The following is a 72089-nucleotide window of genomic DNA, read 5'->3' on the forward strand; positions in this document are numbered from 1 at the left end:
CACAATTACCCTACAAGATATCCAAATAATATGGACACTCCCAATAGACGGCGAGCCAGCGACTGGAATTGATCTCGACCGCACAACACAGTAATATATTGCTTTACTTACTTAAGCTTTAGCCCGGATGCAAGTGCGTTGAAGGGCTCAAGACTACAGACATCCGCACTTACATCTCACTTGGCGGCGGTCGAGATCACTTATAACACTCCCCACGACCTCGTCGTCCAGTACGCCCGTGCTGTTGCATTACTTCTATTGGGGAGATTGATGTGCTCAGATTCCTAAAGTAACTTACTATATCTCTCAAAATTAGAAGATATAGAAACAATAAGGAACTATAGTTGGGGGAGTGTTGTGCTGGCATTTTTATATCGCGAATTATGCAATGCCAGCACAAAAGGCAAAGCGGCAATTGGTGGCACGCTGCAAGTGCTACAGGTAAATATTCATTAATAAAACATATTTGTATTGTTCGTGCAGATTTGGGTATGGTCATGGATTACACCACTTTGTTCTGGATTTGGTGCCCAAAGACTATTTATGGGCCAAGTTAAAATGGACAACAATCGATGGCTCCCAGCAGCACCATATGATGCTACTTGGAATTGGCAGCACACTTTCACCAGCACAATATGGAGAACTGCCCGAGTCATACGAGAAATATTGGATGAGATGCAGGCGGATCAGGTAACTTATTTTTAATATTATATGTATATTTATACCGTGAATTAAATGCGTATTAATTTACATCTTTGTATTTATTACAGTTCATATGGCAGTAGTATGACATGGACTCGGATGTCATTATGGCTTAAGTCGATGAATTGAACCCCCAGTTATGGAGGTCATCATGTCTATTGATATTCTACGCCATAGTTGAAATGCATCGTCCCGAACGGGTTGTTCGCCAATTCAAAATGAGGCAAAATGTACCAGAATCGATGGGTACCCGGGATGTGAGCCTCCATCAGATTTCTCATAAAAAATCACACGGGCGCAGATTGGTACCTGCAAGACATACAATATATCACTAGATGGCAAAAATAATATGATACGGTTGTACATAGGCCACTCATTTCCAATAGAAGGGAAACAAAACGAGGTTATTGGGAATGGTACTACAACATAACAAGAAATTTCGTGTCGCCATCTACTGATAGACGTGTGGAAAGTGGGTACCAACCTGAAGAAGCACCTATGTTGCAAGTTGTGGTACGTTGTTACATAATATTACATATTTTCTTTTAGTTTTTTTCTTTAACAACAGAAGGCTCATTATTTTTCTACACTTTTCAGGCAAATGAGGTGAATGCCCTTGAAATTTTATGTCGATCTAGACCACCAAATATTGAAAGATATAGTCAATTGGTGGATAGATTTGAACATAGATTACATAATATCAAAAAACCTATAAGCCAACAGCCACAACAAATTGCTTCTCCATCCGATGATGCTCCCACAACATCCCACAGGCAAAGAAGTTCTAGTCGAATGTCATCAGTTGAACATCATGATATTGGGGTGGATATAGTTGGTCCTTCTATAGTATATTCACCTCAAGATTATTACGTGCCTCAACCGCCTCAAGATTATTACATGCCTCAACCGTCTCAAGGTGATTGGTTTCAATCGACTCCATATATGCCAAACCAAACACAAGATTATTCTCTTGACCTTGATCTTGGTATTAATCAACCATATGCACAAGTATATAATATTTCACCAATTCCATTTCCATCGTTTGGTGCATATCGTGACAATGTGGAGTCAAGTTCCGCAACAACATCAAGTCGGTTCGGTGGTGATGAAAATGAGGCGCAAAATGAGCCAGTGCAAAATGCGGGCGAGAAAATAAGAAGACCTCGACGTCAATGCCACAGACGGAATTGTGGAACGGGTGGACATTTTTGACATTTGTAATTGTATAGTTCATTGTAATCTTTTACAATTGTATAAAATAAATACACTATTACATTTGTACTCTTAATTATAATTTTTTAAATTAATGCAATGTTAATTTTATAATTTTTTGGATTTTAATATGTTGTTAAAAATTAATTATATATAATTAAATTATACAAATTTATTTAAACGAAAAAAAGGAAAAATGCCAAGTCAAGATCCAGAATCACGACTTGGCCATTTTTTAATTTTTTTGGATTAATTTATTGAGGAGTCGTGATTTGTCATGTTTTTATTAATATATTAAATATAATTATAATAATATAATTTTTTTTAATAATAAAAAATTAAATAACTCCAGACATATTTATATGTATATATTATACATTTATATATATATATATTGATGGCCAACGATGGCGGAGGACGGTGAAAGACTGAGCTCAAGTGGGGCGAGGTTGTAGGCCGCAATGGGGAGGTGGAAAGGAGGGCACATGTAGGAGTTGAGGGTGGGCTTGATGATAGGATTGGGCATGATGATAGGGTGGGCATGGATGCTGCTGCGTCGCCAGTCCGTACGTTGTCAATGACAGAAACTATTTCTGCTGCACCACTGGTGATGTCTGTTGCTGCCATTGCCCCGCAGCAACCTCTTACGCATCAGTGGTGGATTTGCCTCCTGTGACGGCCGTTGTACATGTGCCGCTCTTGACGCAGATGGAACTTTTTGTCGGTAACATTCCCCTGCATTCTTGCTTGAATATTCCTAATGGTAGTGACAAAATTGCAGATGCATTCCATAATTCGACCCGTAAAACTTTGGAATATACTCCCCCATCGAAGCAAAATGGGGAGATTGTTATTCGTCCTATGTTGGAAACTATTCGAAATGGGTCACGTCGTTGGAATTCCACGGCGGTTGGATATTTCCTGGGTAAACGTCCTTATTTCCATCACCTTAAAGACTACGTTAAATCTATATAGCCATTGTTGATTGATGTTACAACAACTTCAAATGGGTTTTTCTTCTTCTGATTGAAGACGAGTGTGGCAATGGAGGAGATCATGAGGGGTCCCATGGTTGTTCCAAGGGCAACCCATAGTCATGCAGAAGTGGGAGTCGGGCATGGTGATGCGAAAGTTGAAACACACACAAGTCCTGGTGTGGGTTAGAATTCGACACCTGCCGATGGAATTGTGGACTAATGAGGGATTGAGTATGGTGGCAAGTGGAATAGGATGGCCGCTCTATCAGGATGCGATCACTAGAGCATACACGAGACTGGATTTCGCTCGTGTGTGTGTGTTATGCTTGATGTTACTATGAAATTGCGAAAGCATCTTGTTGTCATGTCTCCGACTGAGGGGGAAAATCGCATGTAAAGTTGATGTAAAATATGAGTGGCTCCCTCCAAAATGAACCACTTGTATAAGCCTGGGACATGCAAAGAAGGATTGTGCGACAAATAAAGTTCCGAAGCCCCCGGTTTCGGTGTATGTTCAACGTGCTCGGCCTCAGACAACTGTGGCAGCCTCGGTTGCACCTCTACCGTCTTTGCTTGCTCCGGAGGTTGAGGTGGCTATAGATGATAGCATGAGGGCCCCTAACACGGGAAATAGATGTGATAAAGGTAAGAAAATTGCGATGCATAATACTTTTGATGCGCTAACCTTCCTTGATATTGATACAGATGAAGTCACTCGGGGTCCTAATAGATGCAGCCCCTCATCTAGTAACCCATGTTGAATTTAGCTATTTGGAATGTACGGGGACTCAACAGGTGAGACCACCAACTTGCAGTCTCCACCCTAGTTCAGGATTATCACGTACACTTTATCGGCCTATTGGAAACACAAGTCCAAGCGACTAATGCGGTACGTATCCAACTTGCTACCCTTTCTTGTTGGAAGTGCTTTACTGATTATGTGAGTTTTGGAAATCGAATATGGCTTGCATGGGACAATGATTTACTTGATGTCACTATTATGGATATTAGTGCCCAATATATCCACTGTCGCGTCCGTATGAGGAATGTGCATAATGTCTATACAATTACGATTTTCTATGGAATGAACGATATTAGTGCCCGTCGAGAGCTTTGTAGGAACTTATTACGCTTGCAGGGCAGTGTTCTGAGGAGATGTGGCTGGTAGGAGCTGATTTTAATGTGGTGCGCGATTCTAGCGAAGTATGTGGCCAAGCGGGTGACAACCGACTAACTAGTGATGAATTTAATGATTATATAGTACATACTGGCTTGCTCTCTTTGCCTATGCAAGGGGAATGGTTTACGTGGCACAACTGTAGTACTGATTCCATAGTTTATGGAAGCGATTGGATCGAATGCTAGTGAATGACATGTGGGTGATGAGATGGCCGAGGGCTTCCTACATAAGCCTCACACCACGTACTTCCGATCATTCCCCCCTTGTTCTCAGAGGGGACGCCGAACAACAGTTGGGAGGTATGTTTTATTTTGATAATTATCTTGCTTTATCCTTCCAATTTATTCCTAGTGTGCAGAATATTTGGCGGCACCATATTATGGGACTTCCAATGTACTCGGTTATGCATAAACTCAAAGTATTAAAGCCCGTGTTTCGACAGCAGTGAAGAAATAAGGGGAATTTGTCACGCAATGTACAGCTGGCCAAGGACTTTCTTGATACGGCTCAGCGGTTACTCAGCATGGATCGACATAATTCTCTACTCTTGTCGCTTGAGCATTGTTGCAGATTGATATATGCACGAGTGGTGCAGCTTGAGCACGTTATACTTCAGCAGCGTGCCAAGATGCAATGGATGAAAGGAGAAGATCAATGCTCGTGAGTATTTTTCCTTAAAATTGTGCAGCGCCATACAAAACGCCGAATTTTCCAAATTGGTAATGGGCTTGGCCATACTTGTACGGATTACCAGGAGGTGATCCAGGAGTTTATTGGGTTCTATGGCAACTTGTTGGGAGGCGAGCGGAGTAGCAGGTTTCTAGACCTTCGGTACCTATGTTCGTGGGTACGCTACATTGTGATCAATGAAGAGGCTCGGGTCATGATGCGCCCAGTGTTAGATAATGAGGTTAAATTGACTATATTTGATATTGCAGCTGATAAAGCCCCTAGGCCAGATGGGTATACCTCTGGATTTTATTAAGCCGCATGGCCTATTGTGGGTGCTGAAGTGACGCAGGCTGTTCGGGATTTCTTCACCAGTGCACGACTCTTGAGACAGGTGAATACTACGGTTCTAGCACTCATCCCCAAGGTACACAATCCTACACGTGTATCTGACTTTAGACTGATTGCTTATTGTAATGTTTTGTATAAAGTCATTACTAATAAAATCATTGTGCAAAGAATGAGTTCGGTGATAGATAAACTTATTAGTCCAGCGTAGACAGCCTTTGTTCTGGGTTGCTCTATTAGCGATAATATACTACTGGCGCAGGAGCTTTTTACAGGGTATAATCAACAGGGTTTGCCACATACGTAAGGCATATGATACAGTTGAATAGGATTTCCTCATTGCTACCTTGCAGCTCTTTGGATTTCCTGACAAGCTTATTCATTGGGTGGAATAATATATTACTACTACCTCGTTCTCTGTTGGGATTAATGGGAAACCACATGATTTCTTTGATAGTGCTCGGGGTCTTCATCAAGGAGACCCCATATCCCCATATCTATTTGTCTTGATTATGGAGGTTTTGAATCTTATTTTACAGCAACTAATTGATCAAGACAGGAGGTTTGTTTTTCACTGGAGATGCGAGCCGCTGAGATTGGTTTAGCTTAGATTTGCTGATGACCTTATTGTTATTCTATCGGGCTGAGCCAGAGTCCGTACCAGTGCTCAAGTAGGGTACTTGATTTACTTGGGAATTTGTCCGGCCTTCGGGTCAGCGACCAAAAGAGTAACATTATTATCTCATGGTCAGCTATGGGGATCCGGGGCTGATTGACCAACTCCACTTCCAAGAGGGACTTTTGTCAATGAAGTATTTGGGACTTCCTTTTATCTCATCACGGCTCACTATTTTGAATTGCCGATCCTTATTGTTAAAACTGGATCAGCGCATCGGATGGGAGGGCACGACTTTATCTTATGCAGGACGAGTACAGATTATTAAATCTGTTCTTACTGCCCTTATTATCTATTGGGTATCCGCTTTTATTCTACCCAAAGGCATTATTCGAGAGATAGAAAAATGGTTGAGGACCTTTTTATAGAAGGGATCATCTGCTCGAGATTATGTAAAGGTGGTATGGGATTGTGTATGTCGTCCTATTGATGAAGGTGGTCAAGGGATTCAAGATATTGCTACTCTTAATTGCGCACTTATGGAACTCAAATTGTGGTAGATTATTCACGCAATCGAGCTTCTATTTGGGTTGGTTGGATCTATCATGCACGCCTGAGAAAGGTTACTATCTGGATGGCCCCTGAGCGAGGGGGTTCTTGGGGTTGGAGGAAACTCCTTCGCTTACAACCACTTCTCCGGCCTTTTGTTCATTATTTCATAGGGTATAGAACTACTTTTTGCTATGGCACGATCCTTGGCATGATCTTGATACACTCATCCAATAGTTCCCATAGGGCCCTCGACTTACAAACACTAGGGAGACAGACAAGGTTGCGGTTTTCCTTCTAGATGGGCAATGATGTTGACCCTCTATCACTGACAGTCACACCCTACAGCTCTTGCATTCCCTTCCACTCATCCATGGAGGGGCTGATCGTATCCTTTGGCGGTCAAAAGATACACAACTAATGGTTGCTATGATGATTCGTTCACTACGGGGTGAAGGGCCCAAGGTAGGTTGGTCTTCAGTATTGTTGGGTCACTTCAAAACCCCTAGACATACTTTTGTGTCATGGCTGGTGATCCTTGATAGACTCTCTACTATGGATAACCCTTGGTTGGCTCATCTTAATAGTTCCTGCGTACTTTGTTCTGATGATGCTGATGAGACCCATAATCATCTTTTTTTTCGCTGCACTTATTTGCGTGGCTGCTTGAGGGTGATTCGACGCACATTTCAGTTCGATTGGTCAAACGGAGCTTAGGCTACTGACGTCTTATGGGCTGCTCGCAGATGGAGAGGCAAACACTATGTTTCTACGGCATTCCGCGCTCTTTTGGCCTTGTGTGTGTACCACATCTGGCGTGAGCGCAACATTAGGTGATTTGATGGAATACATAGAGATACACGCGCTATGAGTATGCTGATGGCTCGAGATGTGTAGCAGAGGATTCTTAGTGTAGAATTACCTACTGCTATTAGCACTTGTGCGCTTTACTGCTTATGACGATTCCTTGGCTTGTCGAGAAAACCGCTTAGATTAATCAAGTTGTATTGTACTATTGTACTTTATTTACTTAATGAAAATTACCTTTACTGAAAAAAGAAGAAGGAATAATTTTTTAAAAGAAATAATTTAATAATTGAAAATATTTTTTTGATAAATAAATTATTTATTTCACTAATTTTAATATAATTTACATAAATTATTTTGAATTAGAATTATTAATTTTAATAAAATTTAATTATAAATAAAAATAGAGGATAAATAATTTTTTAATTTTAATAATTTGTATAAGTGTGATAATTTTTAATTTAAACTTATAATCTAGTTGGTGGAGGTTATTGGAATAAGATATCCTTACTCTCAATTCCCTGGCAATTGTTGGTTGGAAACAGTCAATGCCTCTACAAAATATTATTAAAATTAGAGTAAATTAATTAAACATTTCCTCACTTTTGATTCAATTATAAAAACACTCATTATTTATACTATTTATAAAAGAGAAGCTTGAATTGTATTTAAAATGGCAGTTTTTTTAATGCATTTTTACCAATTTGCCCTTTTTTTTAATCAGTCATTTGCTTATTTCTTTACTCTAGCAAATGAAATTAATTGTTTGTGGAGGACAACAATGATAATTTACCATCTTATTGATAGTTCTCGTACCAATTTTACAAATTACAAACTACCAAATATGTCCTCTTGCCCTATCATCCACATTCTCACCACCAGTTTTTTTTTTTTTCCTTTTCTTAGCAAACTTCCAACAAGTAAAAGTGATGATCTATTATTAATTAAAATAAATTAATTACAATTATTCCAAAAAATCGTTTGTGTTCTTCATCTTCGCCCGATACTGGGATGGTTTTGCTAGGCCGACTCCTAATTTTTGGATGCAAATTTTTTATTCTTTTCATTTATTTTTGGTTTATTTTCTCTTTGAAATTTCATACTTGAATAACAAATTTCTTGGGCTATGCATTGTTGCGAGGAATGAAGAACGAGGGCGGACGATTGCTAACTGCCAAAGTCGTCCAATAAGGCCTAGTTCAATTGGCAAAATAGAAGCCTCATGATTTTAGAGATTATGGGTTTGAACCCCATCTCATGCATGGGATGTGTTGTGTCTACTGAATAATAGGTGTGGTGTTTCCACTGAATAGTAGGTGTGATGTTTCCACTGAATAGTAAGTATTGTTTTTACTATAATAGTAGGTCTTGACTTATTTGATATTATCGATCAGAGTATAATAGTTGTAACGGTCTTTGTTAGATATTGATATATCCAATATGAATAATTATAATTAATTTATTTTAATTAATAATAATTCATCGCCTTATTTCAAAAAGATCATATCCGATGGTATAAATCAAATTTAAAATCATATTGTTCTTTTAGAATTATATTTATATTTACTTAATACTTCTTTTTCTATAAAATTGCAGTATTCTAAACAACTTCACTGGAAGTCGTGTGCAAAAATTCATGACATATTAAGAATTCCTCTTTCAATGTAGACAGAAGAAAAAGTCGTGGAAATTTTCTTTTATAATACATAGTATTTATAAAAAAAATTCGATAATAGTTAATTTCATTAAGTAAAGAAAAAGTACAAAATGTACAAATCAAATGGCAATTCAGGTAGGCCATGGTATCCACCATACTCTGTACAAGGAGATATTACTAATGCTATTAGGTAGTTCAGCACTAAGTATACGGAGTCTAAGCTCATCAAGAATTGAGCAAGGGACACTGCAGCACGAACCAGCTGTTGGAAAAATATTTGGTTTCAAGTAATCGAAACGACGTTTTGAAATAGTACAATCGGATTTAGAAATCAAAAGCAATAAAGCCACGTTGGAACAAGTAATATAAAACAATTAGAAACGCTATTTATGACAAGAAATTTAAATTGAAAACTTACAACGAGAATTTTATCGTAACAATTCTCAGTCCAATTTGAAGTCGTTAATTTAACCGAATCACAGAATTACTGCTTGCCTTGAAGAAAATATACGCCCCGTATCAGCAGTGCGCCAGGTTCAACGTAATTTCTCCCAGGATAATACGGTTACAGTTCTTTCGATTTTAGCACTATACCGAAGAACACCTCGATCAAACACTCAAAAACTTATCAAAACAAGAGATTCAAATACCAAAATTTGAAAGAAATTTAGATGCCAAGTGAAATAGGGCAACCGAGAGAGTGATTAGGGAGAATGTGAAGTGTTGTTTGTGGTGTGTTGCAAATGGTGAAGAGACAAGCCTATATATAGGCTTCCAAAATCCAGCGATTAAACATAGCAATGAAGACAAATTTGATGGCCATGAATTCCCATCCAAAAAACTGAAAGCTAATTTTGAACAAAAATTGTTGTTTCATCTCATTCAATAGCAATTAGAGGCTGATTTTGAAAAACTGCTGCATACATTCAATATTGAATTGAATGCTTTTCAAGGCAAATGAAATGGATGTTGGCAATGAGATAATGGCCATGATGAGGAGAAATAACAAGGACATTCACTACCTCTTCAATTCTGTGAGTTTCTGCATTTGAAAAAATCAAATTCAACAATCCCCCACAAACTCATAGATTTGAACTCAAGTTTCCATGACTTGTTTTCAACAATGGTACCTTCCGGTTTGAAGCACTGTCTAAGTTATCTGACGTCAGTTATCACCAGGTCAAATGGAACTAAGCCTTGAATTTAAGCCTGTGAGTGTCCCAACGTCTGTCAGTAACAACAAGCCACTACTTTGTGTTGATCTTTAGGGTTGAAACTTAGGCCATGTGTCCTGATCCTGTTCATGAATGCTTTCAGGAATAACCCAATTCCTTAGTTGCGGCCAAACAACGACATTCACTTAGTTGGGCGTCACCAGGGATGCACTGCTAGCATCTCGTCTTATAAAACTTGACCCCATTCAGAGATAAACTCTTACTATACTTGCAGTAGCAGCACCTTTCAGAATTTCAGGGGACAGACTCCAGATACAAAGTATCAGTCTATTTGGTGCTCTGACATACCCTTACGACTTGTTGATACCACATTGAACCTTCTTTGTGGGATCTCCACTCAAAGGTTGGGTTGCCGTCGTAGATATATCACTCATGGGTTTTCAGTCCTATCCCCAATCTGGAGTTATGAACCTGTGATAGATTCAATCCTTTCGTCAAATGATCAGCCACATTGTCCTTTGTTCCCACAAAGTCAATGCCTATTACTCTGTTTGATACTAATGTCCTTATAGACTTCAGTCTAACTTGGATGTGTCGTTTGGCCTTTTGATTGTATTTACGAATCTTTACCTTTGCTATTCTGGTTTGGCTATCACAATGTACAACAATCGGTAGAAGAGGCTAACTTACAATGGGAAGTTGTGATAACAACCCAAATAGCCATTCTGCCTCGGTAACAATCATATCTAACGCACATAACTCGGCTTCAAACGTAAACCGGGTTATCAAAGTCTGTTTTGTAGGCTTCCAGGAGATTGCGCCCCCACCTAAGGTAAAAATATATCCTGAACACCCATTACTTCCGGAGTTTTTGGCTATCCAGCTAGCATTACTATATCCCTCGAGAACAGCAAGGAATCTGCCATAATGTATGGCTAGTGACACCGTGCCCTTTAAGTACCTTAATACTCTATTCAAAGCACCCCAATGAATTTTGTTAGGACAACTAGTGTATCTAGCCAGCTTAGAGACAGAAAAGAAGATATCTGGTCTCCTGCCATTTGCCAGATACTATAAGCTCCCAATAATTTGGGAATACCTTAGCTGTGCAACCGAAACACCACTTTCATTTTTAAATAAAGCTACAGAAGGATCATATGGTGTTTTAGCAATTCTACTATTTTGATGACCAAATTTCTCAATTATCTTCTCAACATAATGAGATTGAGAAATGGCTATTCCATCAGTTGACCGAGTCAACTTGATGCCAAGAATCACATTAGCCTCACCCATATCATTCATTTCAAACTTGTTTTTCAAAAATGACTTGGTTTCGATAATAATATCTAGACGTGATCCTATTAACAGAATATCATCCACATACAGGCATAGAATTATCATTTTATCTCATTTAACCTTGCAGTATATACATTTATCATTCTCATTTATAGTGAAGCCGAACGCAAGAATAGTTTTATCAAACTTTTCATGCCACTGTTTGGGTGCTTGTTTAAGTCCATCTAGAGACTTAACAAGTTTACAAACTTTATGCTCGTTACCATGAGCTACAAATCCCTCAGGCTGATCCATGTAAATTTCTTCCTCGAGCTCACTATACAAGAAGGTTGTTTTCACATCCATCTGATGAATCGGGAGATTATACACAGAAGCAAGTGCTATGAGCACCCGGATTGTAGTCAATCGAGCTACCGGAGAATAGGTATCGAAATAATCTATTCCCTCCTTTTGTTTAAACCCTTTAGCTACCAATCTGGCTTTAAACTTATCTATGGTATCAGGTTTAAGTTTCCTTTTAAAGATCTACTTACATCCAATAGTAGTACATCCCGAAGGGAGATCGACTAGCACCCATGTTCCATTGGAAACAATGGAGACCATCTCACTTTTGACAGCTTCTTTCCACTGCTTGGCTTCTGAAGAAGCCATAGCATCTTTGAAAGTGATCAGATCATCCTCGATGTTGTAAGTGACAAAGTCACTTTCAAAATCCTTGACAATCCGAGCTCTCTTACTCCGTCTAGGTTCATCTGACTCCTCATGAGTCTGATTACATTTGACATCTTTTCCACATGTTCAGGAATAGATATGGAGGCAAGTGAATCATCAAGCGAAACATTTGAAGGTATTCCTATTTTTAAAGGAAATACATCTTCTAGAAACACAGTATCACGAAATTCGACTATTGTGTTGACCTCAATGCCTAGAATTTCTGATTTGATAACCAGAAATCTTAAGGCATAACTTGTCTCCACATAGCCCAAGAACACAGCATTAACAGTCTTAGGACCCAATTTCTTTCGTTTGTGTTTTGGGATCAGCACTTTTGCTAGGCACCCCCACACTCGAAAGTATTTGAGGCTTGGTTTCCTACCTTTCCACAACTCGGAAGGAGTACTTGTATTGTGTTTCAGAGGGACTCTATTTAGAATATGGCATGCCGTATTCAAAGCCTCTCCCCACAAATACTTTGGTAACCCAGAGGTTAATAGGAGACTGTTAATCATGTCTTTTAATATTCTACTCTTTGGTTCAGCCATTCCATTAGACGAAGGGGAATATGGAGGAGTCTCTTCATGAACAATGCCAAAAGTTTGACAATATTCATTGAACTTACTCGACTCATACTCACCTCCTCTATCGGATCTTGGTCTTTTAAGTTTCTTACCAGTTTGGGTTTCTGTTATATTTTTAAACAAAATAAATTTGTCTAAGGCTTCATCCTTATTTTTCATGAGAAATACATAACAATATCTACTGCAATCATCTACAAAGGTGATAAAGTATCGTTTATGGTCCCTGGTCAAAACTCCATTGAACTCACAAATATCAGTGTAAACTAAATCAAGTATCTCCGAATCCCTTTCAATTGACTGATAGGGCTTCCTAACTTGTTTAGCTTCTATACAAATTTGGCATTTGTGATTTCGTTCAATATTTTGACTAGGAATTAAATTTAAATTTATCATTTGTTTGATCGAATTGAAATTTAAATAACTTAACCTACTATGCCACAGAGACAAGCCTATATATAGACTTCCAAAATCCAGCAATTAAACACAGCAATGAAGACAAATTTGATGGCCATGAATTCCCATCCAAAAAACTGAAAGCTGCTTTGAACAAAAATTGTTGTTTCATCTCATTCAATAGCAATTAGAGGCTGATTTTGAAAAACTGCTGCATTACATTCCATATTGAATTGAATGCTTTTCAAGGCAAATGAAAATGAATGTTGGCAATGAGATAATGGCCATGATGAGGAGAAATAACAAGGCCATTCACTACCTCTTCAATTCTGTGAGTTTCTGCATTTGAAAAAATCAAATTCAACACCAGTTGTTGATACCTTCATCGGTTTTGTTCTTACCAAATGTGATACACAAAGTATGTCAAAAGATTACGATAGGCAGCATTAATAACATGTTTTTCCCTCCATCTTCGTGCAGCAATCAATACATCAATGGTCCATCCTCTAGTGGTCCAAGAGAAGCAGACCTCAAGTCGCAACAGTTGAAGACACTGTCTAGCATAAGAGCAACAAAAGAACAGGTGCTGGTGAATCTCAATAATGCCACTGAAACATAATACACACTCACCATGCGAGTATTTATAAATTTTATATTTGAATGTCATGTGATATTTTTATATCCTAATTTATAATTTGAGATATTTCTTTGATATCAAGTTATGATATATACATTAGTTGCAATAAATAATATTTAAGTTGAAACCACTACTCAAATATTTAGAAATACAACTTCATTTGATTTAGAATTAAAATAATTTTTTTATTTGTCTTGATTTATAGTTAAAAAATTCATACGAGCGGGAAACGCGTGCTACAGCGGCTAGTCTTTTATAAAATTATTAGTTTACCCCTTAAGATTGTAATTTAAATGCAACTACACCCATTCTAATCGACCAAAATTTTACACAAATATTCATTAATGGGTGTATCTATAATTTTATCAAGGACAATAAATGCTTGTGCCGTTAGATTTAATCTTAAAAGATGTTAATGTAATTTACTTAAAAAAAATTAATATTTGTGTCCTTGGAGTAATGACTCCGGATTTGTTTTTCTTAAATAAAAAAGAAAAATATGTATTATCCCAAGTAATGATTTGCAGTAAATTTGCAAAGTTGTTTGTACAGCGGTATTTTTATAATTTTCTTATAAATTGAAGGGTAAATTATAATGACCACCCCAAAGGGTCGTCATAATTATAAATATTTTCTTCTTCTCTTGAAAAATTATAAATACCCCTGATGATTAATGAAATTATGAAATCTTTGAATGAAGGTATGAAATTATCAAGTCTTTACTGTATTTTTAAAAAAAAAATAAAAATTTGTAAGAAAATCGGACGGAGTGGATGAAAAATTATAAAAACAAATTATCCACTTAGTCAATAAAAAAATCAGAAAATTTAATAAAATAAATAAAATTATAATTCTTAATCCATAAGGGTATTTTGGTCAGTTCAACACAAAAAATGAACGAAACCTAGCGTAGACTAACGAAATGGGATAATTGTTAGACAATTTTAAAATTAACGGGTATTAATAATTTTTCAAATAATGAGAGAGTATTCATAATTATACTAAATCTTAAGGAAGACAATTTTAGTTTACCCTAAATGTAAACAAATAAGCCCCTTGTTACATTAATTAGGGGTGTTCCTTCGAAAATCAATCAAATCGAATTTTTGCTTTGTATTGAATATCGAATCAAAAATTTAATTTGGTATTCGATTATTTTTTAAGAAAAATTGGTAAATTCGATCGGTTTAGGTTTTGTGATTAGGTACACCAAACCAACTGAATTATTAAATTTTATAAATATATATTTTATATTATAATTTTAATAACATATCAATTATATTATAAATATATTATATTGTAAGTAATATATACACGTAGAATATCTGTGGTTTGAGAAAATTACATTTAGCACTCCTGAAATTTACTTCTATCTAAAAAATAAGTTATCAATTAATCAAAATTCATCGAATATGCTGATATTAACAAAAAGAAATCGAATAGAAATTTATATTTACCCCTAATTGACTTATTATTGATATATTACATGTTAAATAAATATTTTTATTCCAGATCAAAGTAATTCTATTTGCCAGATGAAAACAAACCTCAGGGGTACTCGATGTAATTTTTCAAATTATAAAAAATTTATGTATAAATACATCAAATCTCAGGAAATGGGAATATAATTATCTTTTTTTTTTTTTTTGAACTTTTTAGAAATTATTTAGACGTATTATGCTTCATAAATCTACAATTTTCTACATCCTACCCAAAGAAAAAAAATATATTTATATGAATTATTGCGGTGACGGATTGATAAAAAGTATAATTAAATGTAAAATTAATTATACTTAGTTCTTTTTAAAATGTGAAATTATATTTACACTTCCTCTTAAAATTTACTATTTATATCTAATTTTATTTTATTAGAATTTGAATGAAAAATATTGACGTATTGCATAAATAGTTTTAGTATGTTTCAAATATGTGTGGGCCCTACTGAAATCGTAGGGATGATGATGAGCTAGAGAGTGGTAACTCATCTTGAGGAAAAAAGAAATAAAAAACACAATATATTGTTGAGAGTGGGATTTGAACCCACGCCCTTTCGGACCAGAACCTTAATCTGGCGCCTTAGACCAACTCGGCCATCTCAACTCTGTCAACGTTTTTCAAATATTATTAATAAGTAAATATTCCATACACATACACTTCAACAAGTCACAGTATATCTGAGATTTCATTACCCAAAAATAAAACAAAAAATATTACAATTAATTTCTCCTCGACCTCTCAAGTCGCTCCGAGAGAATTCTCACTCCCATGTACCTGTAACACATCAACACCCAAAAAAGAAATCTTAGAAATTGATTTCACAAATTATTAAATTACAAATTCATCCCTAATATTTGAATAATTACACTAACACCCAACTTTTTTTATCACATTAAAGATTGGATTTTTGTTCTAAATTCTGTTGTATATGCTATATATACACAATACGTGCATTAAGATTAAGACATTTATTTTATTAAGAGAAGATTTTATGCACGGAGTTTGTATATATAATATGGAATAGGAAATGCAATAGAAGTTCGATGTGATCAAAGACTGAATTGATGTAATTATTCACACAACATAGTTGATTCCTTCACAAATATATACATATCATTTAGAAAAAATTGCGTTTTTAGTTCCATATATTGGGGTCTTTTTTCATTTAGTCATATTTATTACGATTTTTTATTACTTCCCATAAATTTGAACTTTTTTTTAGTTCTCGCGTGACTTTTCCGTCCAATAATTAACAGAGAAGTCACAAGCCTTTAGTTTAAACACGTGCTAGACTATCGACCCCATGGCTTTTTCGTTACGGAAAAGTCATATGAGAATTGAAAATTAAAAAAAAAAAAATATGAGATATAATGTGAGAAAATAATAATAAATTATACTGAAATTGATGATGAACCTAATTTTATAGGGACTGAAAATGCGAATTTTCATAGAATTTACCTTCCGAGCATCATGACGGTGGCCTGAGGATTGGTTCCGGGCGAGTAATGAAACGTGGAGCCATCGACCACCCTGAGTGCATCGACGCCACGAACTCTGTACTCAGCATCCACCACTCTCCCCATCCGGCAACCCCCGTGGTAGTGCCAGATGGTCATCACAGTGTCCCGGCAGAACTGCTCCAACGACGTCGAGACGTTGGCGTGGCGGGGCAGGAGGTTCACGGGCGCCGCGGCGGTCATGTTGAGGAGAGCCGGGAGCGAGAGGTAGTCGTATCTGAAGGGCGAAAATGCCCGTGATTCAACCACATTTTCAATGAGCTGGAGGCCTCGCACGCACCTGCGCAGGTCCTGAGGGTGGGTGAAGTAGTTGAAGGTGACGGAGGGGTTGTCGTTGGGGTTCTTGTTCCTGAGCACTAAGTGGCCGGTGGAGATTGGGCCTGTTATCTTCTCCAGGATGAATCCGCCACGGAAGACTGCCGGCTCCAGGGATTCCATGGATTTGATGGCTTGGGCTAGAGCTTCCTCCGTTCTTTGCTTTGGTGGAACTGTTGAGAGCTGCCCTATCTGCATCCTCATGGTGTTTTCAAGAAATTAAAGGGCTGTTTGGAATAATTTCTGGTTTTGTAACCATAAAAATTTTAACTTAAATTGGAATTTGTCGAACCTAAATTAATTATACGGTAAGCGTAATATACTTGCAGTGTGTAATTGTCTTCAATTAATAAAAAGTAAACACTCACATTATAATAGTATCACACTTATCCGTGATTGATCTGTTTCGGTCAAACTTAATTTGAATAAAAAAAGAAAATCTGGGAATAAGTTGTAAAAAAAGTGATAAGTTGAACAATAGTAAAATGAGAGCTTTTGAAAATAAAAATTAAAAGTAAAAAAAAAAAGAGTCGAAAGTGGATCATATAAAAAAAACAATTTACTAGTTACCATTTTATTTACAAACTGCAAAAGTTGGTAGCTAGGGAACTAACTACTTATAGTTTTTAAGTTAAATCAACTTAATTTAAACAATTCAAATTCAGAAAGTATAAGACCAACAAAATCTGTTCAGCGCAATAAGCTGATACGTGTTTGAAATAAGTGTTTGCGAACCACCCCTTAAAACTTTTGGGTGAGCCTACACACTTTTTAAAACATCTTATAAGATGTTGAAAAATGCTTTACAAAGTTTCTGAAAGAGATTATTATAGAATCAAAACACAACAGGAGTTTATCAGTTTTTTAAAATAAAAAAAAAAGAGTTTTTAATTTATTATTAAAATTTTAACAATCTTCTTAAGTTTTAATCATATTAATTATAAAATTATCATTACTAATATCTTTTAAATTTTGTATATATTTTTTTAGCCAAACACTTTAAAATTTTATTTATCAAATAAAATTCAACATTTTATATACTTCAAAAAATATTTTATAAGCTGTATGAACTTATAAGATATTATAGATAAATTTAACTAAACCCCATCTTATTTTGGTAAATAATCATAGATACTGTCCAAGAGAATTTAATATGATTGTAAGAGATGTAAATTTGCTAAGGTTAAAATTATGTAACAAATTATCAATTGCCCCCCAAAAAATAATAAAAAAAAGAAAAACAAAGAGAAAAAGTTAATAATAAATAAAAGCCCATGGGTCTATCTTGGCCCAATAAGCCCACAATTCCAAGAATCGGGCCGTATCGACAAGAATATCGTAAAACAAATTCTAAAAAAAATTAACCAAACATACCTTAGGTGAGAACATCCCAAAATCTCTTTGAGTGGTACCGCCGGCGAAGTTCTCGCCGCTAGCAGCTTCGATATAGCTTCCGAAGGTGGTGATGCCGACGACCTGAATCAACGAAACCTCCACAGGGCTTGGGGACGGTACGAATATGGCATTCATCGGGTTGTCGGACATGCCTTGGCCCACTAAAGGCTGGTCCAAGACTATTGATATGTTATGGGCCTTGAGGTGATCTGCTGGGCCCAGCCCACTCAGCATCAGCAGTTGTGGGCTTCCCAACGCCCCAGCTGATAATATGATCTCATTCTTGGGCCCACGATTTAAGTAGGCTTTGTGTTTGTGTCCTAAAGAGTCTCTGAACACCACCCCATGTGCAATTGCCCTCTTTCTCCCTATTTATTTAATAATTAGAAAAATGCAATTTTAATATTAGGTTTTCTTGATCATGTAATTGAATAATAAGTCAAAATTAAATAATTTCACGTTACCTAAATAGAATTGACATAAATAGTTCAAAATTATGGTAATATCAGATGCAGCGTATTGGAATATTATCAGGCGATATGTAAATATATGCATTATAAAATGCTTAATAATTATGAGAATATAGGAAATTTTGAAAATAAATATGTAAATAATATAAAAGCTTATTACAATGAATATTACTAAAATTTGGTATGATTACAAATACTCTATCGATCTTTAAATAAGTATCAATACTTTGGTAATTAATGAAATTATGTAATCATTTGATGGAGGTTTTAAATTATCAACTTTAGCCCTTTGCTTATCTTTTTATTTTTTTTTAAAAAATAAAAAATCGAACCATGTGGATGAAATTTTTCAAAAAATTATAAAAATAAAATTTTCACTTAATCCATTAAAATTTTATGCAAATTTTAGAAATAATTAGATTATAATTCATAGTTCACAATGGCAATTTGATCAATTTATAAAAAAAAAATGGATGAAAACCTAAAGAAAACTAACGGATTGGAGTATTGATAATTTTTAAAGCAATGAGTGGATATTTATAATTATGTCGAATCTCAAGAGAGCTGATGGTAGTTTGTCCTAATATAAATGAATGCTTATCAATATATTTGAGGAGCTTCAGATAAAACTAAATAAAATGTTATAATATTATTACAATTAATTAAAATTCATGTATTTATATAAGATCTTATATGGTCGATATAATATAATATTATTAAATATGATCAACAGAATATATATGCTCGGAAAATAATAAATAATTAAAAAAAATATTTTCAAATTTAGATAGTGCTTGAAATATGATTTAAATTTGAATAAAATTATTATTTTTGGTAATTATTGTGAATAACATGAGAATGTTCAAAGACAAACCTTTAGTTCTGAACAAGATTTTATGAACGGAAGCGTGCAACATCACAGTAAGCCTCTTGGGATTCGCGTACTTCAAGAGATCCGCCGCCGTGTGCCGCCGCCCCTCGCCGTCGAAGATGGTTCCACCAACCTTAGTCCCGACCAAATGCTCGTACGTAAAACCATTGTTAGGTTCCACACCGGCCTCCAGCAACCCATCCCTCACCGCCGACTGCCACTGCTGCATCGGTGGCTGAAACGCCACCACTTTCTCCACCCACCTGTACGACTCGTTCACCAGCCTAGCGTCCCACCCGGCGGCTCTCACGTAATCGGCAGAAGCGCGTGAGTAGAAACCGGCGTTGATGCAGCTGCCTCCGCCCAGCACGCGGGCGCGCGCGTTGATGACGCCGTCTTCTGATATGAAGCGTTGTGAGGGGGAGGAGTGGGAGAGGTCGGAGAGAGCTCTCCCGAAGGCGGAGAGATGGGTGATGTTGGGGTTGCCGTAGGGTGAGCCGCCGCGCTCGAGGAGGAGGACGGTAGCATTCTGGGAGAGTGTGGCGGCGAGTGGGCAGCCGGCGGTGCCGCCTCCGATTACGATGTAGTCGTAGTACGAGATTCGTGGAGCTGAGGTTGCTTGGTGCATGAAACTGTAGTTTGGTCCTAAATTTTGAACACCACAATTAGAAAACACCTATTTTAATAATTAATTACTGTAAATTAAAAAATATATATATATATATATATAATCTATACTAATATAAAGAAAGCTCCTCCATTCTCACAAATAGCAGTTAATGATAGCTGCCGCACTAATCTTTTATAAAATGAAAAATGCCCTTCAACTGATAAATTAGTTTTTGTTTTCTCTTTTTTTATTTATTAAAATAATATATTTGATTCATAAATTTTATTTATATTCAAAGAATAAAAAATTATTATTATATGCACGCATGAACACCATACCACAACTGCTAATGAATACAAAAAAAAGGGGTGAAAACTCATTTGTGCCACACCCACGCGTATATTATATGCAGTCCCACTTTAAAATTATAGTTAAATTTAATTATATTTTTAATTTTTTTTAAAAAAATCACATGTCAATCATATATATAATACTTATATGTGAAACCAAAATACGGTAGAAGTTCTCAATCAAGGGGAAAAATATTTTGTACACATGCATCCAACGTGACGCACTGAGAGCTGTAGTATAGGGAAAGTAGAAGTAGTTGGATGTTAATTCTGATCCAGCTGGGAATAGTAAATATATGGGACCTTATTTTATCAAGAATTTGTTGCCCAAAATGAAGTACTCTTAATTTGTAGGCCTAATGTGATACTAACAATACACACACACACACATGTGCTACATTAAGAGGAGGTGTAGGAGTGTAGGTCAATAATCTGTGAAATAGTCAAATTTGCGGATTGAATTTTTTATTTCAAAATTACTGTCCGTTTAGTTCGTGTAATTAGATATAATGATATTATATATTATATATAGTTATATATCTGATTCACAGTATTAGAATCGGTACTAATATCGGTCCGATTTTAGCAATTCTTATCTCACTGAAGAAATGGAATATGTACACCATTCCTCGGATAGTCTAAGATAGGGTTAAAAATTTATTCCTTATATGTCCGTTCACTGTTTGCTTACTTGTGAATACATGCATACTTAAAAAAATGTACTTCGAGTTATAATAATTTAATAAAAATAATATTATTTTATTTCTTTGTTGGGACTTTCAAATATATTTCAAATTTTGATTAGTTGTTAAATTATCAAAAGTAGAATTTTTGTTGCACTTTTTTGGAAAATAAACCTTCATTTTTTTTAATTGAATGTCTATTTTGAACTTCTGCTTCATATAATAAAAAAATAAAAATATTTTACAAGATTATTATTTTAAAAATTCGGATTGAGCAGGAGTTGTAAAATAAAATTATTATTCCTAAATCCATTTTATTAGTTAAAAATTCATTGAGTCAAAATTAATTTAGACCCAAATTTTGCCCTGCCTAAGCAAAAAATGACCAAGAAATTAACAGCCATGCACAATGGACTTGTTTTAACACCTTAATTTCACTGCACTAAAATTTAATCTTGTTTGAGATTTTACTGTTTTGTTCTTCTCTTCAAAATCATGAAAATCCCAAATATTTTTAAATGAATAAAATAATTAAAATAATTATTTCAATTATGTAAAATAGTTAACATAATGGGATTGATTAATATAGTAAAAGTTTACAAAGGTAAATTACGTCGACAACCCTCGAAGTTCAATTCAAATGCACAGATATCCTCTACCTTTTGCAAAATTATAACCTACATTCGTTGAAGTTGTAGTTGTAATTACAAGTATATATATGTTCTATTTAGTGGCAAAAAATTACATAAATACCACTTAAGGTACACTGTACTGACATCCCTTAAAGGGGTGTATCTGTAATTTTACATAAAGCGGGAGGTGTTTATGTATCTAAAGTTGACGTAAAGAGTGTCAGTATAATTTTTACAAAATTTAAGATGCAGAGAAGTGAATATTTCTGATACCTTCTTCCGACCAACAGAAGCCATGAAACAGCAGAATAATTACTGGAAACCGCAGCAGTATGCTCAACATATCTCTTCAAATTACAACCTTAACTCGAAACACGCCTTTCTCTTTTTCCCTTTCCAAAGCCGTGAATTGGAGAGTAATGTAAGGTGTTGACTGCAGAGAAAAATCAAACCCACTTGGATCTCTTTTTATATATGAATGAATAGTTGAAGAAGAGAGGGCATTACGTGCGAGTGGGGCGGCTAAGTAATTTGAGAGCAGAAAGATGGCTTGTTGGGGTTTGAAGGCGATGGAGAAGGGAGAGCTGGAAAGTAGAGCAACTCAAGAAATATGTACAACTTTTGTGAAGAGTGTGTCACTCACATGAAATCAACTAATCCACCTCTATTTAAGGATGAGAGTAGTCCCGACCCGATTCGGCCAAACTCAAAGTCGAAATATCGTCACAAAATGATCGATCACGTGTCGTTTGCAAATAAGTAGATATATTTGCCGTGTGATTAGTGAGTCTAATACGGAAAGTAGCAGTACAGTTTAATGGTGGGAAATAAAATTTTGTTCGATTCTGTATTTGAAAAAAGTAAAAAAATTATAATTTTCGTTCTGTAATTATAAGTTCAGTCCTATAATTTACACCACCTTAGACATCTGGGGCCCACTGTTTCAAAATCCAGCCCAAGCTGGTTGAATCATTACTCAATTCATAAAATAGTTTGATTCTGTATTTGAAAAAAATAAAAAAATTATAATTTTAGTTCTGTAATTATAAGTTCAGTCCTATAATTTACACCACCTTAGACATCTGGGCCCACTGTTTCAAAATCCAGCGCAGGCCGGTTGAATCACTACTCAATTCATAAAATAGTTCGGTTCGACCCAGAAAATCATAATAGCCTCGAAATCGTTTTATTTTTTTGACATCAGATCCGATTCAACCCAAAAAATCATAACAACTTCAAATCATTTTATTTTTCGACATCCGATCCGGTTCAACCCAGAAAACTATACTAGCCTTAAAATCTTATTATTTTTTTGACATCAACTCAGATAGTCGGTTGAACCAGTGACCCAATCCGAAATTAAGTGAACCGACCGGCTTATTAAATTTTCTAAAATTTTCAAAATTGATACAACTTAAAATCAAACCCATGACATTTCATATATGAAAATTAAGAGATCTACCAACAAACCAACACTCAAGTCACATTAATTATTGGAATTATATATTGATAAAGGAACAAAGTCAGTGATTTGAACTTAAACAATCTCAAATTTCCATTCATTTGGATTAAAATGATAATATCTCTATTAACCTTAGGATAATATTTAAACAAATCTTGGATTATTTTGAGAACAATGAATAAATAAATCTTTATTCAACTTTTTCAACAAAAAGAATACAGTTAATAAACGAAAATGTGGGAATCATCTCTATACAAATGATAATCTAAGATTTATATTAGATTAAATAGTTAATAATTTAATTTTAAATTCAAATATAAAAGTAACTTTTTATGTTAGGGTTTTTTTTTTAATGTATTTATTATACCAATATAATATATATTTAGGTTCAACATTTTGAATAATTAATTAATTAATTATTAACTCTTTTTGTTACAGTTAAAAAATATTTTTCAACTCAAGAAAGGGTTTAAAGTTAAAGTTTCAATGGGGCAAAACATTGAATCTAACACTTTTTGCATTAAATATATAAATATACATATATTTAATAACATATAAGGAAAAATTTGTTCAAAAAATTAGTTTGAAAAAGTAAATATGATCTTTTGTTATAATTAATAATTATAACTAAAAAATAATTATGATAAATATTAATTATCCACATGTATGAAAGTAAGGGTTGGGGATGTGGTAGAGATTACTTTTCATAGAAGAACTTGCGGCAAAGACATTTGAGGGTCTTAGAGGAGTCATAAGTCGACCTGGTGCTATGCAAGTTACTAAAGTTGAGTATTTAACATCAGATATAACTTTGTGGATCGTTGTTGAGGATGCACACAGATCGAGAGGGGGAGCCAACCATTGGTTGTATCTTCGCCAATGTAGTAGAAGTGCAGTACTTTCAAAGTATTGTAAGCGTAATTCCTGATTATGGATAATCGGTTCGAGTTAAGATTTCTTATGGTACAGAATTCTTAAGCCACACAAAGGTTCAAGCGACACATGATATGGAGGCCGGACCATAGAGATGCGAAAAAAGATGCACTCCTTGATCAATTCAATAACTATTGCCGGAGTAAAATATAATTTTGTTGAATTTATTATAAAGGGCCATGCATGGTGAGTATAGCTAGTCATCCTCGTACAATAAAACACTAAGCAAGCAAATTTCTGGGTAGATTGGAGGCCTCCAACGGCCGACTTTAGACATCCAAAAGGACTATTTAACGGTTCCTAATCGAGACGGAAACCTAATGGTCTATGTTGGCCACAAGAGCCCAGGTGGGCCCACATGTGTGCCAACATGCTTTACTTTGACGCAACGGCATCCCGTTGATCGCGGGAATTATGGGACAACATCGATAATTATGATGTAAATACACATAATTCATTCACTAAAAAATTAGAGTTGAGAAACACAACCTTTTTCTTTCGTTCGATAATTATTATCGAACGCCTCTCATATCAATCGTATCATACGCTGTATTATTATTAGTGGCACATTTATGGAACATTTAATTTGTGCGGTTGCGGGCGACGCCGAGGCACAAACGTGTACCCATTTGAGCTGCAAAATTTTGAGTTCCAATTTTAATATTTTTTATAGTTCTTATTTTGGAAAGAAAAATCTCTTCCTTTCCACACCAATCACTGATTTATGTGGTGAGAAAATCTGTGATCAACAGAAGAACAATCAACAACGAAAGGGACACCACTACTTCTCATTCACCTCTGTCAAAACTTTCTTGTAATAAATTCATTAGAAAAGAGTATCGTAATTTCATAATAAGGTAAATTATAATTTTTCCAAGGTCGTCAAATCATGATTTAGGAAATCCCACATCGTTATACAGATGAAGTGGTGGCCTGATGATATAGCCTGAGTCTGTAAATTTATTATTTCGTTGTCATTTGTAGTTAATTTGAATATTATAGAGGAATCTATTAAAGTATATAAGTATACATGTTTGCATATTATAATGTAATTATCACTTTTATTAAGAAAAAAACAAAGTGGTTCAGATCATTATCATAATTAATTTGGTGTGTATATATTAAATATCAAATATTTCTAGATGAAAACGGGTCTCCTTCACATCCTTTTCTTTTTCAGAATTTTTGTTAATGCTTCGATCAGTTGGTTTTGGAGTTATATATATATATATATATATATATAAAATAAAAACACTTTTAATTTAAAATAAAAAATTCAATCCAAATCAAGACATATATATACACATCATTCGTATATAATCTTTTTTTTAATAAAATAAAATAATGTAATTTTTGTGCCCACGCTTTATATGTATTACATAAAATAGAAAATGCATGATTTTGAATAGAAAATCCAACTTGATCCTATCGTGTTGGCCCCCTTGAGATCATATAATTGCACGAACCCCTTGTAGTTTTAGAAATTACATTTTTGACTTTTGTTTTATCTAATACATAAATTCCTCCATTAGTCAAATTTTATCGAATTTGCTAATATGAACACCAAATTGAATAAAAATTCATATTTATTCCCAATTGAGTTATTGTTGATTTATTAAAGGTCAAACAAGTCTTTCTGACCATAAAAGTGGAGATAAACCTCGTCACATGCATTCGCATATGAAGATATATAAGGGTAACTTTATCTAAAAAATATTTATTTGACCTGTAATAAATCAATGATGAGTAAATACAGAACCCATTCATTCTTTTTACTAATATTAGCAAATTCAGTGAATTTTTACTAACGAATAAGTCAATTTATCGGGCAAAAACTTACAAAAAATTTACTTATAATTACACCAAATTTTTTAGAGCAATATAATTATCCCTCATACTAACTTTGTTCAACTCTTTAGCTAGAGAGCTCTAGTTAAGGTTTCTAATAATTGAAAATTGAAGTATAATAAGAACATGGGGGAATTAGGTGAATTCAACTACCAGAGTTAATTCGTTCATACTATATAGTCTTGATTTGTGGTGACACTTAATCAGGCCGTGATGATTGATCTTGTGGGCCTTGCTAATCAATGAATGATCAGCTGCATGTTAGGTGACATTCAATGCAAATGGTTTATTTCTTCACCTCTCACTAACAAATACAATACTATTTTCTCGAAAATTCTAACTCAAATCTAATAATTTAAATAAATTATACGATACATACAATATATTTATTATATAATTAGTATACAATTTAAAAAAAATAACGTATCACGTAACAAAGTGCATCACAGTTAGGACATGACTGATTGATTTACTTGGAATGTGGTAACACCAATGCATTGACCACAAACCATTCTCAAATTCCTTAGTGCATCCAACCAGCATTGTAATAAAGCCATAACAACTCCCACCCAACAACAAACAATGAGAAAAACAAATGTTTGTGTAAGGAAAGTGATTTGGGGAAAAGGTATGTACAGTCATGACCACTAATAGGAGACTCACTATACATAAATTCAAGCATACAGAGTTGTGAGAATTTCAACAAGCATATGTTTCATGGCATATTGGTGTGGACCATTCTCCATCTTCATTACTGACTGAACTGCTAACTACATTACCTTTCACTCAAACATCACTTGTAGCGTGTAGATAGTAATGACATGCACAGCTCTAACTATCTACTACTAATACCTCAAATTTCCAACGATCTCAGCGGCCATTCAAACTGTACTTACGCTGTCCAAGATCCGACGGTGATGTTGGTTTGGAAATAAGCAATGCACCGTGCGTTTTTTGATGGGACTAATTTGTAATACCGTACGAATTATATCGTACGACATGAGTAGAGTCGTACAGAGTCGACATTTAAACCATTTAATTATAACTCAGATGCAAAGGTATGTAGATGCATATACGTGACTTGGGACACCACAAGGATGAATATTATAAAGATAAAATGGTGAGACTATTGTTGCTTGAAATTTACAACATTCTGATGCAATAGTCAAACAAAAGAAAAACCAGAATTTCAGACTGACTAAGACATTCATTCGAGGAGAAATAATAAAGAATGAATGGAAATGGACGATGCTTTTTGACGACCTCACTACATGGTCTAAACACAACCAGGTCTTAGTACAGGGAGTTGTATGTACAGCAGGTAGCAATAATCGAGGCGATGCAAATCACTAGGGAAGGGAGAAGGGTGATGTTTAAGAGCATACTCTGGCCTAACAACCCTGCAACAGTGATTGTGCCATCTGCAACTACTCGTGCAAGTGTCCCAGCTTCTGTGGACAAAAGGCCACCATTGTAGGTTCCACGGGAAAGTCTGGATGACATTACTCTGGAGAGGAGTGACAAATTGACCCCTGTAAAAGTAACAACGACGGCTCATTGTTAAAGTGATCAACTATTGAGTATCCGGGATCCACCCCCTATCAAATCCCTACACTAACCCGTCCCACAACCCAAAACATGAATTGAAAATGATTGACAGTGCTGATACCAATTTCCTTTTTACTAAATATACATATCAACTCCAGCACTAAGAGCAGTTGTTTGCTATTGAGGATGAAGCACATTTTCTTATGAATATGTTGAGGGCCATAGTCATGCATGGTTACATCAACTTACCTAGATTGGTACTAAAAGATAGCATTTAATATAACACTAAAGGATGAACGTAAAAAAAAAAAAAAAAAAAACAGAAAAATGGTTGCTGGTTCCATAATCATGCTTCTAATGCAAAACACCAAAAATAGTAATGAAAAGAAATTTGCATAACTTGGCACAAACTGAGTGAAAAAGTTTCAGATTACTGGATTCGTAAAACTTCAGGATTAGACTCTCTCGAATGTGTTTCTTATGGTGCCATTCCAACAGCGTAAACATGCTTTGACAGCTAAAGTCATAGTCGACAATTGAAAACATAGACATTATTACCTTCCAATACTTCAGCAGATACAAACATTATGAGGCCTGAGCAGACATATTGTGGCACAGAATATGGGATTATGAAGTTGAAGCTGAAAATTATACCCAGCAAGACCATAATTTCAGATGCCAGTAATATTTGCCTGCAAACAGATCAATTACATAAGTCGATCAGTAACTTCAGATGACAATGGCTTAAAAGCACGACGTGTGAAGTTGGTTTCTTTAGCACATATCGTGCTTGACATAGAGATGTTTCTAAGGATAAAATGCTTAAGCACTACATATCTAAAGAAACTAATCATGTGAAACAATCTTTACAAACAAAATTGGTAAGCCGTAAGCACCACTAACTGAAACATAGTTCGTGCCTATAAGTAAAACACAAATCACGAGCAAGATAGTTTGCAAGTTATTTTTTATCATTTGCGAAACAACCAGTTACGGTGAAGATAGTCACCACCTGACAGGCACCACAATGGAGTTCAGCAGAATTCCAACTGGCAGGCAAACAACGGCACATACATGATTCAAGTTGTGTCTTATAAAGTGAGGCCTACGTGTTAAACTGGATGAAATGGCTGACCCCTACTCACAAGCCAAACATAAAATTGTAATGTAATTTGCACATCAAGTCCCCGTAATTGGTTTGGCAATAGATTTTTTTGCGATACCAGGTTATGCATAATTCTCTGTGATTCGAGTTAGAAAGAGAATGACGTCGATCCTTGTGGCTTAAGGAAACGAAGCGGACACCAAATTTTTACTATCAGCTACTCACCCAATCAAGACTGCCATGAGATGACACTGAAAGGACATCCTGAGGGGATAATATGCACCAAATATTGTTTCACTAATTGCACTACCATGCACATACTTTTCTAGAAGTGTTCTCTAACTGCTTGGACATAGAATTACATTCAGAGAAAATCAGGGGAGATCAATCAAGAATCAGTTAAGAGACATTAAGACATGTTTGACATATTATGGATCTGAGCACTGGCTCTGTAGAAAAGTAATTACCTGTCCTCATACATATTACTTATGTAGCTTCCAACAACAATGTTTACTGGAAGCACTGTCAAGCCTAGGCAGGCAAGAAAAATCGACACGGTGCCTGTGGTCCAACCAAAATAGTATGTTGTAACAACACTTGATTCTGAAAGTAGGATCTCCATAGCATATTTAAGCATAAAGTAGATCAGCAACTGAACCTGCAAAATAGCATATAAACATTTATGAGAGTACAAAAAGAGGTGACTTGTGTCAGCAGCTATAAGAAATGATTGAGACAGAAAAATATAGCACAAAATAGTTGCTAAGTTTGAATTTTACTTGAAACCCTTTCAGCTATGATTAGTCTGAAATCAATTAAATTAGTAGGTTTTGTTATCGATCAATTGCCAAATGGAGTTCGTTGCTTACAGTGTCAAAGATACCCTACATCACGGATCCAGTAGCAAAACCAACTGCTGTGACATCACATATCGGTTTTAACATTCCAATTACATTCAATAACAGGTGAAGATAGGCAAGCCACTTTCGGAGAGGAGCATAAATCTCGAGCTCCTATGTGCATTACCTTTACGGAAGGTGTAAGTAACCTATAGGCGGATCCTAGTGAGTTGGCTGGTCGACGAGAGTCCTCTGGAGCCTCTTCACTCTCTTCACATTCTTCATTCCCCTCACCATTTTCTTCATTTTGTGTTGATGGTAGTAATGGTTGTGCAAGACCCTTCTCAAGCTTATCATGTTCTGCAGTTAAAACAAATAAGATGTCAGGTTTCCAAGTGTCTTTTCTAAATTCTGTGGCCGGTACCAGCTTGTGGGCACAGTTGTCACCAAAATTAAGACATAAACAAGCCATATAATTCTTTTTCTTTTCTAATTTTCTTATAACATTATTTTACTGATACAAGAACTTATCAATATAAATGCAGTTCTCTAGAACAACTGCACTTCCAAAAAAAAGCACTCGTAAGGGATGCCTCTAAAACTTGTCCTTTTAGCTATCATCATGAACAATCACGTAAAGTTTTTTCTTTTTTTTTTTCCCGTGGGAGAGGAAGTGGAGAAGTTTATTATAGAAAAGAGTTTGCTGCCCTTTGGAACACCATTTACCCAGTGATCATGTATACCATTATTTTCATCCAAAGAAAAATGAAGACAGAAAACAAGCAATGAGCAGGAGGTGATTTTAAGCAGACCAGCATTAGATTTTTGTGGCACGTGGTTGACCTCAGTCTCATGAGCTGGTTCTCTGAAGGAGATCCACAACCATATAAGATAGATTAACCACGCGATAGCCATTACCCATCCAGGCAAAGTGACTTGATTAAATGTGATATTGTAGATCTTGAATTTGGTTTGAAGTAACCCAGCTACTGCAGGACCACATGCCATTCCTAGAGCACTAGCACTAACAAAACCTGCGGATGCTTGCATGCGGATTTTAAGAGGCACGCAGTCACTAATATAACGACGGTTTACCGCTCTGGCAGAACCGAACCTGCAAGTTCATGAAAAGGAGGATAAAATTTCAGATTCTCAAAGTTTCATACATCTCCCATAATTGAATCTCATAAAATATTATTATCTGTGGATTAGGAGACTATGGTTAATATGTTATTTAGGAAAACTTCAACTGAAAGCAATAAAGAAGATAGATCAAAGTAGCACAACAAACAAATATGACAACCTGTAAACATGACCTAGCAGAACTATAACAGTAGTCAACACCAAAAAGCAGCCGTGAAATATAAATGTCAAGTACTGCTGCAAAGTTAATAAATAAATGAACAAGAAAGTAAAACACATGCAAATACACAGCACTCCAAATCCCCAGATAGCTAGACAGCAAAAGGAGGACCTGGAGAGAGGGTGCGAGAGAGAGTGAGTTACCTACCCACAAAGTAGTCTACCAAGCAGCAGTACTGATAGTGATTTGAGATCATAAGCCATTGCATACATAGCATTTCCGACACAGAGTACTATGCTGCTAAATACCAGAGGTCGGAAGTATGACTTATTAGACCAAGCACTGAAATAGACAGAAGAAAATACTTGTGCGACTGCCATTGCTCCAATCACGACACCGCAGACTGTTGCTGCTGCTCCAAGGCTCATAGAGTAGTCATCTGCTGTTGGAACAATAATGTATGTATTAACCATGTACAGAAATGTGTTTGCCAAGTTGAGAAGAAGTGACATGAAATGGTATCGCTGATCATCAACATGTTCCTCAGCAGGAGAAGGCAACTCTTCATGCATGATAAGTGCATGTTGTCCCAGAAAGTTAAGGAAATTTGTCGAGTGAGTTAATCTATCAACAGCTGATTTTATTGACTCAACAACAGGATCCTGCAGATCAATTCTTCAAGGTATAAAGAGCGGAGTACTTACAAGATTTACAAGCTAGTTGCAGCATATTACAAGATGCAAAAAAATGATGGAAGCTAACTGAAGGGTGAACACGTTAAACCTGGAAGGGAAGGGTAGGCTGGTCATATATAGATAAGTAGCTTCCCTGGCGATCCTGCAGATACGCAAGGTTTCGAGATATAGCTCCAACAACAGCTCCCAACCCCTGCAATTACTAGTCAATTTAGCAATGAACTGTGTCATTTTCCTTTTGAATAATTATAAATATAACTTCTAAGCCCCATCGATGATGAAGTAGTAAGTCTGATAATGCTGAGACAAATTCATTATTATCATCCATGTTGTCTGAACAGGTGATGAGGCAAGGAAAAGAAGATAGGGAGCCAAGGGATGCATCTCTGATTAGTATATTACCACATGCTTGAAAACTTGCTGAAGTTGGGAATAAGGATGATTAGCACGAGTTTTCACATAGTAATCTGTGAACCTGTACCCAAATCTCTTATCAAACTTCTTAAGGATCTTCCGCAGACCAATGGCATTCATTTCAACGAAAAAGAGAAGCTTTAAGAGATCTTGTCCAACTGCTCTATAAGCCTCACGTAGCTCACATATCTTGGATATGTCAGGCTGTTCCTGGAGAGCATCTTGTTGCTCATTAAGCTTGGCAATCCTGCTTGCCAGAAGACCTTGTTGTTCCAATATAAATAAAACAATTTTTTCAATCTGGCACGACAACCAAGAACATATAATAAGCTTCAGCACTAAAAATGAGCACAGGCTAAAACTTATTATAACTCACCATAATAAGCGTGAATATTTTCTTAAGTACACTACAAACACAAATGTAATGTTAGATTTCCTTTCTTATTGGAAACTCAGTTAACAAAATCTTAACTTGACATATCTGGAGGCAAAACTTACTTTAGAGATTCAGAAGACACAATATGATAAATTTCATTGAAAATTGGAAGAGGGAAAGAGAGACTACATGTTTCATTTGCTCTGAAACAATTGAAAATCTGTAACAAAGCAGCCCGCATGAAAACAAACTATACATCTTTTTCCTATCTGTTCAAGACCCTATAATTTCAAGGTTAACAGAAAACTTTATCAACTGATCTTCAGCATTATCGAAATTTCACATTGATACAGCCCCTACATCCAAAAATATCAAAATGGTAGAAGAACAGAATACAACCACACATGAAAAGAATAAGGGTTAGTGAATAAGTAACACATCCAAGAGAAACGATTGGAATCTTAAGTTCTATGAACATCTTTGGCAACTCAAAGTGTTCTAGCACAATAAAAGAGATTGCAGTTTCTACATATCACACCTTTTGGAACTACGTTTATAAATTTTTCAGGCAATTCTATTTACCTGATTATCTAGCATTCTTGAGAAATCCTTGAGAACATGTCGGCGATCCAGGGCTCCAGTTTCAATTTGATTAGCATACTGCTTCACTTTTTTCTTCATTAATTTGTAGTTGATGTAGTATCTGAAAAATATTTCAAATTATGAAATGCAGTAGGACTCTATGACACAAGCAGTGTGATTGTGACTATAAAATGCTGTTTCATCATGATCCTATCTTACTTATATATGATTCCAAATTGCTCAGATTTTTCATTTTAGCATTATTTTGTCTAAGACAACATTTCATTCATCTACTGAGTAATCATCCATAAGCACTGAAAAGACATGGTAGTACAATTCCTCTTCCTATATCAGGCCTTCAATTTTGACGTCCAATAAGTGATTGTTATAACAAGGAATGGACTCAAAAAGAGTCCACGGTGAAGCCGATCACGAACCTCAAAAGAGTTACGCAGCAAGGGCGAAAAGAAATGCATAGCAAGCTTGCCCCTTGGGACCAAGCTTGTGGGTGTTGGAGGCTATACTTCCTTGCCTGCCCCTTGGGACCAGGCAAGAAAACGTACTTTTCCGGTAGTTGGAATCTCTACCGGACCAAGGGGAAGGGTGAGTCTATCAGACGAGTTTGAAAGGAGTTCACTTTAGTGAACGAAGTGGGACAGCTTGAACAAGTATGACTCAGGCATTCATATTTGGAACAATTGTCACTTAACCTACAATACTAATAGACATAAAATCACATCACTAAAAAAATGAACCTGAATTTATCTAAACCAAACTTATTATGCATACCCCTGCCATTCTTGAATTTGTCTTTCCTTCAACCTTTTCCCAAAGGCAACCATCTCTGCCTGCAATAAAATAAGACAAGTTCAGATAAGAGTTCAATGCAATAAAAAATTTGCAGGTTTATCAGGTTTTAGACAAAAGAAAAATAAAGGAAAGTAACAGTTCACACAATCTTCAACTACTAACCAAGCATCTCTCTCTCTAGTTGATATCCTTTCATAGGAAGTTCGAACCCAGAAAAAGGTGTTGAGAGTATTTACGCCCCCCTCTACTATACATTCATGACAAGTATGTATATGCTCATCATGCAAGACTGAAACTGATAGTTACAGAGTATTTAGTATTTATTGAGTTCAACAAGCCATGCCACCATTACCCATATAATAGTCAATTTTATGACCCAAAGCTAATGTTCCCAACGCATTACATGAATAATCAGCAAACGACGGAATTACTCTCTCTACCTCAAACAAAACGACATCAGTTAGCCAACTTCCTTAACAAAGTTAAAATGATCACTCCACAAATATAAGTGAACAGATGCTGACTGGATCTACCCATTTATAGGAAAAAGGCAACAGATACTTGACATCAGCAATGCGGTGTTGCCCTTTCATTTTGAGCAATAGCTAAACGGAAAAGAACTTAGTATGAATAAACTATTTTCTGGTCACCAAATCTAGAAAAAGCCTGCTTAGGATCTAATAATCGGAAATATTAAGACAACTATTTCAAATGAATTGCTAAACGTTTCAGGCCCCCCATATTAAAACTCACAATTAGCCTATACCAGAGCAAACAAAAAACATAATAAATGAAGTCAACATGATCAAGCCAATTTAATAATGATTTATCCTCCAAGCCAATCAATTTCAAAAGCTATGCACTACAGTTCCGTTGAACAAAATATTGTTAGGACATCAACCACTATTCTTTTCGGTTTTTTCCTTGGTCACAATGAGAAAAGCCAACTCTTTTTTCGCCATGAACAACACCAACTCAAAAGCTCTATCTATCATCACCTACACCGTCAATTTCCTTGTCCCACATAAACGAAACCAAGACCAAATAAATAATCAAAGCAAAACACATCAAACTGGTGTTTCGCACTGAAATTTGATACACACGTACATATACGAATAAGCACACACAAAAAAAACCGAACGCGGATAAACAGAAATCATTACCGGAGGATTCTGACGACACCGCCCAACTCAAAGCAGCTTCAATTAGATGAGCATCAACAAACGATTACTCCGGAAGAATCCGCCAGCTCCGGGTCTCGGTCCAGTGAGTGCGCAGATAAATCCAAAATTCGGATCTTTGATAAACCACACAATAGTCGGCGCAAATATCCAAATTTATCAGCCACACACTAAACAAAAAGCTAAAAGAAAACCAACAAACCACCCTATATCATTCCACAACCCACAACCTCCAACCTATACGCTCAAATCTTTGTAAAAACATCCACGCAGAGCCAGTGTTTGTGCATACAACAAAGCTCTAGCAGAAAGGTATATATATACACAAACAAAACATGTATTCGTCTGTATGTACGTATCTTTATTTTATGCGATTGTAGAGAGAGAAGATACGAGAAGAGAAGAGAAGCTCGAGATTCAAGAACGTGTTCTTTCTTGTACGTGTGGAGAGAGAACTCTTTGATGTTTTTCTTGGTAATAGATAATCCTATGATTAGTTGATAACTCTCAGGATTCATTTTTGCAAAATCGACTCTCATTTCTTTATTGTTTGCATGTAATAAATAATTTTTTTATATTTTAATTCTATAATTAGTTTCCAACTCTCAGGATTGGTAATTGCAAAATCAACTCCCATTTTTCCTTTATTCCCCTTTTCATCACCATACATATAATAAATAATATTTTTATATTTTAAAATATATTAAATAAAAATAAATTAATAAAAATCAACTTAAGAATATTATAATAAAAAAATTGAGAATTGCGATAAAACTATATATATTAATTAGCATTTGTAGTACATAATTTTTGCGTGCATATAATAAATAATATTTTATATTTTAAAAGATAATATAAATAAGAGTAAAATATATAATTAATACATTATATTAAAAAAAAGAACTAATTTATCAAGTAACGTTAAATTCAAAAAATTAATTTAAATAATATTTTTTACTTCACAAAAATTAGTACAATAGTGTCATTAATTGCCGTTTATGAATGTGGAGAGTATTTTCCTTTTATATTAGTATAAATTGTATAGATGAAGGACTAATTACCAAACCAGGAAAATAGAAAAAGAGCAAATACTTTTCGGTTGGCCAAGTGTTTGGACCTCTAGTTACGTGTTCGACATGGGACAGTTTGTAATAATCTTCACCTTTGCTGCCCAAATAAGTTGTACAAAAAGTAACAGTGATTAATGATGATTTAATTTAGTGATTAAGATTAAAATTAAAATTATATGAATAATATGAAATTATAGATTTGAGTCTGATGCAGGTCGCATAATTTGGATCGGATCGCTGAACTTGGTATCCTGAGATCAGGTCGTGAACCCATTGAGCTTCCTATTTGTGGATCATGAGAACAGAACACACGTTAGGCTTGTTAGGCTAAGGCCATTCGATTCTTAAGTTAAAAAAGTGGGGTTGAAAGCGATCAACGGAGAGCTAGTGAGATCAGAAAATATATTAAACGCACTTGCAGTAAATATTCATAAATGCAGGTATTTATAGCGTACAGTACCACATGGCATCATCTGGGCGTCCTGTTATCAGGTGATCCAACGGCTGTCAAAACGGATGGGTCCATAGGTCTGGATCGGGCGACCCGACCCGCGCCTCCATGCGCGAATCTTATACTTTACTGTAATTTCCTTTAAAAAACAAGGGCAATTTGGTTTTTTGGAAATTACCCTCATCAGAGTCCTATCGAACGTGTGGATATTTATTACACTCCATGTGAATATTTATCTAACTTTATCACTATACTATAATCATATTAAAGTAGAGCTCAATATATCGAGATAAGTTATTTAACTTATTTACAGTTATTAGTTAAAAAGAAAAATAAGCAATAGTGGATGTTTGGAATATTTGAAAACAGAAGCGGGAAAAGATGTCATAATTGGAGTGTTTGGAAAATAATTTAATATTTATAGTTTTATTAATAAATTAAAAAAAATTGGTCGGGACTGCGTTGCTTATATTTTAAATAAGTTTAATTTAATCAATCTAAAAATAAAAATTATAAATTAGAAACGTTCTCTTTAATTTATTTTCAATAATTTCATAAGTACTTATACTAAGCAGTTGCAGACGCTCAGTACGACAGATGTATATATCGCTTTATAATCACTTAAATGCAATAATCAGTTTTTGAGTAGAGTTATGGTACCGTGTGAAATTATATTTATTTAGGAGATTTTAATTGGTCAAAAATTAAAATTAAATTTTAATTTTTGAAAGTTGTGATAAGTAAATAGGGTGTGTATATAATATACATTGAAAAGTATTAAAATTAAATGAAGATGAGTCCAACATAATTTTTCAAAAATATTATAAATATTAAATTAATTTCAATAGTTGGTAATTATAATTTTATATACGTATAAAACAGGGGTAATAATATTAATTAATTTTACACATTCCAATTTATCTTTGTCTGTCTCTCTCTATCTCTACAAAATAAAATAAATATAAACTACAACGAGCTGTTCAGGGATTTGACATAATTATAAATATTTATATGTTATTTGAGAAATTAGGAATATTTTTTTATATTTGATGAAATTATATAATTTTTAGACGAAAACTTGAAAATGTCCATTCTGACTTCGTTGTATATTTTTTAATAAAAAAATGAAGAGTTATTAGATAAAAATCATGAAGTAAAAAATAGATAAAAACCTAATAGATTAACAACTTTGGTCAGTTATTAGATGACTGTTAAAATTTAAAAAATATTATTAATTTTTCAAATAACGAGAAAGTATTTATAAAGAGAGTTGGCCGAATTTACCCAACCATTAAATTTTGGCCTATAGATGTCTTGAGGTTGGTAAATAAATGATCATTTGTTAGTGCTTTTTTAGAGTCATGTGAGGTAAAAATTAGTTGCTGATCAAATATTCGAATTATGGATTGGATTATGTGTTAAAAAACAAAAAGGCTTTGTTTGATTTTGTGTTTTCGCATTTCCCAACAAGATAAAACACACTTCATGTTTGTTTTTGTGTTTTTACATCTTATCTGTGTGTTTTTCTGTTTTTCAACTTTCTATATATAATATATATATATATATTTATATATATATAATATAAAACAGACATGATTTGACAATAAACAGTATTTTTTGTCTCCCAAAAGTACAATATTAAACGTAAAATATTTATATATATACATATTTATATATATAAAAATATATGATTTGACAATGAACTGTAATTTTTGTCTCCCAAATCCCAACATCAAACCTACACCACTTATTTTAAAATATTTTAAATTTTTCCAAAACACAAATCCAAACATATCATCTATTTTCAACACACACTCACTTATTTTTATTTTGCTCTCTCTATTTCCAAAATACAAAATAAAACAACTAAAACACAAATTCAAACATAATGAAAATGTTCATATTCAGTGAGCAAGCTACTTCAGACGATTAAATATGGTAAAAGAATATATTTATTATTTAAAGATTATTTATTTATTAAAAAATAATTGAATTGTAGGATCCAACATGGACCATCAAAAAGGTCGTGAAAATTCAATATATCATCGAATCGAATTCGGGCTGCATCAATTCCAGAAAAAAGTACACAAACTCTTGAAGCGTTTGGATATTTTAGTGGCACGTGAGGGTGTTTTAGTTCAATTTACGCTATCTAAGTATAGTTCTATATTAGCTAATGAGGCCTAGTTCAATTAGCGAAATTGAAATCCCATGATTTTAAGGTTATTGGTTTACAGCACACCAGTGTGTGAAGATATTGTTCTATTGTAATCATCGTAGGTGTATTATACTTTAATAGTATTTGATGATAAGATATAGTCATTTGATATTAATGATTATTGTATGATTATTGTAGCTGCCGGTTGTTGTTAAATATAAATATTTGATATTAACGATTTTCATCGATTTATTTAATAAATAATAGTTCATTGCGTTCACTTAAATATAATAATAATATATAGAGAGAGTGTTTGCAAAAACTTCTGCTTTTAAAAAAGTTATTTTTGTAAAAAAAGTGGGTAGTGTTTGTAAAAAAAAGTGAAAAGCAGATAAAAGTTAAATTGAATAGTGTTGGGAAAAAAATCACTTCTGAAATAAATTTAATTAATGAAAGACTCTTTTGTCCCTTTAAAAAGATACTAGCATTTTTGCTTATTATTTCACTAGTTGTTTGTCATTAATAGTTATTTTTCCACAAAAAATCATAAATTTTATTTCGATTAGTATTTCATATTTATATTTTTAAAAATATTTAAAGAATGTATTTAATTTAATGATGCTCTCACAAGGTAATATACTTATTGATTTATACACACTAATCAACTTGCATGATTCCAAAAACTATTTTTTTTTTAATATATCAAATAATAATATGTGAACAAAATAATATAATTAGATGATATAGAACATAAAATATAAAAAGCGTAAAATATTAAATTGTGAAAGTATAAATTTAATTATTATTAAAATTTAAATTATTTAAAAATTCCGATGTCAACTTTAAATATACAATTTTAAAAATAAAGTAAAAAGAATAAATTAGGGTAAAATACACTTTCCTCCCTGAACTATTTTTGATGTAAAATTTACCTCCTTAAACTAACGAATATAAAACTCACCCCTTAAAATTAAGTTTTTGGACAGTATTGCCGTTATATTATATATAATGAATGAGTACAAAAACTACAAAAAGAAAATTCATGAAAGTTTTTATTAATTTGGTTATTGAATTAAGTTATTAACTTTTATTCTTTTAGATAAAAATAAGTAATCATGTATCTATTTTTTTTAATATACTTTCTGTAAAAATTATGATAAAATATATTAAATTTATTTTTTTTAGAAAAATATTAAAGTTGTGATTAAGTGTATATATTTGTCAATTTCTTTTAAAAAGCATATATGAGTTGTTGGTTATATTATATTTGTTGAGTATCTACTACATAGATTAATTACTAATTTATTTTGGGTCAAATAATTTTTTTTTAACCTGCAATAAATCAATAATAAGTCAATCGTGGGTAAATATTTTCATTCAATTTTTTTTTGTTAATATCAGCAAATTCAATGAATTTTGACTAAAAGAGGGACTTTTTTGTTGGGCAGAAGCAAACTTTAAGAGTGTTAAATGCAATCTCTCAAAACCACAGAGGATTTAAATGTAATTACATCAAATTTTAGGAGAGCAGAGTGTAATTATCTTTATAATTAATCATAAATGTGCATATTTAAATTTTTAAATGTACAACAATCCAAGTGGGGGAAAAAGAACACGACTATATACATCTAATGACTTCACGTGAGAGACTTAAAAGCTCTTTTGTCATAAAGTAAGAAATATTCAAGAAAGTCGTGTTTTTAGCTTCTTTTACTAACTAATTTCAAAAACCAAGCTTGCATACTTTTATAAAAAAAAAATAAGATCTTGTCAAGAATTTATCCAAAATTTCATTTTTTTACAAAATTATACAATTACTTTTATTTTTTACAAAATTGTAGTATAACCCCTATGGGGTGCTATATATATATGTAACATAGCTCAACGGGTGTTTGTGTAAATTTTTCTTTTTGAGAGGGTGTCGATGTAAATCAATTATAATATAAATGATAGGGGTGTTAATGTAATTTATCTAATAACTCATATGGGGTTGATTGCAGTAGGATCGTAAACGTGGGCAAAAGAGTATGAAAATAAAATAATTACAAATGTGATTAGAAGAAGTCTCTTACTTCAAGGCTGCTCAAGACCAATTTCTATCGGAATAATTCTGTATGGATTACAATGAAAGACCGTCCGTCAACTATTTATACTAGAGCATTTGAAAACTATTGTAAAATTACAATTTTACCCCTTACAAATATTCAAGATACTAGCTAGGATGTTTGTATAGTAACCAAAAGTACAATTTTATCCCTAAGAAAAATATTTGGAGCTCAACGTAATATTAAATATATCACGTTTGTTGTGTAATTCATTGGACGGAGGAGCCCAAGAATAGATTACTAGTATTAATTTATATTGGCTTTGCTCTTATTATTTAATAAGTTGGACTTATTAATTAATAAAGGCTTATTGGGCTCATATATTTAATTGGACTAAATATATGATGAACTTAATTAGATGGACTTTAATTAAATTAGATTTAATTACAATTATTTGGCCTTGCATTTTATTTTTAAATAAAATCGGCCAAACCCTAATTAAGTTTTTGGAAATTCTAGGAAAAGAAAATTATTGACTAACAATTTCAATTTTGAAAAGTGTCATGTTAGTCATCCTTTATTTGGAATAAAGGATTTATTACATTATGGATTGTAGAATGAACCTAGACACATTCTAATACATCAATAAAAGATATATATATATATATATATATGTATATTAGTTATTTGGAGTGACTAATGAATACGTAACAAACAACACAAAATAATTTCCTCTCCCTAGCACCCCAATTCGGCCGCCCCCTCTCCAACACACACTTGGTGTGTTCTTTCTCCCTAATTTTCTTCTAACAAAGAGGATTGAGGGATCCCAAATTTCGGTGTGATGTGGACGCAACTTTAGAGGACTTCTACGTTGAAGTCTTGCGTGAATGAATCAAATGAAGTAGGTTCGAAGTAAATAAAAGAAAGTGGTATTTTTTATTTACGGTTAATGTACCTCTAATTTTTTAATTCAACCATTAGCCCGATTTATTTTTATTGTTATTATGATTAACTACATCAAATGCCCGAGAACTCCAAGGGTACGCCCCTTGAAATTATAGTTTTATTATGTTTTTTTTTAATTTATGTATTTCATATTACCGCTTCCACTTGCACATTCTCGGGCAGATCCACTCGCATTTTGCGATGCCTTCAATTTAAAGAGAGCTCAATATAATTTATTATTTTTTATAATATCTTTTAAACTTTTTAATCTTAGCAGCCAATAAACAAAAACACACTCATAAATTTATTACTATTTCATTATCACCTTTTATATAAGTATCTATTTTTAGGGTTTAGATTCTAATAGTTTGATGGATTTTTTTTTTTCTCGCCATCATTACAATACAAAGAACGTATTCTGCGAAACATCTTAAAATTTTATAAGTTCTCACATCTTACTTATCTAAATAGTTTAAATATTTATATTTAAAATGAGATTTAATATTTTTAAACTCTTAAAACATCTTATAAGAGCGAATGAGGCATTACTCGACTGGCAAGGTTGTGGGTTCTAGTCCACGAGTGTAGGTATATGTTTACTTCTATAGTAGTTTTTTTATTTTTTTTGTCTCGATTGAACGAATCCATTAATTTGAATTCTCTATATTGAATCAATTTTTGATTTTTGAAAATATTGAATAATGTCAAGAATCAAATACTGTTAATATATATAAGGATAATTACACTCTCATTCCCTGAGGTTTAGTGTAATTACATATAGATCCCCTGTAGTTTGAAAAATTACATTTAGTGCCCTTAAGGTTTGCTTCCATCTAACAAATAGGTCCACCCGTTATCAATATTTACTGAATTTATTGATATTTACAAAAAAATTGAATGAAAGTTGATATTTACCCTTGAGTGACTTATTATTGATTTATTTGGGTTCAACTAATTTTTTTCCGATTAAACTACCTGTGTAACGGTGGAAATACATCTCATCATATTCATTAACGTCTGAAAATCTATACAGATAATTTGATCATAAAAAGATTTATTTGACCGGTAATAAATTAAATTAAATATAGATTTTTATCACCTCTTTTTTTTATTAAAATTAGCAAATTCGATGAACTTTGACCAATAGATTAACGTACTTGTTAGACAAAAGCAAATCTAAAAAATATTAGATATAATTTTTCAAATCACATGAAATCTGCATGTAATTAATTATTTCAAATTTTAGGGAGTGAAAGTGTAATTATCCCATATATATATATATACATATATATATCGTATAAAATATTTCAAATAATTTTAGTCGAAACACCCTCTAAATCGAATTATAAAATGAATAAGCACATGTCATATATTGAAATGATACTTCAGGACTTCATCCCAAGTCGCGGGATCAGAATTGATTAAATAATTGTTCTATATTGTGTATAATAATATTCAAGGAAAACGCACGCACGACTTCAATTATTTCTTTTAAAACGTCAATGCTAATTAATTAATACAAATGTAAAGATATAGATGCTCTAAGATATCCTTGAAGACCCGACCCGGATAAAATAATAGCCTTGAAGACCCGGACAATTGCAGCCGTCCGATCAAGACGCGGGCCAGCAGGATGAGGCCACGTGACCCAGTCAACAGTATCCAGTTGTGCTCTATAAATAGACCCAAACACCGTAATTAGAAGTAACTGTTCCACGTTCTTTGAGATCGAACCTTGTGATCGCATACTTTTCTCTCGATCAACCTAACTTGAGTGTTGGAGGGTAATTATCGGGGACGTGCCCGACGAGCTCATTGTTCTTGTCTTATTCTCAGGAACCCAAAATCTGCTATTGAAGGAGTTAGCTATCTTTGACGAGATCGCGCGTTGAGTGAGCTGAATTGGAGCAGGATCACATAATGTCAAACCTATTCATTTAATATTAACTTTAACCACTCCACCAATTCATATTATCAATGGTATAATTATAATGTTTTGCATTTATCAATCGGTCAAGTTGTCATTAGCGAAAGCAACAGTGAGATGCAATCATGTTGGCAACATTAAATTCTTTTATGTCATCATTGTGATATAATTTCAAAAATAGTGAAACAATATTAATATCCAAATAATATATATATATATATATAGAAAAACATCCAAGCAATTCCTTTGTGATATCGCAAATGAGTAAATTAGTCTTTTATGAAAAAATAAATAGCGATCTATCTCCCTGTATTTTTTAAAATACAACAATTTATCTCCCTATGTTTTTAAGAAGGTAAATTATTTCATTTTAAAAAGTATAGGAGAGTAAATTGTTGTATTTTTTTCATAAGGAAATAATGTGCTCATTTTCAATATCAGAGGGGGATAAATTACTATTCATCCTATATATATATGTCAATACACTTAAAGAAAGTATTATGTTATTAAATATGTCGATGGAAATATTACGATTGGGACCAAATTGGTACAAAATTGATAAATTCAGGGGAAAAAAAATGTAACTTGTGAACAAGGAAGACCAAAATAATTTCAACGATATTATTAAAGGATCAAAAGTGTAATTTTCACGATTAATTATGACAATACCGTGATTTGATTAAAAATATATAATTTTTTATTTTATTTTTTGGTATTGAAATTACGTTAGGTAGAATATCATCATACTATAAATGAGAGATTTTTTTATTCGTATCATGTTTTTTCTTTGTGTGAATTACGTACACCGATGCTCTCAAATACTAGGTTTAATTATGTAAATATTTTTTATTATTTATAAAATTATATATACATTTCATCGATGTAATTTAACTCATGACGTGTTTGTATATAGTTTTGTCTTTAAACGAGTGTTGATTTCAATTTCAATTATAATTCTAAAAAATTACTATAAATTCTCAAAAAACATAAAGTACTTGTATAATAAAACTTAATTTCGAGGGGTGTCGGGTATAATTTTTTATTTATTTATTTTTTTCTTTCGACCCACTCGAGCAATGACTTAAATATTATGAGGAGGAAACGAATCAATTTTTATAAGGTCACCACATAAGCATGTCGATACCCCCCCCCCCCCAATAAATTTCTCACATGGTGTGCATACACAACGCACATATACATCAATTAGACCTAATTTAATTGACAACGCTCAAAGCCTTATGGATATAAGACTATGGGTTCAAATTCTCCCATCGATCGTTGTTTTATTTCAACGACAATTATTTATTTATTTTAATAGTAATTTTTGTATAAAGTTTAATATAATTTGTCTCTCTGTGATATTGAAAATGAACAAATTATCATTCTAGTAACAGAGAAATAGCAATTTACCTATCTGTCTTTTTTAAAACAGAGCAATTTACCTATATATATAAGATGGAACAATGTTTTATTTTAAAAAAATACAGGAATGAATTTTGCTGCTTTATGTTCTTATCTTTTTCATTGGGGGTTGTGCACATACTCCATATCATTGCTTGCATTTTTTCCTTTTTCTGTACAGTAATAGCTATTTGATACTGATGATGGTTATTAAAATTATTCATAATTGTAATTATGATGTAATTTTAATTAATTTAGTTATAAATAAGACAAAGACAGAAAGGATAGATTATAGATGCGGTAAATTATATTTTGCTTTTTGAACTATATATATAATTTTTTTATATTTTGTCATCTAAATATTTTTTTGTGCCAAAAATTAAAATTTTGAAACTTATAAGTTATCATATATGACCGCTTTTTGGTTGAATTTTATGCTTTAAAACATCACATGCAATGTATATAAGCATTTGGTGGAGAAAATTTGTTCTTAAATATTACATGTGAACTAAATAAGATATTTTTTTTGCAGAAAAATCGATCATATGTGGTAACGTACAATTTTGCAGAATTTAGATAATAAATTAACATTAAAAAATATAAGTAACAAAATAATTATAATTCGAATGATAAAATGTAATTGATCTGTACAGACATAATTAAGAGTTTCGTGGACAATGTTTTGAACATGTGGGGTTTAGTACTTTTGGAAGTCAACTTTAGTTGAGTAATTTTCTTATTGTTTTTTCTTGAGGAATCATTGTCTCATTTATCCCACGTCGTGTTTAGTTGCCATCATTGAATTTGGAGCCCATCACTTAAAAGGGACGTTCACGTTTCTTTGCTAATTAGGTTTTGGCCTAATAAATAAAAAGTTGTAAGGTGGAATTTTATAAATGTGAGTATATAATTTATTTTTTAAAAATAGTAATATATTATATGATTATTTACTTTGAATATATTCCTTAATTTAAAAATATATAAATTAATATTTGAGTTCGAATATATTAAATGATGTAGTAATGAATCGAATCTTATTGATAAAAAATGGACGTTTCTTTCTCTATCTTTGATTTGTTGTGAAGGAGAATACTCAGATGAATGCTCCATAATTATTCATACTTTTACCAGGCTCGATCCGGATTAAAATTTTACGTTAAATAAAAATAATAAATAAAAAGTTGTGAATAACCAAGATTAGTTAAATGCTCTAAGATTAATGAATAATTATCAGAAAAAGAAATAAAATGAATGCGTTTGCCGGGAGTCGAACCCGGGTCTATTGCTTGGAAGGCAATTATCCTAACCGTTGGACTACAAACGCTAACTGTGCGATGTGTATTAGAAAACCATCTAAATATAATATTTCGTCCTATAGCATAGAGTTGTTGCATTTGACTTTATTTTTTTTTATTTATCTTTTTAATAAATATATTTATTTCTGTAAGTTTGTTACTTTTAATATATTTAGTCATATAACTATTAATTGAACATATTTAGTCATTAATATTTAACAAGTATAACACATTTAGTCATTTTCTTAAAAAAAAAAGACGATGGTCAGCAAAAAGTTTAGTAAAATGCACACGGAGCTTGTTGGGTTTTTGGGAATATTGACGTTATTTCTCACAAGAAAATGCACACATCCTCGACATCCAAATCTTTATTTTCTCCCAAAATTTCTAATTTCCACTCATAAACCCTAAATTTTCTCCCAAATCTCTTCCTGAAATCCTCTCCAATTATGTGTTCCAAAACACACAATTTATGCAAGGATTTTTGGAATAACATAATTCTTTTTGAGGTTTTTGTTTGATAATCGGCAAGTTTTTAAAAATATTTGAGAGTTATTACCGTATTCAGGTCTGGGACATGTGTTTCTCCTGTACTCTGCAATATTTCGTCAATATCAAGCTTTCTTTTTCTTGGTATCATACTCTCCAAATTGCAAAAAGATCAGTTTCCCTATGTTCTTTTCACAACACTTGCCCACATTTTAACAGATTGTGAAAATTTTTGTGTTTTTATCAGTAATCGTTTGGGGAATTTGGGAATCAGGGCTAGGTTTGGGGAGACTAGGGGAGAAATTAGGGCAGGTTTCTGATTCTAATTGTGGGTTTGAAGAAATAAAATTGACTGATTTTAGTAAGTATCGCGTGAAAACACACGACTTCCCTCTGGTAACACATCTCACTCGCTGACATAAAAGGACTAAAAGTGTCACACTTATCAAATATAAAGGACTAAATCCATTTTATTAAAATATATACCGGACTAATTAAATCTATTTAGTCAATAGTTATAGGACTAAATATGTCAAAAGTATCAAACTTACAGGACTAAATGGCTTTATTAAAAAGATAAAGGACGACAAGAGCAACAACCCTACAGTGACAAGACAAAAAGTGAAATTTTTTTCTTTTATATATTTTTAAAATGAATCGATTAAAATTACATAATAAATTTTAATATTCACCAATTACTAATATCAAGTATTTATAATTGACTAATTTATAATAACTCCAATGTTTCACTAAGATTTTTTCAATTTAAATCTTAAACAGTGGAATTTTCATTTAGCATAATTTTTTATAAACTATAATTAATTAAAATTGTACTTATTTTGTGTAAAATGATAATAATTCTTATTCGGTTTCATAGTTTTAATTGTACTGCCATTATTTGTAATAGCTATATTTGTGGTTTCGTTATAAATGTGTCTATAACGATAACGTTATAGTTTATACATTTTTATGGGAAAAACTATTATTTTAGTCCGCTAAGTATGCCTAATTTTAAATTTAGTCCGATAACTATGTCCATTTTTGTTTAGATCTAGTAACTTACGACACTGCTTACTTTTAGTCCTCTGCCAAATTTTCGGACAATTTTACCCCTATGCAACATTTGAAAGGCAGTTTTAGTACATATACACTCATAGGGGTAAAATTGTCCGAAAATCTGACAGAGGACTAAAAGTAAGCAATTTCGTAAGTTACTGGATCTATACAAAAATGAACATAGTTATCGGACTAAAATTAAAATTAGGCATATTTAGTAGACTAAAATAATACTTTTCCCCATTTTCATTAATACTTATATTGTAATAACATCAAAACTATTATTATTTAATATATACAATACTGTAATTTTAAAATTATACATTTTGTCATTAATAATTATATTATAATAACATCAAAAGTATTATTACTTAATGTGTACGATAGTGTAATTTTAAAACTCTCACCTAATATTTTGTTAATATTTTTTTGTTTTTTTCTTTTTTTTGGGGGGGGGGGGGGAACTCACATGCATATATCATCCCAAATAATTCAATAATTTTTAATGTTTAAAACAATAATCAAAGTGAAATATATTAATATTTATATTTTTAATAGTGATAATTGTTTTGTAAAATTATTTTAGTATAAAAAATATTATATATAAAGTTGTCACTAAAAAAAATAATTCGTGATATTTACGTAAAGACATTAGTAACTACAAATAATTATTGACAATGAATTACGGTTGCCATAGATGGGTACGTCACTAATTATTTATAGTGACAACTCAATACACAATTTTTGTCATTATAAAGTAATATACGGCCTTGTTTACTTGTTGGGATTGAGCTGAATATCTCATGATATCAATGCAACTTCTGGTTAATTTACTTGCATTGAGGCTGACCAGACTGATATCATTGGGCCCGTAATAAATCATGATAAAGAGATAATTTAAATTCCACCGGGCCCACCTCAAAGGTATTGTACGTGATTTTCCACGTGTTCCTAAAATGTAAAAATATTTGGTCCAAAATAGCTATGGTCTTTCTCTAAAATATTACATGGTATCTTTCTCTCACTTGTTTTCCAAATTTAATTTTATTCCAAATTTTATTAATACAAATAAATAAAATATACAGTGCGATAATTTAATATCATCCCATATTTTATCCATTATTAATTTATGCTAAAATACAATTTTATTCCTAATAAAACAATTTTGCTATGGTTCCCAATCTTTGGAGCAAACATCGATTTCTGTGTCTGCAATTCATTTTGAACAGGGATATGAATGGGTAGGATGATTTATAAACTAATTTAAGGACCTACATCTAGACCCAAATCCAATTAAAAAATATAGATTAGGTTTGGGTTAGGTTCTACCCATTAATATCTATGGGTATATATATCCAATTTGAATCTAAAACATATATCGTTCGTTTTTTTTTTATTTTTTTTCAATTCAATTGGATTATTATTAATCGATCATTTTAATAAGGGTGTGCAATTTTTAGTTAATCAAATGAAAATCAACTAAATCAAAAATTCAATTTTTACCAAATACCAAACCAAAATTTCAATTCGATTTTGGTTTATTTTTTTATATTTTGATTATTCGATTTGATTTTGATTTTTTATGCTGGTATCAAACCAAATACTGAATTTTAAAAAATATATTCATATAAATATATTATATTATGAATACATAAATATAATAAAAAATAATATATAAATATTAATATTTAATATAAGTGTATATAATAAAAATAATGGTTAAATACATTTTACACCCCTAAAGTATGTTATCCTCAATAATCATCCCTTTAAATTAAAAAAATTGACAAAAATACCCTTGACTATTAATAATATGACATATTCACATTTATACTCTCTGTTATTAAATATATTAATCAATTTGAAAAATTTGTTCAACTATAATGTTTATAAATTAATGCTAAATTTGTATAAATTAATTAAGTATAAAATTATTTTAAATTTGAGTATATAAATAGTCGTATTGATAATTAGCAAAAGTTTATAAATCCACTAATTTTAAAATTAACGAATAAGATGCATTTTTGCATATTAAAATTTTACCGACAAGTATTTTAGGGTATAGGCTCTACCCAAATTAAAAAATATTATCATAATAGATACGTGTTCAAGTTTGGATCTAATATAAAATATTAAACATGGATATGGGTCATAACTATCAAAATGGATTTGAGTCTGAGTCTAGGTATTGGATACTAATTAACAGGCCTAACGTGTTCGACCTAAGTTAGGTTAAGGGTGAAATAGAATTACTACATGAAAAAAAAAAAAAAAAAAAGTACCTCATTAACTCCCAAATTATCTCACTTGACATTTGGGTGCCAAAATAATAGGCTCGATGACCACTTGTAATATTTTTGTTATTAAAATTATATCTCATGTAATGCACAAACACAAGCTTATAAATTTATTTTAATTTAAAAAGTACTAACATTGATCTTATCGATATGTGACTAGTCCAATATTAATTTATTAACATAAAAATGAATAAAAATTGAAGTCAAATTGATTTATATATTTAACTGTAGAGGACATTAAGGTAAATATATCATATTATGAATAGTTAAGGGTATTTTTGTCTATTTTTATTTAATTTAAAGGATTATCACATCATAGGGGGTAATTGAAGGTTTGTTTAGTTTAGAGGGGTAATTGATGAGGGTCGTAACCTTCAAATGTATTTAACCCTAAAAATGATAATATTATAGTTAATTACCACAACTATTAATAATTTATAACAAAATAAATTAACATAAGATTTTATTTTATAATTTTTGGTTAATTTAGTACAAAACTAGAACCAATTTGAAATAAGTTCGATTTTTATCGAACCAAATCAAATATTTTAGTTCGGTATTGATTATGCTATTTTAGTGTAGCGAAATTTCAGTTTACCGAACTTTTGGTTCAGTTCTATTAACCGAATTGAACGCCCCTACGATTTATACTCAAATGAATAAATCTAAAAAACTTAAGACACATAACATTATTTATCCTCTAATTCTTTAACCATGTATATTTTTCAAATAATAAATAATTAAATAATTAGTTATATAAACATATTATCATACTGGGTATATTTTTCAATATCATAATATGCAATATTGTTTGAAGACTTGAAATAATAAAATTGAATTTTATAATTTTATAATATTAAATTCCACTCGAGGACACCCAACTTCTCCTCAAACCAGTTACGGCCGATGAAGTCAAGCAGGCCGTTTTTTACATCACAGACGACAAGGCATCGGGACCTGACGGATATTCTTCCGGGTTTTACAAAGCATCCTGGCCGATTGTGGGAACAGAAGTCATATCAGCTGTTCTGGACTTCTTTACATCAAGTAGGATGCTAAAGCAAATCAACACCACGCTTCTAGCATTAATCCCTAAGGCATACTCCCCTATGATGGTCACAGATTTTCGCCCTATTTTTTGCTGTAATGTCCTCAGATCATTGCAAAAATTCTTGTTCAAAGATTAAGTTTGACTTTGGATAAATTGATAAGCCCCTGTTAGGCGGCTTTTGTTCCTGATCGCAGTATAGGCAACAATATTATGTTAGCACAGAAACTCTTTACAGGATACAATCATGCACGGCTTCCCCCCGACGTGCGCTTAAACTGGACATTCGGAAAGCCTATTGACACGGTAGAATGGGATTTCCTCCTAGCAGTTCTACACCTATTTGGGTTCCCTGCACAGTTCATTCGATGGGTGGAGGAGTGTATCACATCACCCTCGTTCTCGGTTGGTCTTAACGGGAAACCATACGGTTTCTTCGCAGGGTCACGAGGGTTACGACAGGGAGATCCGTTGTCATTGTACCTATTTGTCTTAGTGATGGAGGTACTTCATTTACTCTTACTTCAATTGATTGATCAGGACATGTTATTCTCCTTTCATTGGAAATGTGGACCATCTAAATTATTTCAACTTGAATTTGCTGATGATTTACTACTTTTCTGTAAAGCTGATATGGGCTCCATTGGGGTGTTTAAACGGGGTTTGCATTGATTTGCTGAGTTATATGGACTTCGGCTTAATGCGCAAAAGTGCCATCTCATTTTATCACGAGCGGCACACGGGATGAGAGACCAGTTATTAGCAGCGCTCGGGTTTCAGGAGGGGCATTTACCGATGCCTGGGGCTTCCTCTAATCTCTTCCAGACTATCAATAGCGGATTGCCAACCTCTATTGGCAAAAATTTATAGTCGCATCCATGGTTGGGAGGGTACGACATTATCATTTGCGGGACGGATTCAGATTATTAAATCCGTTCTCATGGCTTTGAGTATCTATTGGGCTTCTGCGTGCATTCTACCTAAAGGTATTATAAAGGAGCTCGAGAAGAGATTGCGCTCCTTCTTATGGAAAGGTGCTACTAGTGGGGGCTATGCAAAGATAGCATGGAGGGATTGCATGTAAGCCAGCTGCAGAGGGAGGACAGGACTTGCGAGACATCGCTATTCTTAACCGTGCCTTAATGAGTAAGAAATTATGCGATGTGATTCATTGTAATAGAACATCCATATGGGTAAAGTGGTTGTACCATGGACGCTTGCATGAAAGGTCCATTTGAACAATTCCCGTGCACGTATAAAATCTTGCATTTATCAGTCGGTCAAATTCTCATTAACTAATACAATAGTAACATCCAATCCTATCGGTCAAGTTCTCCTTAAGCCAAAATGCATTTGACCCCTTATAGTTTATTGAAAAAGTTAAAAATCTTTTTATGTTTTAGAAATTGCTAAAACCTCCCTATATTTTAATAAATTCAGCAAAAAAAACCCCTCATTAGAAACTAATGGAAGGTGGAGTGCACGCGCCTAAAATGTGATTCAACTTCATTTTTTTTTCGTATTTTGATCTTTTTTAACTTTAAGTAACTAAAATGCCCCTATATTATATCCAAAATAACTATGGCCAAATTGACTTTTTTAAAAATTTCTTTTTGCATTTTTATCTCTTCTGTAAATACAAATTCTTTTATTCTTAGACATAATTATATTAAATATTAAAAAAAATTATATTTAAATATCTAATAATTAAGTTAATTAAAAATAAAACTAATTATAATTAATAATTAAGTTAATTAAATTAAAACTAAACTGCATTTTTCGCCCCCTTTTTCGCTGGAAACTTCTCTATAAATTTCCAACACCATCCCGATGAGTTTTCAACCCACCAATGGTATCATTCGAATCCTCTCTTCAAGAGGAATATTGTCATACCTTCAATTTGAGTTTTCATCAACCGGAGAGACTGGGCTTAAACCACGACCGCCGAACCTGTTTGCCGTCGATTCATGCCCGTCCAGATGAATCCCATCGCAGACTCCCACCATCCGACTCATCTCTTCAAGACGATTCTAGCGAAAGCGGCCTCACTTATTTTAATAAAGTATTTGCGGAGATTCGACGGTTTGAAGAATATATAAGCAATACAAGAAATATAATATTTAACCATGGCTAATTATCATGGTCAATAAAGAATAGCTGTAGCAAATAGTCATTGGCAACGGCTATGCAACGATTGTCAGTTGTAGTTTTTACAAGGGTAGCTAAAATATTTCTCATAGCTAAACGCCATGGCAAAAAATTTTCATGATGGAAAAGCTAGTTTTTGTACATCGATTTTATTTAACCGTGATTAATAATAGTTATTTACCATGTTTTTTAGCCATGGCTCTTAATATTAAGCCGATAGTAATTTTTTTTTCTAGTACAAAAAAATATTTGTATTTTTTTAAACAATTAAAGGTCTTTATAATTATGATAAATTCTCGGAGATCTCATTGTAATTTTACCCTAAATTCCTTTATGCTAACATTATGATGATATGTAAAAAATAGTGAAACAATATTATCCAAAGAATATATATGTTAAAACAATCAAAGAAACTATTGTTATGATCAATTTTATTTTTTTAATAATCATTCAATTTATATTTTAATTTTATTGAAAGCAATCTTATATTTAGCAATGTGGGTTGGGCAGATTTTATTAACCCAAAAAGGAAAGTTTTTAGTCTTTAATTATATATAAGAATACTGCTATAAATTATATTATGATTTGATCAAATTTTACTTTCATATTTCATAGTTATATAATATGTTTAATTAAATTTTCTAGTAAATAGTTTAATATGGTAAAACAGATTAATTTATAATATATGTTTAATGAAAAAATTAACTACTAAAATGAGATTAATATATATGAATAATAAAAAGCTGTTTACTACATGATCAATAATATAGTACTTTGCATCTAATCAAAGTATTATTACATATATGCCTAGTTTTAGGACATTGAACAAAAAATATTTTTAAGTAAAAATTAAAATTATTAATGATCAAAATTTTCAAAGTTTAGTAATAATAACTTAAAGGGTGAATTACAATGGGCTTCTATGAGATTTGTCATAATTACAACTATCATTTCATTGTTTGAAAAATTATAAATACCCCATGAGATTAACAGTCATATGATAAATATCCCATACAATAGACTGTTACAATGGGTATTTGTTAGACAACTGTTACTTTTAGGGAATATTTATAATTTTCAAACCATGAGAAATAATTAGATTGCCAGATGAAATATTACTTTTAGTTATTTTGCTAAATGAAATATTACTTATAAAGTAAATCAAAAAAAATATTTAAAAAATCTCAAAACCATACTGAAAAATCTCAAAATCAACCAAAATCAATCATTCTAATAACCATATCAAATTCCGAAAAATTCCTATATACCTAACCAATCAAAATAACACAAAAAATACCAAATAATTTCATAAATTTATAATATATAAAAATACATAAAAAGGTATAAAATTCATAAATAAATACATAAAATCATGTCATCAAATACATAAAAACAACCTCGAAAATATTCTAAACATCAATTAAAATATAATTCAAAAATCGGGTCGATCACAACAATAATATTTATTACTTATTTTTTTCTTCTCTTTATTTCCTCGCCCACTTAGTTCTCAGTTTGCGTGGCTGCTAGAGTTCATGAAAAAGAACTAATTCCTTTGCATTATTTCCGGAGATTTGGGACTAATTCTTCCTTTATCACTATTAGAAAACAGGGTATCAGAGACCAAAATTTAGAGATGAAATTAAATCTGTCTTTATCAAAGACGGATTTAGAGAGAGAACTCTTTTTTATTATAAATTATTAATATTTTTTATTTTAGAGATGGATTTATAATTTCGATGAAATATATTATATTCCGTCTCTATTTCCGTCTCTGATATTGTTAAATGATTGCTTAAAAATCGAGATGGCTGAGACTTGGTTATTTCCATCTGTATTTCTATATATGGGAGAAATTTATCATTATAAGTAATTTATAGGTTACTAAAAAGCCAAGAAAGAGATTTGGTGGAGCGGCGAAGCCTCTCATATGTTAAATGGAAGGTGTGGGTTTGACTTTTTGGTACCCCATTTATGTTTGTTTTTCTTTTTTTTTAAAAAAAATAATTTCGTTAAAATCAATGAATTTTTAACGGAAGGACCAAAGTTGATGAAATATTTAAAACTTGAAGGACTAAGTTTGATGAAAAGAAAACATGAAGGACCAAATATAAGTGGCATATCTGGAGGACCAAAAGTGAAATTTACCCAAATCAACAACATTATTAGTTGAATGTATTAAGGTTTTGCTCCAGTAATAAAATTGAGGCTTCGTAATTAAATAATTATGATTTTGAGTCCCACATCGTATATAAATATTATATATAATTTATTTTTAATAATAGTATGTTATGTTGTTATTTCCTTTAAATATATTCGTTGATTAGAAATATTAGTGTGTTGAATTAATATATTCGTTTTAATGTACTAAATAATGTAGTGATGCATTGAATCTTATCCACCAAAATTGGACGTTTCTTCGCTACCTTTGGTATGTTGTCAAGGAGAATACTCAAACGACGCTCTATGTGTATTCACGTTTTTCGGTTATGGAAATCTTTTATTTGAATCAGATCTGATCGAATCGTCAATTAATTCTCTTGTTATGCGATAGTTCACTCTCCTAAAATCGTATCCTATCACATGCTGTATAATTGGTTTAGATTTGACCAGGCTCGATCCGGATTAAAATTTTCTATGAAATAAAAATAATAAATGAAGAAGTTAAATGACTTTTAGGTTTATGATTAACCAAGATTAGTTAAATGCTCTAAGATTAATGAATAATTATCAGAAAAAGAAATAAAATGAATGCGTTTGCCGGGAGTCGAACCCGGGTCTATTGCTTGGAAGGCAATTATCCTAACCGTTGGACTACAAACGCTGATTGTGCAATCAGAATATCTATTATGTTTATTTTCGAGGTTAATCCATTACAATTATATCATAAATTTCAATTATCAATAATTAATATTTATAAATTATTAATATCAAATATTTATAATTAATCAATAATTACTATGAACATTGACCAATACTATTAATGTGGGTGTTATCGATCAATTAGCTAAGACTTTTTTAATTTAAATCTTAAATTATGGAATTTTCATTTACGATTCTTATTACTTTCATAGTCTTAATAGTGTCAATATTTGTAATAGAAGTTATCATTAAAAATAATTAGTCGCAAAAATGAGATATAAAATTGTCACTATTAATAATTAACAGCACATATATAGTGACAATGCCGTAGCAACAAATATAATTGCCGTTCTATTTGTATGTTAATATAAATATATAACTATTATCTATAACGATAATTTAAAAACAATATTTTTGGTTAATAATTACATTGTGATAAGCTGTAAAAAAATAATTATACTATGATAAAATTAAAATTATTTATTATTTACTATCTATATTATTATAATTTTAAATTTTTATTTAATATTTTATCACTAATATATATATATATAGCACCGACATACAAAGATACCATCCCAAATAGTCCAATATTTTTGCACTTTCCTGCTGCAGTTGGTCACATGACATTGTATGCTTTGGGATGGTAATAGGGCAAGTCTGGGACGAGTTTGTCAAAATTCGCTACTCGTCGGGTGGATCCAATGGCCTGTAGATTCAGTTAATATTTTTAAATTATTAAATAAATAGTTTTTTAAAAAAATAATATTATCATAATTTTATAAATATGAGTTGAAAGGTTAATATACTTTTTATTTAAATATATGTGCATTTTTTTTTGGGTATTAAAATATTAAATTTTTGGAATAAACTTTAAAATATTTATAAACTATTTATATCATTATTCTAATTTATAAAAATATTAAGTTTATGTATTATATATAAGTATAAATATTTTTTACATATTTTCTATATATGTAAAAATATATGTTGTATAAATACACTATAAAAAAAAAAAAGTTTCCACTACACTATAGATGACCACGGATTAAAAGTCGTGGTAAATCAATAATATTAACTACGGTTAAAAAAAATCAAAGCAAAAATTTAGATTTTTACCATAATTAATCAATATTCGCCTTAGTTTTTAGTCATAGCCAAAACATTTGCCATGATTTTGGCCACATCTGCAGAAACAACGGGTAATTGTCGTTGCGAAACCGTAGTTAATTTTTATTTGCCACAATTTTTTTCTTTTAACTATAGTAATTTACCGTAGTGAAAGATCATATTTTTCCTAGTGATATATATAAAAAGGAGTTACATTATCTGAAGTAAAGATTGTTCCCCAAATCTACTCTCCAAATTTTTTCCAATGGCTTGAAGCGTATTATTGAATATGGATGCGTAATTCTCTCCAGACTTGTGGAACAAAATTACGGTTCATCTTGAAATATGGTATCAAGGTTTGAAGATTTGACACAAGGGAAGACGTAAAACCAAGGTGTTATAGAGTTTTGTCGTGACATAAAGCTTTTGAACTTGCTTTGTTGTGAATTTGTTGTAGTATGCAGCCGAGGCCCTTATCATAGGCATGAACAAGGTTTAGATTTATACGGATCAATCAGCTAACAGAATGTACTTGAACATACTTTGGCTCAATTATTCAATCTCGAAAAAAAATTATATTTATATTGAATCGACCTATGGAAATGCATAAGACCGGAATTCAGTGTGGGTTTATTGTGAATTTATTATTTTGAAAATATTCCAAATTTATTATAAATTTTAATTTGAAATTCAATTATTAATTATTTATTTGAATTTTTAATCAATAATTTATTTCAAAATATTTTGTGTCAACACACATATTAAATTCATCAAAGAATAATAAAATATTCAGGTTCGTTATACCAATAAAAAAAAGACCAAATTATAAAGAAAATGAAACACATCACATCTTATGTTAATTTTCACATCACTGTTTCATTCCAACCTAATCAGCGTACTTTGATATTATGAGGCCAGAAATGAATCAGCATTTATACATTAGGCCACCACAGGAGCATGTGGCCTTAGAAATTTCAGACATAATATATATATATATATATATATATGATAAATTTTATCCAGATCTCAAGAAATTTATTTAATTATTTTAAATATTTAAATTATGCTACATAAGTTTGTTCCTCATGTAACTCATTTCGATAGGATTTCAGTGAATTTTATATATAACAATTTTAAAAATACATCTTAAAGCCCTGTCACTTTCTTTGGACTTGTTAAGGGACGGACAATATTTAAATTTGGACACATTCTAATAACTAATATACAGATCGAACCAATAATTTTATATTAGACCCGAATTCGAACATGTACTCATTAAAATAAGCATTTTAATTATGGGTAGGGTTTAGATCCTAAAATATTTGTGAGTATAAGTGTTGCACGGTCGAAATCTATAGTGAATTAAAATTTCAATGAATTTTTAGACTTTTTTATATATCAATGGGCTCGATTTACTTGTCATTTAAAATTCTTAATTTTTGTGCTGTTTTTATTATTTTTTTTTATGGATTGATATTTGGAAAAAAGATTTCCAAAGTCTTCCATCGTTATTTTCCGTGTTGACATTTCCAAATTAAGTTTACGATAAAATTAGTTTACGAACAATTTTACCCCTATGAGTGCATATGGACTAAAACTGCCTTTCAAAAGTTGCATATATAATTGTCCGAAAATTTGCCAGAGGACTAAAAGTAAGCAATATCGTAAGTTACTGGATCTAAACAAAAATGAACATAGTTATCGAACTAAAATTAAAATTAGGCATACTTAGCGGACTAAAATAATGTTTTTTTCTTTATTTTATCGATTGAAAGTTGGTGAAATATTTCTATTAAATTAATTCAATAATATGTTATGGTGATATCATTATATAAAAAAAATGTGTATAATATAATATTTATATAAAAATTACAGATATATATAGAGAGAGAAAATAAGAGAAAACAGATCACACTAAGAAACACCAATTTCTTCCTTTGTTGTCATAATCACAAGCTGAAAAGAAGTAAAAAAATAGGGAATTTCAATTCTAAAATGGCAATAAACTAACAAATGGAGAATTTAGCATTGGAAGTATTTTTAGGTATTTTCTATTTTGTTCTTTAGTTTAAAAAAAGAAAATAAAAAATCAGAAAATGCTCAACGGAGTGAGATCTGTGTCAACTGAGCGGCGGAGTCGGAGAATGGCGATGGCCTGGCGTTTTGCAGCAATGAGCGACGACGAGATGCGGCGACGTGCGTCTTTGGCTGAGGGGAAGAAAGAAAGAAATGAGCAGATTGTCGTTGTTGAGAAAAAAGGATCTGTGTCTCAGCCGAGCAACAATGGAGGGGAGAGAGGGAGAGAGGGTGTTGTCGGTGCATTAAATGTGATGGATTTGGTACACTGCCATGCCATAAATTTGGTGGGTGAGTGTCTAAAAAAGGGCATAATAGGCAAGCGATTTGGGCAAACGAGAAATCCTGACAATTGGGATGGCTATCAAAGCTGGCTGAGCGGGGATGAAAATGCAGCCCACAATCAGACAATGTATCGGGCTTCATTAAGTAACCGACGGGCTAACAAGGAAAAGCCCAAATATCTACTTAGTGTTTGGATTTGTAATTTGGATGTCTTGTTTCGGTATTTTGGAGATAGAATTAGAAAAATAGAGATAAATAAGTATGTGTTTGAAACAGATGGTATATTTGGATTTGTGTTTTGATATAATATAAAATAGTTTAAAATAAGTTGTGTATGTGTGATGTTGGGATATAGGAGACAAAAGTTACTGTTGATTGTCAAATCATCTCTTTTATATGTATATTTATTAATATAATTGTGTATGTACAGTATTTTATTTGTTAGTGAAATATAGTATATAAATTGTTATTATGTAATTTTCTTTGTTAAGGTTTTCTTTTTACATTTTAAATAATTATTACAAATTCAATGAATAATTAAATGCATTGTCGTATTGTCTCCAAAAATTACGCTTTATATTTGGATTGAAAAAATATAATATATAAAATTTGAATAATATATATTTTTAATTAAGTATGTATTATTGGTATATTGTCTTCAATTTTTAAATTTCTCAAATATTTCACAGAAGTATTAAAAATTTTGAGTACAAAATATTTAAATAGTGTAAGTTAAAAAAATTTGTAATTAATATATAGTAGATTGAAGTATAGTAATGTGTTGAAAATACATTCGTAAAACTTTATATTCGGATTGATTAATTATAATTGATAATTGAAGTAATGAAAAATATGAATTTCATACATAGTACTGATCTATTATCCTCAGTATACAAAACTAAGTAATTTATTGAGGTCGAAATTTTTTAAATATTTTTACTCAGTAACATTGATTGTAAATATTTTTATATCAATATTTTTGTAAGTTAAAAATTAATTTTTATATATAATTATTGCTTAGATTTAACATATAGTATATATATTAAATAATATATAATATATATTATATAGATAATTTAGAAAAAATAACTATACCTCATTTGCTTTGGTGTGGAGTTTATTTATTTATATTAAATAATAATTAAAAATTGAATGAATAATTACATGCACTACATTATTATGTTGAAAATGATTTCGTTCGCCTTTATATTCGCGATGAAAATATTTAATTGATAAATTGAACAATAAGTACTTTGCATTATGCATACAATAATAATATACTGTCCAAAATTTTCATTATTTGAAAAAATATTTCGTTCAAATAGAAAACTATATTGAGTCCATAATATCTGAATAGTTAAAGTTGAATCAATTAGCATTTATTAGTTAAAAAAGAACAATTAAAATATTTTATTCGTAACATATAAGGTTGTCAAGTTCTACGGAATTGCCCAAGTGTAATTACATAATTGCACGATATATAAGAAACGAATGGATTTGACACTCACAAATTGCTCGAGTAGTTGTTTTCTTTTTACTGATTAAATCAACCTTTGACTTAGAAGTTTCACAAGCGGGCATTGTATGCATAAGGACTGTCACGATGTCGTGGTGGGAGTCCATGTGGTCGCCGTGAGCGTGCTGTGCTGTCTCCCTCACTATACGTCTGGGCACCCCGATCAGACTGCACACCAAACTGACGAATATAGTCAGTCCATGATCCAATCCCCCCCACTTCCGATCCCATGTCGAGACTAAGTCGTGCAGCTAATGAGGTATTGCGTGCTAACGCTGAGCCACCATCTCCATGAGCTACATATTCCACTGCATCCTAACTGTCGATGTGTGTATGTGTCTATAACAATGTGGCAGTAGAATCCGATATAACAATAGGTGCATCCTCGCCTCCTCTCACCAGATTACACACGGTGTTACCACTATCGTCATTTTCTGCTTCGTTCTGCGCCTCAGTAGGAACACCAGGCAATATGATGGGCCCCCACGCCTCTAGCATGCTGGGATGATGTGGCTCTGGGTACTGATAGTACCATCTAGCCAATGAAAAATGCTGCAAAATGGTCCAATTAATAATTTATTGGCGTTGTAAATTATAATAGTAATTTTAAACGGTAATTGTTAGGTAGATGTTATCATATAAAATAACACGACGTACCCGTGACGCACGTGGTCGTAGCTTTAATGGAAACACCGTAACAAATATTTCAATATCATAATAAATCCCTGGTATCTGAGTGATTTCGTGGAACTGGCGAAATCGACTTTTAAACTCGTAGAATTTATCACGGACTTGGTCACATGTGTAAGGATATCCAAATTGTCTTCGTAATCCACATGCCCAATGACACCATTTGCACCTCCGCACGTGCATCGTCTCTCATAGGCGCCCGAGTATTATCGTCAAGTATCATCACCATGAAGCGCTGCTCAATATTTGTGAAAATCCATCACTCTCCAGATATCTACGATATGCCATGGCTGCAAAGAATTAAGATTATAAAATAATTATTATGCAACATCGCATCACGTGTACGGTTGAAAATGTAAAAAAATGTCAATTTTGCTTGAACTACTATCTAAACAGTTTTACAATGGTGAACAATCAAGCACATATCATCCTTCATGCAAATACTACTAAATGATCTTATAGCATAACATTCCAAGACAGTGAAAATTGGATAGTAGTTTTAATAGTTTACATATGAATCAACATTGTCCACTACGTTCATTGCTAGTTTGGACGGTTGGTTGCCCACATTTTCATCGCTATGCTATCTCGAAGGTTGCGTTGGGCTTCTATCTCATAAGTGGTTGGATGTTCCCTATGGTAGAATAAATCTATATTAGGTTGAATGTCTTCATTTGGTTCGTTGAATATGATGTCATCGTTGCTAAACCTACTGATGAAGTTATGAAGGGTGCAACATGCAATTACTATATCGACCTGGTGGTTCTGAGGTAGCTCAGCATCCCCCAGTATAGTATTGAAAAATGTTTCTTCAGTACACCGAAGCATCGTTCAATTACATTTCCCAACCTTGAATGTGCATGGTTAAACATGTCTTGTGGGGTATGATATTGGCGACCTTGTCCCCTCCACTCAGATAGGTGATACCTTGTTCCTCGATAAGGGGTCAGAAAACATTGGTAGTTTGCGAACCCCGCGTGTACCAAATAATATTTACCTGCATTGTCACAAGGCATCGTCATAAAAGGAACCGCTAGTGCCACGTATTTTACCCTTAAACAAGATGGTAGGTGGAATGTAATTTATATATTATAATGCTCACCGATCGAAGGGAAAGCAAAATTCCGGTCCTGTTAAACTACATGGTCCAGGACATGGGCATCGACCGCACTTCCTTCCCACCCAGCATACGCATAAGTGAAATTCATATCAAAATCACATATTACTATTACGTTTTGTGCTAGGCGGCCTTTTCGCGATCTGTATCGATTTTGGTCAACTTAGGGGACCCAGGCAGGTACCAACGTTCCGTTCATCGCTCTGACGCAATCCTACATCAATGTTAACAATTATGTATAGTTACATGCATGAAATAGTATGTCGAACCAGCTTGCATTAATTACGCGGTTATGAAGACGATGAGATGGTGTTACGAAAATGATAGATGTGGTACGTACCTTGAAGTATGGGTTGAAATCTGAGTTATTTGCCACTCTTGGATGTGTGCATGTAAAATTTGGATGAGTTATTAGTTCTAGCGCCATTGCGCACAAGGTAGAAAGCACTAGAAAGAATCTACGATTAATATTCTCCAATGAGTGTTGAAATTGCTCCATGTTGTCGTGGTATCTTTTATACATGTCGACCGTTTGCATGAAGAGTGCAACCTTCTCAATTGAGGTAACCCTGGACGTCTAACCATGAGGCAGTAACCGTCTAGTAGTCAATGCATCAACCAAAGCATAAAAGCATGGCTTTGTCATGCGAATGTTGTCAAAAAACCTTTCCTGGTGTGGGGTCGTCATAATCTCCACAACCCTTCCTACTCCTTGTAGTGCAGATGTGTTACGCGGCATATTTTTCTCTAAATAAGTTTGGGCATATTAAATCTCTGAATGCGTAAAATTCCTCTAGAACATCAGATTCGTTACTTCCTGGAATCCCTGGGGTCCCCGGACTTTCGCTTGCGGAGTTCGACTCTAAATCTCCACCAACTCCGGAGCTTGCCATATATCTGATCGTTGCTGTATTACTAAACATAAACAAGACAAATTAGTGTGTAAGTTACATGTAGTAGACGCCCGTCGGCTGGGGACATGAAAATACTTAACAAGCATGGGTACTTGGTATGGGTGCAATCTAAGTAAATCGGTATGACATACATGCACGAATACACATAAGGAAATCAGTTTTTTTTCAATTTTGTAACAGTCTGGCAATATAGTCACTTGCCCAAAGAGTACAACCAGCGGAGTTTATTCTCGTCGTTAAGACGTAAGAAGATTGTGCGCGTGTTGTGACTGTGAAAACGCTCTAATGCGGTGGTTAAGACGATGCCTGGTAGATCGTTAAACTTTGCCAACTCGTCTACGCACCATCCAATGGATTCAATTGCTTTAAGCCCGATGGGGTCAATCTTCTCTTAAAGTGATTCATTCAACTTATCCATGGTCTCACACTTCTTAGCTTGCAACTCACGGGCTACTCGTCGGAACCGACGCCCGCTTCCAGACGCGCCAGCGGACGCCTGTAATGGTCCTCGGGAAGAAAAGTATTCGTCTAGGGACGTCATGGGAGCAGATTGAGAGAATGTTGTATCTTTGTACTCATCTCGTGACCGGCGGCTGCACGATTGTGTGCCATCCATCTGTTCATCGTCTATGTGGTTGGTGCTCTGGATTATCCTATGTTGTTGTGATGACAAACGCGCGAGCCCACCAGATGCGGTGTTTTGAGAGAACATTTGAGTGTACAGGTCAAAGCATTGAAGCCCATGCTCAACTATTTTTTTATATTCTGGATTTTCCTGCATTCATTCGCATTGTCAAGATATGTAATCAGTTTGTGAATCTTTAAGGACACTGCAACCAAGAGAAGCTTCGTGGAAAAATAGGTGGTTAAACGAAGATAGAACAACAACACGAGTAGATGTTTACCGGTACAACTCTTCCACGTGTCCTGCATCGTCTGTTAGGGTATTTCTTTCTGAATCCCATCCCCACCCAGTCCCCCTATTTAAAATTTTATTTAATAAACGCCAAGCACGACATAGCCTGTTAAGTTTACCCTTAAGTTGTACCGTCGTAAGAAGACAACCCTGACTCATAACCGAGTTCATTCGCTCGGTTACACGAGCCTAGACTGATGGTGGAAATGTGGAAGATTGGAGTCGGTGTATGATGAACTCCTCGTGCATTAACTCAATGAACACGCGTTCCATTTTCGTGTTCCATAACACTTTATCGTACTGAGATGAGTGGGAGGAACCAGCGTCATTTGGGTGTTGCATTTTTGTGGGTTGTCTTATATATCAAAGTGCCGTAATAAATAAGTACAATCATTTATATATCCATAAAGAAAAAAACTGCCACACGTCATAAAGGGTTGGAATTATAAACAAACAATCATTATCTCACTAATGAGTTAGTAGAACATAAAACCATATGTTATTATTTCTATTAAAGTACAATATTTATAATTTTTTATTATTTAATAAAGTATATATAAAATAATAAGTTAATTATTAAAATTATAAAAAATATAGTGAAAAAAAATGAATGAAATTTTTTTTATAAAAAAAAATAACTATTGAAAGATAGTAAATGAATTTAATAAATAAAGTAATTATTCAAATTAAATATTAAAATTAGCATATCAAAACAATTGAGACGTCAATTTACCGCTTTTCAATTATATATAATAAAGATAAAAATCGTATAAAAAAAATACCCCTCTACTATTAAATTTAATCAATACCTATTATATATTAAAAACAACACTTACTATTAAATAGAAAGGGAGTTTTTATACCACCTTCGTAGTACAAATGGGCAAATTGACTAACATTATTTTTAAAATTTCACTTTTAACAGGCAAGCTACATTTTTGTTGTATAAAATTTATTGATATTCACCAATTATAATAATTTATAATTATTTCAATAACTATATTTTGGCTGGAATTTTACCAGCTTTAATGATGATAATTTTTATTTTTTCTCATTTTAAGACACGAAAATATTAATTTGTTACGCAAATTATAAAATTATGGTTTAAAAACAACTAGACCACGAAAATTCTATGAAAATTAATTTTAGAATGTGTGAATTAATCACTCTAACATTGAACTTATATTTATATGTTGAATCAGTATTAATATCTCAATATATATATTCTATATATATATATATTTGAAGGAAATATTTCGATCAAAATTCAATAATTTTGACTCAATTGCTGATTTTAAAAAAGGCACATAACACTTTTTTGTTAAAAAAGAAACAACAGCCAAACTCAACATCTATCATTAATTAAATTGGAAAACAACCATCTAACCCTTATACTTTTTTGGTGTGAAACAAGTAAAAAGTAGCAATTTTTTTTAATTAAATTAACATACATAAAATATATATTTACTGATAACATCTACATTACCACAAAAAGAATAAAACAAGACAAATTTTGCTTAGTTATAGGTTCCAATTCCTTATATCTATAACAGAAAGTTATATATATAACCACATATTTTTATTCGATGTGCTTATGCGGTGCAACATATTTTAATGAAATACTATCTTGAACAAAATATGAGAACGTTAAGAACAAAGTAAGCAAACACTGAGACCAAGTTTATCAAATAGAAAATGTAAGTATACAAGTGTGCTCGTGCAGACAATGAACAAAACATGTGATATGTTACTATTATTGAATTCAACAACATCATGGTTTTAATTCGCAGAAAGGTGAACTATAAACTAGACAGAACTTTAATGTATAAATTGGCAGCAGAAGTGCAACAACATTAAACAAAGGTAGGATGAAAGCAGCACTTTGTTGGGTGAAAAAATGTAAATTGTGCCAACTTAAAGAAAGAGAAAATATAATTTTCAATTCATAGACGTGTATAATTGTTTAGCACTTATAATTGTCAATTTGTAGAAGTGTATAATTTTCTATTGTGCATTTAGAGAAGATCAATATCTTTAATCTATACATCTAGCCATGACAACCTCATTTCCCAGTAAACAGTAAAACATTATGCTAAAACGTGCAGTACTTTTCTTCTTAGTGCATAGGTACATCAAAATTTTAAATTGAGGCTATTGAAGTATGGATGAGGGAATGAAATATAAAGAAACCAGAAATAATTTCCCAAAAAAGAAGGGCACTGCATGTCTAGAGCATATTCATTGATTGATCATATCATGTTCATGGTCTTACACAATCTAGACAACTGCTTCAAGCTAATGGAAAGCCGTGCAGTGAGTAATATCTTCACTCTGGAAGTTTGAAGTTTGAACACCGACTCATATGCCTTCCTTAGGAGCAGTAAGTAATGTTTTTGTTTTTTCTACTATTGTCTTTTTTACCAATCAATTTCTCCGGTCTGTTGTCTTAATGCATGTATGTGGCTCAATGAAATCTAAGTGCTATCATGCATAAGGAATGGGATTAGAACACTTCAAGTGCACGCTAAAACATTATGCATGAAGGCGCAATTAATAAATCTAAAATGCATCTGTCACCATAGTAACAATTAGACAACAGCTCAAAGGTGAAAACTGATTTAGGACCCACCTTAAAGGGCACACAGAGATTACTTGATACAAACTTAAGCTAATATAACTACAAGGTTCAGAAATCATGATGCCTAGTCACTTTAATTTCATTGTACTTCTCCCTAATTCATTCATCTGACAACACTAAAAATGCCTCTTTGTATGAGCTACATGGATATTGAGAAAGGTGGGCAATTACTTGGCACAGTGAGTGTTAGAGATGATAGTTACCAAAACAATCCAGTACTCAACTAAAAGAAACAAAACAGGGAACTACCGGACGCACTCCACAACCAATTCTCCGATTAATCACACAGACAAAAGAAAATGAAGAATATCTACTATTATAAACAGTAAATATGTTCAACGGCTACAAAAATTGAAAGATATCATAAGACAGAACTAACATAGAAAGCAACTTAACCTAGTGATAACTGTATTAACAAACATAAATCATCACTACAGATCACAAACATCAGATTGTTATGAAGGAAATAAAAACACATCCTTGAATTCAAATATAGGCCATTCAGTTTTACTCACCGGGAAAAGGTACTGAGGTTTTGCTTTTACTGGCAGCTTCAGAACCTTATAAAATGGGATCTGAATCTTATAACGCTCTGATTTAGCAATATGAACTATGAAAGCTTGAATGTAGTGTTTATATCACACTATATATGGTATATATAGAGAGACAACTGTTTGCAGATTGTTGTAGATGCAGAATTGTTCCACTGTGCAACGTGTGAATCAACAGGAACCTCAGAAAAAATTGAAAATCGGACAATAATTTAAAGAAGAAATCACTGTGCACCATGTGCAAGAATAGAAAAATCAGGAATCATTGCAGACAATAATTTACTGAAGGTCACTACTGTTGAATTGTACATACTTTACAGTATAATACATCCAAACCCAACTCTCTAATCTTTAGAAAATTCAGAAATCAAAAATTGAATGGAAGAAAGCATGCAATTAAAGTAAAAGAACAAGAACTTTTCGGCAAATTTAACAGGCCTAAATCAGCCTTTTCGCTTGATTGACGCGGTGTGTGGAATGGGGACTAGGTGGCGCGTGAGATACCAATTCCAACAGCCGGCAACACACCTTTGACGTGAATGGCGAGTGGCGACGGACTCCAACGGAGTTTGTGGCGAGTTCATCGTAACACCATCGTGGTGGGAGGATGCAGGTGATGGTGGCGCTAGGGCTGCGCTATCGGTGGAGTTCATATAACTACGCCGTAGTGGGGTCCAACGCCGGTGATGGCGGCGCTGGGCCTGTGCTCGGTTCAGATCGATGGAGGAATGGGTAGGTAGAGAAAGTTGAAGTCGAATGAGAGAAGAGCTACAATTTTACGTTTTTAAAAAAAAAGATTTCAGTTATGGGCTATGGGCTATGGGCCTATAAAATTTAAAAAAAAAACAAAGGTTAGTAGGCCAATTTCTCTTTTTACACCCAATCAAGGTGCAAAAACTAAAACTAAACATTCCTAGTATTTTGGCCCATCTCGAAAATGGACCAAAATCTAAATCCAAACACAGTTATATTATCTCTAACACACACTTATTTATCTTTATTTTTCTTTCTCTATCTCCACAAAGCACAACAAAACACTCAGAAAATAAATCCAAATACTATGCTAGGTTTTCGCATGCAGGTAAACATGGCCTTAGAGAATTGAATGTTCCATGGATTATTTTATTGAACAAGTCTTGAAACAACATATGTCCTCCAAGATTGTTGAACAATCACTTTACCTAACAATTTAAGTTATTATGAATTTTTAATACTAAATAAGGTAAATTATTGATATTTTCAAGAATTGGGAAAAAGTACACGAACATTTTATATCTTTTATAAAATTACAAATGCACTCCTAAAGGCTATAGTTGTAACTACTATTAAACAAAGCTTACACAAACACCATTTGGAAAAATATTACACTAATACCTTTCACGAAGTGTAGTTGTAATTTTATAAACAACAATGAATATTTGTGTATTTTGGTATAATTTCAAAAAATGTTAAGGTAATTTACCATATTTAATGTTGTAATTTTGATGGAAACACATAGAATTGAAACAACAGCACAATGAATTCTTTTTTTTAAAATTTTTTCAGTTTCATTTGGAGTATTGAATGTCATTATTTGGTCAAATGAAACAGCAACAAATTTTAAATGCTGCTTTTATGCCTTTAATCGGTTTTGGATGGGGAATTCATTGCAATTAAGTTTTTTTTTTTTAATTGTTGTTGTTATTGCTGGGTTTTGCCTTGCCTATATAAGGTTTATCATTTCTCCTTTTTCCAACAACACAACAACAACTGAACTCTCAAATTTCGAGATTTCTCTCCCTCTCTCTCTCTCGGCTTCTATAAAAATTTTAAGATTTGAGCTATAAAGTTTTGATTACAAGCTTTTTTGAGTGTTTGATCGAGGTATTCTTCGGTATAATGCTAAAATCGAAAGAGCTGCAACCGTCTTATTTTGAAAGAAATTACGTTGCACCCGGTGCACTATTGATACGAGACGTATATTTTCTTCAAGGCAAATAGTAATTTTGCTATTCAGTTAAATTAACGATTATACTTGGATTGAGAACTGTTATGATGTAATTCTCCTTGTAAGTTTTTTATTTAATTTTTTGGAAAAATCTCATAATACCTCCCTGTGTTATGCCAAAATTGCACGGAACTTACCTATGTTAAATAAATAGCCATAAAAGACCCTTTGAATTTTGAAATCCTGCAAATAATACCCCCTCCGTTCAAAAATTGACGGAAGGTGCTGTACACACGGGGGAAATGAGAGTGGGGGGCCATTTTTTCTCTATTTCAGCCTTTTTGATAGTATAAAATATCCAAAATACCCTTCCCCTCCCACTACATATATACTTAACTTCCTCCCACAAACATACTACACAAAATTCAGGTTTTGGGCTGCTGCAAGCTTACTTTTCTCCAGGTAAAAAAAAATTATAATTATTTATTTAACATTAATTATTTTTAAAATATTTATTTATGATATTTATTTATTGTTCTTTTTGTAGCATATATTTTGCTTATCGAAAATCCGCTTCGAAAGATGAAAAAATTGATTTACATTATAAAATTCAAAGTGTTATTGCCAAAAAAATGCCACAATTAGGGTTGTAGGTCCAAGCAAAGAAAATGAGGGGAATTTATTTTGTAATTGTAGAACAAATGAATGTATTTCTTTTTGTTGGTTGGACCCTATTAGTATTTTTGAAAAATTTTCACAGTCAACATCAACACAATCTACTAAATTTGAAGAAGAAGCCCAATCCAGACAGATGAAAATGGAGGATGATTTTGATGAAATACTGTCTGTATGCATGGATTTGACATCTAATATCAAGAGATTTGAAGCAAATGAACGAATGATGAAGGCGTCTTTTTTTAGTTCTTGTTGTTTTGCTTGTTGCAATATTATTCAAGTAGTTATATGTTGTAATTTAACGGATGTAGTTTGGATGTTCGCAATTGAAGTTGATTCCATTTTGGATGTATTTAAATTGATTCCCTATAACATATACTTGAAGAACAAAATAGTACCAAAAAAGCCAAAAAATATGAACAATTAAATTCCCTATAGTATAACAAAACACTTAGCTAAATAATCATTTACTTTAGCACAACAAAATACTTAAACAATACCATGTTAGATTACTAGGGCTTCGCCAAAACACTTAATACTTTATTGTACCACAATAAAACATACTTCATTGTACCACAATTTAAATAAAGCCCATCTTACATTGCAAAAGCTGCTGCCAAAATACTTAGTTATAACATATATTGTGCATAACATAACAAAAGACTTAAATTCCTCCAATGTTCATACCAAAGCACTTGCATGATGTGCATACAATTTTGCGGCATTTCAATCTTTCTTCCTAGATGCATCCTGCCCCTTAGATGAGCTTGACCTAGTGCTTGGCCTATACGATATTTTTCAACTGATTTTTAAAAGTTGGCTTGCTGGATCGACAACACTCTCTTTGGGAATCGGTACTCGTACTTTTGAACCTTCAGATTTTTTGTGTATGTTTGCTGATGTAGATACCGAGACTGGTTGTTTTCTCCTTCTTGGAGCATTAGATACCGACACATTGTTGTTGGATGGTGGTTAGCTAGTTGCAAGTGTTTGTTCAGGTCCTTGGGGCATCTAAACCAACAATACTTTGATTAATTTATAGGTGGAATATTATTATGAATGAAACGAAAGTCCAAGTTCTATAAATCTACTTACCTCAAACGACCTTGGTGGCACAAAAATTGGCCTTCTTAACCTTTGAAAAACTCCATGCATCTGTAGGATATGATAATTGATGTATGAATGTTAAGTAAATGATGGATTTTCATTTGTTTTTCAAGATATGAAAATTGTAACAAATACACCTGATTTGTCCTTGATTGTGAAGCTTGAGTTGATCCTGGCACCTAGATGCTTGTGGTGTCTGTAGGAAATGAATTTCCATCACATTTAGTGCATAATGAAAGCATTATTTAAACGAATACATACCTCATGAAGGGGAAATAGTGGTTCAGTTTGTGACTGTGCAAGCTGCAGAAGATATATGTAAGTTTAAATCAATTCTAATTATCAAAATTAATATTGAAGATTATTGAAAGGTACCTCTTCTGAAGGAAATAGTGGCTCAGGATGTGAAAATTGGTTATG

At 32.7% G+C, this 72089-nt stretch overlaps 2 protein-coding genes and 3 non-coding genes across 7 annotated transcripts; all 5 read right to left on the reverse strand.

Annotated features, from left to right (window-relative positions):
- Positions 1 to 15535: 15535 nt before the first annotated feature.
- On the reverse strand, positions 15536 to 15616 carry TRNAL-AAG (transfer RNA leucine (anticodon AAG)). The gene has a single exon. It is a non-coding gene; the product is annotated as a tRNA-Leu (tRNA).
- Positions 15612 to 22506, reverse strand: LOC105157364 (protein HOTHEAD). Of its 2 annotated transcripts, XM_088883098.1 has the most exons (5): positions 22130 to 22506; positions 19585 to 20226; positions 18220 to 18608; positions 16472 to 17037; positions 15612 to 15787 (listed from the first exon to the last, which is right to left on the reverse strand). In XM_088883098.1, exons 1-5 carry the CDS (start codon positions 22197 to 22199, stop codon positions 15733 to 15735), a joined length of 1722 nt encoding a protein of 573 aa, XP_088739224.1. In that variant the 5' UTR covers positions 22200 to 22506; the 3' UTR covers positions 15612 to 15732. The 2 variants fall into 2 exon arrangements, with proteins under 2 accessions (XP_088739224.1, XP_088739234.1); XM_088883108.1 differs by lacking the exon at positions 15612 to 15787 and having other exon boundaries at positions 16468 to 17037.
- Positions 22507 to 27180: 4674 nt separating this feature from the next.
- LOC105157373 (SPX domain-containing membrane protein At4g22990) lies at positions 27181 to 35451 on the reverse strand. 2 transcript variants are annotated; one of them, XM_011073787.3, is made up of 11 exons: positions 34935 to 35450; positions 33751 to 33809; positions 32962 to 33082; positions 31992 to 32303; positions 31678 to 31782; positions 31102 to 31556; positions 30404 to 30705; positions 29779 to 29951; positions 29220 to 29410; positions 28206 to 28339; positions 27181 to 27631 (listed from the first exon to the last, which is right to left on the reverse strand). In XM_011073787.3, exons 2-11 carry the CDS (start codon positions 33801 to 33803, stop codon positions 27393 to 27395), a joined length of 2085 nt encoding a protein of 694 aa, XP_011072089.1. In that variant the 5' UTR covers positions 33804 to 33809; positions 34935 to 35450; the 3' UTR covers positions 27181 to 27392. The 2 variants fall into 2 exon arrangements, with proteins under 2 accessions (XP_011072089.1, XP_088738431.1); XM_088882305.1 differs by lacking the exon at positions 32962 to 33082 and having other exon boundaries at positions 34935 to 35451.
- A 10753-nt stretch (positions 35452 to 46204) lies between these two features.
- On the reverse strand, positions 46205 to 46276 carry TRNAG-UCC (transfer RNA glycine (anticodon UCC)). Its single transcript has one exon. It is a non-coding gene; the product is annotated as a tRNA-Gly (tRNA).
- A 9761-nt stretch (positions 46277 to 56037) lies between these two features.
- TRNAG-UCC (transfer RNA glycine (anticodon UCC)) lies at positions 56038 to 56109 on the reverse strand. Its single transcript has one exon. It is a non-coding gene; the product is annotated as a tRNA-Gly (tRNA).
- Between the last annotated feature and the right edge of the window lie 15980 nt (positions 56110 to 72089).

The sequence above is a fragment of the Sesamum indicum genome, linkage group LG1 (genome assembly GCF_026168435.1).
Source record: "Sesamum indicum cultivar Baizhima isolate 11 linkage group LG1, ASM2616843v1, whole genome shotgun sequence".
Taxonomy (NCBI): domain Eukaryota; kingdom Viridiplantae; phylum Streptophyta; class Magnoliopsida; order Lamiales; family Pedaliaceae; genus Sesamum; species Sesamum indicum.

Bases quoted from the DNA above. Each gene is read 5' to 3' on its own strand.
- LOC105157364 (XM_088883098.1), bottom strand. From the start codon at position 22,199: ATGTTGAGCATACTGCTGCGGTTTCCAGTAATTATTCTGCTGTTTCAT. The intron at 18,609-19,584 runs GTTTGTCTTTGA...TTAAATAAATAG, and splicing joins AATCTTGTTCAGAACTAAAG to GGAGAAAGAGGGCAATTGCA. The intron at 17,038-18,219 runs GTATGTTTGGTT...ATGAGGATGCAG, and splicing joins TTGGGATGTTCTCACCTAAG to ATAGGGCAGCTCTCAACAGT.
- LOC105157373 (XM_011073787.3), bottom strand. From the start codon at position 33,803: ATGGTTGCCTTTGGGAAAAGGTTGAAGGAAAGACAAATTCAAGAATGG. The intron at 31,783-31,991 runs GTAATATACTAA...TAGTAATTGCAG, and splicing joins AGCAAGTTTTCAAGCATGTG to GGGTTGGGAGCTGTTGTTGG. The intron at 28,340-29,219 runs GTAATTACTTTT...ATCTGTTTGCAG, and splicing joins AGTAATATGTATGAGGACAG to GCAAATATTACTGGCATCTG.